Raw genomic sequence first — 72,089 nt, 5'->3', positions numbered from 1 at the left:
GCGAAAACTCTGTATTCGTAGCGAAAACTCTGTATTCGTAGCGAAACGCTGTATTCGTAGCGAAAACGCTGTATTCGTAGCGAAAACGCTGTATTCGTAGCGAAAACGCTGTATTCGTAGCGAAAACGCTGTATTCGTAGCGAAAACGCTGTATTCGTGGCGAAAACTCTGTATTCGTAGCGAAAACTCTGTATTCGTAGCGAAAACTCTGTATTCGTAGCGAAAACGCTGTATTCGTAGCCTTGGCCTAAACTAAATACTCTGGTTGTCTTTGGCAGGAGAGAGACCAGACTCAGAGGAAACAGAGCCAGAGACGTCCAAACCAGCGAGACCACACCACTGCTTCCACTGCGGGAATAGTTTTACCCAGTTAGGGAGCCCGAAAGGACATGAGAAAACGTACACAGGGGAGAAGCCATACCACTGCTCTCAATGTGGTTTTGGAGGGAAAGAGGAGGAGATGGACGTCACAGTGAAAGAAGAGGAAGACGGTTTTGGAGTTAAGGAGGGTGGAGAGATAACTGTTACATTAGAAGAAGAAGAAGAAGAAGAAGAGACTGGAGGTCTAATGAACACCAGTGAGTTTTATCTTAAACTGGGGCAAAAACTCTGCAGTTGTTGAACCGATGTCTCTGAATATCTCTTTCTGTATGCTGGACATCCCATAAGAGCAAAAAATAATACAAAAAAAATACATCATTTGTTTTTCAAATCTCAATGGTTTTATTACATCCTTAATATTTTAGCTGTAAGGTAAGACAGACTGATCTGATTGTAATATCTATGATATATTATTACAACCAAGCCTGAAAAGACATAAGAAAAAAAGTAAACAGGGGGAGAAGCCATACCACTGCTCTCAATGTGTTTTCCTATATTATTACAACCAACTCCTGTGTGATTTCATGACATTTGGGTGAAATCTTGGCTTTCATTTTCTTTTCAAAATGATGAAGGATCATTTGGATCTGGATTAAAGGCCCATTGCAGTCAAAAAACATGATTTTCCCGTGTTTTATATTTATTTTCCACACTGAGGTGAGAATAATATTGAGGATGCCATTTTAAGTGTAAGAGCTGTTTTGAAAAGACCGCCTGAAATTTCAGCCTGTTTTTTGTGGGCTTGAGTTTCAGCCTGCCTGGTGACATCAGGGACGTGATAGGTCAGAGTTGTTTGTTTTGATTAATCTTGTTGTATTTATTGTATTAATATTATTATTTTACATGATGTTGTATTAAATTGTGTATGTTCATGTTCACAGGGCTCCCTTGTAAATGAGACCCTGGTCTCAATGGTGACCCACCCTTTATGAATAAAAGTTCAATAAAAACAAATATGAGTTAATAGACCAATAAGAAAGAGTTCCAAACCTCTCTGCCAATAACAGCTAGTTTTCCGTTTTCCCCTCCCCACTCAGACTACTCCCAGACACTCCTAGAAAAAAATTTGCTTGAGAAATTGCTCTTTGATAAGAAGCTATTTTTGTTTCTTGTTGACCATTTTAACTGTTACCCAGAAATGATTTGATATTGATATTTTAAAAAATGGCTGCATTGGACCTTTAAACAATCTAAAACACTAACCTCAGGTTATTGAGGGAACTAGTCTGGATTAAACCTGAGAGAAGGCCAGTTTTATCATGTGGAGGTTTCATTTAGGGTCGTATTTCTCCAAACGTTTCGCAACTCAAAATGAAAAAAATAAATGTTTATACAATCCTGTTCTCTGTTTAACTAGATACTCTGTTTCGTCTTTGGCAGGAGAGAGACCAGACTCTCCCTCTGACAGCGGGAAGAGTCCTTCAGAGAAACCAGACCTGGAGACCCCAAAACCAGTGAGACCACACCAGTGTTCCCACTGTGGAAAGAGTTTTAAGTGGGTATGTTACCTGAAAGAACATGAAAGAATATACACAGGAGAAAAGCTGTTCCAATGCTCACAGTGTGGAAAGGAATCTACCCAGTTAGGGAGCCTGAAAATACATGAGAGAATACACTCTGGAGATAAGTCTCACAAATGCACTCAATGTGGAAAGACATTTAAGCGGTTAGGTAACCTGAAGTCACATGAGCGAACACACACTAGAGAGAAGCCTTACAACTGTTCCCAGTGTGAAAATATATTTTTCTCATCAGGAGACCTGAAATCACACGAGAGAGCACATTCTTTAGAGAGGCCTTACCAATGCTCTCAGTGTGGAAAGAGATGTATCAAGTCATCACATCTGAAAGATCATAAGAGAATACACACAGGAGAAAAACCATTCCAATGCTTCCAGTGTGTAAAGAGTTTTAGCCAGGTAGGGAACCTCAACATTCATGAGAGGACACACACTGCAGAAAAACCTTTCCAATGCTGTCAGTGTGGAAAAAGGTTTACCCACTCAGGTCACCTGAAAACACATGAGGGAACACACACAGGAAAAAAACCTTTCCAATGCTCGCAGTGTGAAAAGAGTTTTAGCCAGTTGGGGAACCTGAAAAGGCATGAGAGGTCACACACTGGAGAAAAACCTTTCCAATGCTTCCAGTGTTGCAAGAGTTTTACCCGTTTAGGGACCCTGAAAATACATAAGAGAATACATTCTGGATAGAGAAGCTTTACCACTGCTCCCACTGTGGATTTAAATTTACCTGGCTAAGGCAACTGAAAGAGCATGAAAGAATCCACACCTGAGAGAAACGTTATCAAATCACATTTTTATTTGTCACATTCTACAGGTGTAGTAGATCTTACTGTGAAATGCTGACTTACCAGCCCTTAACCAACAATGCACAGTTTTTTTTTTTTAAGTAACAAAATGTTGCTAAATAAACTAAAGGAAATATAACAGCACAATAAAATAACAATAACAAGGCAATGTGCAGTGGAACCAGGTAGTAATGAGGCTATATACAAGATGTACCAGTACTGAGTCAATGTCCAGGGGTACCAGGTAGTAATGAGGCTATATACAGGAAGTAGCAGTACTGAGTCAATGTGCAGGGGTACCAGGTAGTAATGAGGCTATATACAGGAAGTAGCAGTACTGAGTCAATGTCCAGGGGTACCAGGTAGTAATGAGGCTATATACAGGAAGTAGCAGTACTGAGTCAATGTGCAGGGGTACCAGGTAGTAATGAGGCTATATACAGGAAGTAGCAGTACTGAGTCAATGTGCAGGGGTACCAGGTAGTAATGAGGCTATATACAGGAAGTAGCAGTACTGAGTCAATGTCCAGGGGTACCAGGTAGTAATGAGGCTATATACAGGAAGTAGCAGTACTGAGTCAATGTGCAGGGGTACCAGGTAGTAATGAGGCTATATACAGGAAGTAGCAGTACTGAGTCAATGTGCAGGGGTACCAGGTAGTAATGAGGCTATATACAGGAAGTAGCAGTACTGAGTCAATATGCAGGGGTACCAGGTAGTAATGAGGCTATATACAGGAAGTAGCAGTACTGAGTCAATGTGCAGGGGTACCAGGTAGTAATGAGGCTATATACAGGAAGTAGCAGTACTGAGTCAATGTGCAGGGGTACCAGGTAGTAATGAGGCTATATACAGGAAGTAGCAGTACTGAGTCAATGTGCAGGGGTACCAGGTAGTAATGAGGCTATATACAGGAAGTAGCAGTACTGAGTCAATGTGCAGGGGTACCAGGTAGTAATGAGGCTACAGTTGAAGTCTATAGTTTCCATACACCTTTAGCCAAATACATTTAAACTCTGTTTTTCACAATTCCTAACATTTAATCCTAGTAAAAAATTCCCTGTCTTAGGTCAGTTAGGATCACCACTTCAGTTTAAGAATGAGAAATGTCAGAATAATAGTAGAGAGAATGATTTATTTCAGCTTTTATTTATTTAATCAAATTCCCAGTGGGTCAGAAGTTTACATACACTCAATTAGTATTTGGTAGCATTGCCTTTAACTTGTTTAACTTGGGTCAAACGTTTTGGGTAGCCTTCCACAAGCTTCCCACAATAAGTTGGGTGCATTTTTGCCCATTCCTCCTGACAGAGCTGGTGTAACTGAGTCAGGTTTGTAGGCCTCCTTGCTCGCACACGCTTTTTCAGTTCTGCCCACAAATTGTCTATAGGATTGAGGTCAGGGCTTTGTGATGGCCACTCCAATACCTTGACTTTGTTGTCCTTAAGCCATTTTGCCACAACTTTGAAAGTATGCTTGGGGTCATTGTCCATTTGGAAGACCCATTTGTGACCAAGCTTTAAGTTCCTGACTGATGTCTTGAGATGTTGCTTCAATACAGTGGGGAAAAAAAGTATTTAGTCAGCCACCAATTGTGCAAGTTCTCCCACTTAAAAAGATGAGAGAGGCCTGTAATTTTCATCATAGGTACACGTAAACTATGATAGACAAATTGAGAAAAGAAAATCCAGAAAATCACATTGTAGGATTTTTATGAATTTATTTGCAAATTATGGTGGAAAATAAGTATTTGGTCACCTACAAACAAGCAAGATTTCTGGCTCTCACAGACCTGTAACTTCTTCTTTAAGAGGCTCTTCTGTCCTCCACTCGTTACCTGTATTAATGGCACATGTTTGAACTTGTTGTCAGTATAAAAGACACCTGTCCACAACCTCAAACAGTCACACTCCAAACTCCACTATGGCCAAGACCAAAGAGCTGTTAAAGGACACCAGAAACAAAATTGTAGACCTGCACCAGGCTGGGAAGACTGAATCTGCAATAGGTAAGCAGCTTGGTTTGAAGAAATCAACTGTGGGAGCAATTATTAGGAAATGGAAGACATACAAGACCACTGATAATCTCCCTTGATCTGGGGCTCCACGCAAGATCTCACCCCGTGGGGTCAAAATGATCACAAGAACGGTGAGCAAAAATCCCAGAACCACACAGGGGACCTAGTGAATGACCTGCAGAGAGCTGGGACCAAAGTAACAAAGCCTACCATCAGTAACACACTACGCCGCCAGGGACTCAAATCCTGCAGTGCCAGACGTGTCCCCCTGCTTAAGCCAGTACATGTCCAGGCCCGTCTGAAGTTTGCTAGAGTGCATTTGGATGATCCAGAAGAGGATTTGGAGAATGTCATATGGTCAGATGAAACCAAAATAGAACTTTTTTGGTAAAAACTCAACTCGTATTTACTTCCAAGAGGAGGTTTAGAACTCAGTTGAATGAAGTTGAAACCCTTCTTGTCACAGCACAATCCATTAAAGGCAAAATATCCTATATCTATAGACTCCTTTCTGAGAAAGGAGGATCCTCCTTTACTCCTTTGAAAATAATATGGGAAAAGGACCTTGGTCTGACTATCAGTGACGAGTTATGGGCGGAGGTTTGCGACAGGGTATACTGCTCCTCTACTAATGTAAAAATGAAAGAATCTAATTACAAATTTTTGTACAAATTTTATTACACTCCCCTGAGACTCCATAAAATGAAAACAGACATTTCTCCTAATTGTAATAGATGTACCTCTGAAAGTGGAACCTATATGCATGTATTTTGGAGCTGCAGAGAGATTGCCAGATTTTGGCAATCTATACATACTGCTGCACAGAAAATACTAGATGTACAGTTTGATATGACCCCGTGTCTCTATCTTCTTAATGCCCAGCAGGACTTTGTTCTTGATCCTGACAGAGAAAATTTGCTCATGACCATTACATACTTTGCTAAGAAATGTATTCTTCTATTGTGGGCCTCTAATACTTCTCCTACATTTAAAATGTGGATTGACCAGATTGTTGACTTTCTCCCCCTTGAAAAGCTCACTTATGACCTCCACAAGAGACAGCCCAAGTTTGATAGACTCTGGTCTCCACTACTCAACTATATTTCAAATTGGACAGAGTGAATGGGGGAATCAGGGAGATGGGCAGATGCGTGTTGTGTAAGGTGCTGTAAAACCTAAAAACTAATTATTGGCTCGTCATCTCAGCTAAGGCTGGAAATAGCTAATAAGAACCTTGATAGTGCTGCTGCAAGTTCTATAATTTAAATTTTGTTATAATTATTATTTGTGTATGTATGTATGTATGTATGTATGTATGTATATATATATACATATATAAAACAATTTTTTTATTATTATTATTTTTTTATTTTTTTTAAATTCACATCTGTGAATGTGGAATGTGTTTGGTTGGTTGATTGAAAACTTAATAAAACTTTAAATTGAAAAAAAAAAAAACTCAACTCGTCGTGTTTGGAGGACAAAGAATGCTGAGTTGCATCCAAAGGACACCATACCTACTGTGAAGCATGGGGGTGGAAACATCATGCTTTGGGGCTGTTTTTCTGCAAAGGGACCAGGACGACTGATCCGTGTAAAGGAAAGAATGAATGGGGCCATGTATCGTGAGATTTTGAGTGAAAACCTCCTTCCATCAGCAAGGGCATTGAAGATGAAACGTGGCTGGGTCTTTCAGCATGACAATAATCCCAAACACACCGCCCGGGCAACGAAGGAGTGGCTTCGTAAGAAGCATTTCAAGGTCCTGGAGTGGCCTAGCCAGTCTCCAGATCTCAACCCCATAGAAAATCTTTGGAGGGAGTTGAAAGTCTGTGTTGCCCAGCGACAGCCCCAAAACATCACTGCTCTAGAGGAGATCTGCATGGAGGAATGGGCCAAAATACCAGCAACAGTGTGTGAAAACCTTGTGAAGACTTACAGAAAACGTTTGACCTGTGTCATTGCCAACAAAGGGTATATAACAAAGTATTGAGAAACTTTTGTTATTGACCAAATACTTATTTTCCACCATAATTTGCAAATAAATTCATAAAAAATCCTACAATGTGATTTTCTGGATTTTTTTTCCTCATTTTGTCTGTCATAATTGACATGTACCTATGATGAAAATTACAGGCCTCTCTCATCTTTTTAAGTGGGAGAACTTGCACAATTGGTGGCTGACTAAATACTTTTTTCCCCCACTGTATATCCACAAAGTGTTCCTTCCTCATGATGCCATCTATTTTGTGAAGTGCACCAGTCCCTCCTGCAGCAAATCACCCCCACAGCATGATGCTGCCACCCCCGTGCTTCACGGTTGGGAGGGTGTTTTCCGGCTTGCAAGCGCCCCCCTTTTTCTTCCAAACATAACGATGGTCATTATGGCCAAACAGTTATATTTTTGTTTCATCAGACCAGAGGACATTTCTCCAAAAAGTACGATCTTTGTCCCCATGTGCAGTTGCAAACCGTAGTCTGGCTTTTTTATGGCGGTTTTGTAGCAGTGGATTCTTCCTCGCTAAGCGGCCTTTCAGGTTATGTCGATATAGGACTTGTTTTACTGTGGATATAGATACTTTTGTACCAGTTTCCTCCAGTGTCTTCAAAAGGTCCTTTGATGTTTTTCTGGGATTGATTTGCACTTTTCGCACCAAAGTACGTTCATCTCTAGGAGACAGAACGCGTCTCCTTCCTGAGCGGTATGACGGCTGTGTGGTCCCATGGTGTTTATACTTGCGTACTATTGTTTGTACAGATGAACGTGGTACCTTCAGGCATTTGGAAATTGCTCCCAAGGATGAACCAGACTTGTGGAGGTGTACAATTCTTTTTCTGAGGTCTTGGCTGATTTCTTTTGATTTTCCCATGATGTCAAGCAAAGAGGCACTTAGTTTGAAGGTAGACCTGGAAATACATCCACAGGTACACCTCCAATTGACTCAAATGATGTCAATTAGCCTATCAGAAGCTTCTAAAGCCATGACATCATTTTCTGGAATTTTCCAAGCTGTTTAAAGGCACAGTCAACTTAGTGTATGTAAACTTCTGACCCACTGGAATTGTGATACAGTGAATTATAAGTGAAATAATCTGTCTGTAAACAATTGTTGGAAAAATTACTTGTCATGCACAAAGTAGATGTCCTAACCGACTTGCCAAAACTATAGTTTGTTAACAATACATTTGTGGAGTGGTTGAAAAAACAAGTTTTAATGACTCCAACCTAAGTGTATGTATTCTTCAGACTTCAACTGTATATACAAGGAGGAGCAGTACTGAGTCAATGTGCAGGGGTACCAGGTAGTTGAGGTAATTGAGGTAATATATGTACATGTAGGTAGGGGTAGAGTGACTATGGATAGATAATAAACAGAGAGTAGCAGCAGCGTAAAGTGAAGAGTGTGAAGGAATGTGTGCGTGTGGCGTCAATATGCATGTGTTTTGTGTGTGACCATGTGTGTTAGAGTGTCAGTACAGTATGTGTCAGTGTGTGGTTATAGTCCAGTGAGTGTGTGGTTACAGTCCAGTGAGTGTGTGATTACAGTCCAGTGAGTGTGTGGTTTCAGTCCAGTGAGTGTGTGGTTACAGTCCAGTCAGTGTGTGGTTACAGTCCAGTGAGTGTGTGGTTACAGTCCAGTGAGTGTGTGGTTACAGTCCAGTGATTGTGTGGTTATTATAGTCCAGTGAGTGTGTGGTTACAGTCCAGTGAGTGTGTGGTTACAGTCCAGTGAGTGTGTGGTTACAGTCCAGTGAGTGTGTGGTTACAGTCCAGTGAGTGTGTGGTTACAGTCCAGTGAGTGTGTGGTTACAGTCCAGTGAGTGTGTGGTTACAGTCCAGTGATTGTGTGGTTATTATAGTCCAGTGAGTGTGTGGTTACAGTCCAGTGAGTGTGTGGTTACAGTCCAGTGAGTGTGTGGTTATAGTCCAGTGAGTGTGTGGTTATAGTCCAGTGAGTGTGTGGTTACAGTCCAGTGAGCATCTGATAATAATAATAATAATAAAATAAGGGGGTTGATGTCAATAGTCCATTTAATTTACTCCCAGACTCAAAAGTAAATGTGCATGTTTTTTATTTCAACACATGAACTGAATATGGAGTAAGACAGTTTTTAATGAATACGCTCTGTGATTAAATTGTCCTTTTTAAAATCTCTGGCTGTGTGTGAATCTGTGCTGTCACCGGAGGTTGGTGGCACCTTAATTGGGGAGGACGGGCTCTTGGTAATGACTGGAGCGGAATTAGTGGAATGGTTGGGGAGGACGGGCTCTTGGTAATGACTGGAGCGGAATTGGTGGAATGGTATCAAATACATGGTTTCCATTTGCTCCGTTCCACTGATAGAGGAATGTGTTAATGTGACTAAGGTATTACACCCTGACATTTTTTTTGCATATGATTCTATTTTTCAACACCAAACCTACCACTAGTGGCCAAAGAGCTCTATTTTTATGTAATCTGACCTTTGTGATCAGCTGATACTCACCCCTCTTTGAGCAGTAGGCTCGACGCTTGCTTACATTTTACTTAGCAGACGCTCTTATCCAGATTGACCTGCAGTTAGTGAGTGCATACATTTTCATACTGGCCCCCCCCCCCCCGTGGGAATCGAACCCACAACCCTGGCGTTGCAAGCACCATGCTCTACCAACTGAGCTACATGGGGCAACACTATAGCTAGAGGAGCATTAGCTTATTATGAAGTGGGGGGGGGGGTATTTTTTCACTTTGAGTCTCCAAAAGTCGGCCCTGCTCCCAAAGTACCATTAGCATGTCTCCTGAGTGGCGCAGTGGTCTAAGGCGCTGCATCGCAGTGCTAACTGTGCCACTAGAGATCCTGGCTCTGTCGCAGCCGGCCGGCGACTGGGAGACTCATGGGCGGGCACAATTGGCCCAGCGTCGTCCAGGGTAGGGGAGGGAATGGCCGGCAGGGATGTAGCTCAGTTGATAGAGCATGGCGTTTGCAACGCCAGGGTTGTGGGTTCGATTCCCACGGGGGGCCAGTATAAAAAATAAAAATAAATTATTCACTAACTGTAAGTCGCTCTGGATAAGAGCGTCTGCTAAATGACTAAAATGTAATGTCTCCTGCCCTACGAGGAAATAGCGCGCTGGACCACGGGTATACAAGCCATCGCTCACCCCCATTTCAACCAATCAGTTCACTTCTCTCTGTACCAGGGAGCAACCAAAACAGAGAGTTGCGAGGCGCTGGACAGAGGAGGCGTAACTCAATGCCTCAGGGTTGCTTTGCGACTACTGATTGGAATATGTTCAAAGACTCATCCACCCAGGACTCATCCATCAACATGAAGGAATATACAGTATATAGATTCTACAAACCCTACTGAGTATTCCCTACAATACTTTTGCTGCGTCACCCACAATATGTTTTGCTCTATACATCAATTAGCAATATGATTCTCATTGTGGCCATTTATTTGACCTTGGAACATGGTTTAAAACCCATATTTAATGCAAATGTTATTTAATATGAACAAATATGAATCATTGTTAATGCTTAGACAATTAATTTTCATATATCATGAATAAATACAGGTTATTGAGAAAATTTCCGACATTCCGTGACCCGGAAGTACTTTTTTATGTGTCGCTAACGAAACGCTGATCTAGTTACCCACCACGGTAGCTTGCTAGCCAACATAGCTAAAACGTTAAAGCTCATCAGACACTGTCGTTGTGTATTAGCCACTGTTTTAAACACACTTCTATCGTATAGCTAGTTGTCGCATTTAATTTCATTTTACGTTGCTAGTAGTCATCTAGCTGACTGGTTAAATTAGCAGTAGCACTAGGCTAGTCATTAATGCTAACCAGCTAGTTACCTAACATCTCCGACCATGAGCTCACTAAGCTACTTACCCCCTGCTGAAGAAGAGGAGGAGGTCTGCTGGACGGTGAAAGAGGAGAAGGAAGAGGAGGCTGTCACCGTCAAAAAAGAAGTAGCGGGTGAAGCCGTTACAGTGAAAGAAGAGGAAGAAGCTTTCAGAGTGAAAGAAGAGGAGGAGGATGCAGATTTTGGAGTGAAGGAGGAAGGGGAGATTACTGTCACATTGGAGGAAGAAGAGAAGACAGGAGATCTGATGAACACCAGTATGTACCATCTTAAAAATAGGGCCACAAAACTCTGCAGTTGTTTAACTAAAGTGTGTTTTTAAAAGGGTATTCTACACTTGAATATGTTGTTCTGTACTGTAGGAATTGTTAACGCTACAAAGAGTGGGGTCAACCAACAAAACGTTAATGGATAAAATGCTTTGCATTATATTTTTCAAAATCGCTTTCTGTAGTGCTTTGCTCAGTCTATTCTATACTCGACAACCCCATGACCAAATTATATATTTTTTTAAACATGTTTTGAAGCGCTACTTCATTTGTTTTAGAAATCTCAATGGTGTCATTAGGTCCTTATTTTTGTAGTTATAAGATAAGACAGACTGATCTGATTGAAATATCTATGGTGTTATTAGGTAAGACAGACTGATCTGATTGAAATATCTATGGTGTTATTAGGTAAGACAGACTGATCTGATTGAAATATCTATGGTGTTATTAGGTAAGACAGACTGATCTGATTGAAATATCTATGGTGTTATTAGATAAGACAGACTGATCTGATTGAAATATCTATGGTGTTATTAGGTAAGACAGACCGATCTGATTGAAATATCTATGGTGTTATTAGGTAAGACAGACCGATCTGATTGAAATATCTATGGTGTTATTAGGTAAGACAGACTGATCTGATTGAAATATCTATGGTGTTATTAGGTAAGACAGACTGATCTGATTGAAATATCTATGGTGTTATTAGGTAAGACAGACTGATCTGATTGAAATATCTATGGTGTTATTAGGTAAGACAGACTGATCTGATTGTAATATCTATGGTGTTATTAGGTAAGACAGACTGATCTGATTGAAATATCTCTGGTACCACATCATATAACCTATATTATTACAACCAACTCATGTCTGATTTCAAATGATGAAGAGGACAGAATCAAGACATGGATCATTTGGATCTGGATTAAATGTTCCACTGACTACAGGTTATTACAGTGCAGGAAAAAAAGTATTTGATCCCCTGCTGATTTTGTAAATTTGCCCACTGACAAAGAAATGATCAGTCTATAATTTGAATGGTAGGTTTATTTGAACAGTGAGAGACAGAATAACAACAACAAAATCCAGAAAAACGCATGTCAAAAATGTTATAAATTGATTTGGATTTTAATGAGGGAAATAAGTATTTGACCCCTCTGCAAAACATGACTTAGTACTTGGTGGCAAAACCCTTGTTGGCAATCACAGAGGTCAGACGTTTCTTGTAGTTGGCCACCAGGTTTGCACACATCTCAGGAGGGATTTTGTCCCACTCCTCTTTGCAGATCTTCTCCAAGTCATTAAGGTTTCGAGGCTGACGTTTGGCAACAATTTCACTGTACATTTAAGCAACAAGAACCTGTGAATTATCGTGAACAACACACAACTAAGGGCTGTTCTTAGGCATGTCGGATTATCGTGAACAACACACAACTAAGGGCTGTTCTTAGGCATGTTGGATTATCGTGAACAACACACAACTAAGGGCTGTTCTTAGGCATGTCGGATTATCGTGAACAACACACAACTAAGGGCTGTTCTTAGGCATGTTGGATTATCGTGACCAACACACAACTAAGGGCTGTTCTTAGGCATGTCGGATTATCGTGAACAACACACAACTAAGGGCTGTTCTTAGGCATGTTGGATTATCGTGAACAACACACAACTAAGGGCTGTTCTTAGGCATGTTGGATTATCGTGAACAACACACAACTAAGGGCTGTTCTTAGGCATGTCGGATTATCGTGACCAACACACAACTAAGGGCTGTTCTTAGGCATGTCGGATTATCGTGACCAACACACAACTAAGGGCTGTTCTTAGGCATGTCGGATTATCATGAACAACACACAACTAAGGGCTGTTCTTAGGCATGTTGGATTATCATGAACAACACACAACTAAGGGCTGTTCTTAGGCATGTCGGATTATCATGAACAACACACAACTAAGGGCTGTTCTTAGGCATGTTGGATTATCGTGACCAACTAAGGGCTGTTCTTAGGCATGTTGGATTATCGTGACCAACTAAGGGCTGTTCTTAGGCATGTCGGATTATCGTAAACAACACACAACTAAGGGCTGTTCTTAGGCATGTTGGATTATCATGAACAACACACAACTAAGGGCTGTTCTTAGGCATGTTGGATTATCGTGAACAACACACAACTAAGGGCTGTTCTTAGGCATGTCGGATTATCGTGAACAACACACAACTAAGGGCTGTTCTTAGGCATGTTGGATTATCGTGAACAACACACAACTAAGGGCTGTTCTTAGGCATGTTGGATTATCGTAAACAACACACAACTAAGGGCTGTTCTTAGGCATGTTGGATTATCGTGAACAACACACAACTAAGGGCTGTTCTTAGGCATGTCGGATTATCGTGAACAACACACAACTAAGGGCTGTTCTTAGGCATGTCGGATTATCGTGAACAGCACACAACTAAGGGCTGTTCTTAGGCATGTCGGATTATCGTGAACAGCACACAACTAAGGGCTGTTCTTAGGCATGTCGGATTATCGTGACCAACACACAACTAAGGGCTGTTCTTAGGCATGTCGGATTATCGTGACCAACACACAACTAAGGGCTGTTCTTAGGCATGTCGGATTATCGTGAACAGCACACAACTAAGGGCTGTTCTTAGGCATGTCGGATTATCGTGACCAACACACAACTAAGGGCTGTTCTTAGGCATGTCGGATTATCGTGACCAACACACAACTAAGGGCTGTTCTTAGGCATGTCGGATTATCGTGAACAGCACACAACTAAGGGCTGTTCTTAGGCATGTCGGATTATCGTGAACAACACACAACTAAGGGCTGTTCTTAGGCATGTTGGATTATCGTGACCAACACACAACTAAGGGCTGTTCTTAGGCATGTCGGATTATCGTGAACAACACACAACTAAGGGCTGTTCTTAGGCATGTCGGATTATCGTGAACAGCACACAACTAAGGGCTGTTCTTAGGCATGTCGGATTATCGTGAACAACACACAACTAAGGGCTGTTCTTAGGCATGTTGGATTATCGTGACCAACACACAACTAAGGGCTGTTCTTAGGCATGTTGGATTATCGTGAACAGCACACAACTAAGGGCTGTTCTTAGGCATGTTGGATTATCGTGAACAACACACAACTAAGGGCTGTTCTTAGGCATGTCGGATTATCGTGACCAACACACAACTAAGGGCTGTTCTTAGGCATGTCGGATTATCGTGAACAGCACACAACTAAGGGCTGTTCTTAGGCATGTCGGATTATCGTGAACAACACACAACTAAGGGCTGTTCTTAGGCATGTTGGATTATCGTGACCAACACACAACTAAGGGCTGTTCTTAGGCATGTTGGATTATCGTGAACAGCACACAACTAAGGGCTGTTCTTAGGCATGTTGGATTATCGTGAACAACACACAACTAAGGGCTGTTCTTAGGCATGTCGGATTATCGTGACCAACTAAGGGCTGTTCTTAGGCATGTCGGATTATCGTGACCAACTAAGGGCTGTTCTTAGGCATGTTGGATTATCGTGACCAACTAAGGGCTGTTCTTAGGCATGTTGGATTATCGTGACCATCTAAGGGCTGTTCTTAGGCATGTTGCGAAGCAGAGTGCCAGGAAACAGCCCTAAAGAGAGTGTTATTCACAGTAATCCACAGATTTGAGTAAAATGGTTATTATTATCTTGCATTACGTTTGACATGTTAGTCATTTAGCAGACGCTCTTATCCAGGGCGACTTACAGTTAGTGAGTGTATACATTATTTTTTATTTTTTTTCATACTGGCCCCCCGTGGGAATCGAACCCACAACCCTGGCATTGCAAACGCCATGCTCTACCAACTGAGCTACATCCCTGCAGGGCCGTTCCCACCCGGGCCAATTGTGCGCCGCCCCATGGGTCTCCCGGCTACCGGCTACCGGCTACGACAGAGCCTGGATTCGAACCAGGATCTCTAGTGGCAGAGCTAGCACTGCGATGCAGTGCCTTAGACCACTGCGCCACTCGGGAGAACAAGTGGATAAGAATGTCTCTATTTGTTCTTCCTGTGGAGATCAGGTTGATGAATTAACTGGCTGGGGGCTGTGGGACAGTGGATGTGCAGGGATAATTCAAATGGAACTGTTATTTAAGGTTGATGAATTAACTGGCTGGGGGCTGTGGGACAGTGGATGTGCAGGGATAATTCAAATGGAACTGTTATTTAAGGTTGATGAATTAACTGGCTGGGGGCTGTGGGATAGTGGATGTGCAGGGATAATTCAAATGGAACTGTTATTTAAGGTTGATGAATTAACTGGCTGGGGGCTGTGGGACAGTGGATGTGCAGGGATAATTCAAATGGAACTGTTATTTAAGGTTGATGAATTAACTGGCTGGGGGGGCTGTGGGACAGTGGATGTGCAGGGATAATTCAAATGGAACTGTTATTTAAGGTTGATGAATTAACTGGCTGGGGGCTGTGGGACAGTGGATGTGCAGGGATAATTCAAATGGAACTGTTATTTAAGGTTGATGAATTAACTGGCTGGGGGCTGTGGGACAGTGGATGTGCAGGGATAATTCAAATGGAACTGTTATTTAAGGTTGATGAATTAACTGGCTGGGGGCTGTGGGACAGTGGATGTGCAGGGATAATTCAAATGGAACTGTTATTTAAGGTTGATGAATTAACTGGCTGGGGGCTGTGGGATAGTGGATGTGCAGGGATAATTCAAACGGAACTGTTATTTATTATCGTAAATAACTAACACCTATCAACCGATCAGCATCCAGGATCCAAACTACTGATTTTATATTAAAGGATGTAGTCTGGATTAAACCTCATAGGAAGACCGTTTAATCATGTGGAGATTTCATTCAGGTCTCGCTGTTTAACCAAATACTCTGCTTTTCTTTGACAGGAGCGATATCAGACTCTCACTCTGACAGAATAAATAGTCCTTCAGGTGAACCCGATCCAGAGACGTCCAAACCAGTGAGACGACACCACTGCTCCCAGTGTGGAAAAATATTTATTCGGTTAAAGCACCTGAAAGAACATAAGAGAATGCACACAGGGGAGAAGCCTTATCACTGCTCCCAGTGTGGAATGGGTTTTGGACACTCAGGGTATCTAAAAGTGCATGAGAGAACACACTCTGTAGAGAGACCTTTCCAATGCTCCCAGTGTGGCCAGAGATTTATCCAGTCATCACATCTGAAAGAGCATGAGAGAATACTACACACAGGAGAGAAGCCTTTCCAATGCTCTCAGTGTAAAAAGAGTTATACCAAGTTAGGGAACCTGAAAATGCATGCGAGAATACACACAGGAGAGAAGCCTTTCCACTGCTCCCTGTGTGAAAAGAGTTTTACCTATTTAGGGATACTGAAAAAGCATGAGATGACACACACACGAGAGAAGCCTTTCCAATGCTCCCAATGTGGAAAGAGTTTGACAGAACACACACAGGAGGGGACAAGACCTAACATTGTTAAGGCCACGGAATAACCACCTCCAAAATGATTGACACCCTTGATAAAGATGTGTATAAGATCAATAATACTAATACTGAGCTATATTGTATGCTGACTTTTTTTTTGAAAATTGTGTTTTATACAAATACAATTGCTCAGAGAAAGATATTTTGTTTAACAAACAAAAAAACTGATTGATTGTACATGGGAGTAAACCATAATATCGCTGATAAGCAATTTGGCAGTACGCCCAGAACATTGCTCTGGGGGCCAAAAGGAGTATCTCAGCCTTGTGAGGTATCAATCAGTCACATGCAGGAACCGCGCACAACTCCAACATCACATGCAGGAACCAACGTTAAATAATGAATCATGTAAATCATGCTTAAATGACTTGTTTGTGTAGCTGTATATAAGGGCTGAAAGGGAACGCCTTGTCAGAGTTTTCATCAAGTTTGGATTGAGTTTGTGAATCTCCCCAGTTAACTGATAATAAAGAGTGATTCATTTAATATTGACTTCAGGTGTCCCTGGTGTTGAATTTCCACCACAACATTCTACTTTTTTTTTTTACCGTTCATGGCTTCCTGTGCCACTGGGGTATAAAAAGTTAGGCAACGATTTAAAATCCATTTGTCATCCATCACATTTACATTTTCAGTGATTTAGCAGACGCTCTTATCCAGAGCGACCTACAGTAGTGAGTGCATGGGGAAAGGCAAAATAACTCTCGAAACGAAAAAGAGACAAATGGTTGTTGACCTTCATACATCAGGCAATGGGAATAATACAATAGCTAGGGCAATAATGAAGAAGTTTAAAACCACCGGAACAAACTGGTAAACTTGCCTGGTTTACAGGACGCAAGTGTATCTTGTCCCCAGACACACAGTTAGGAAGATGGTTCTGGAGGCAACAACAAAAAAAAAAGGTTCTAGAGCCACAGTTGGAGAATTCCAGAACTTGGTCATCTTGGGGGTCACCAAGTCTCTTAATATACAGTTAGACCACCCCCATACCAATATACAGTTAGACCACCCCCATACCAATATACAGTTAGACCACCCCCATACCAATATACAGTTAGACCACACCCATACCAATATACAGTTAGACCACCCCCATACCAATATACAGTTAGACCACCCCCATACCAATATACAGTTAGACCACCCCCATACCAATATACAGTTAGACCACCCCCATACCAATATACAGTTAGACCACCCCCATACCAATATACAGTTAGACCACCCCCATACCAATATACAGTTAGACCACCCCATACCAATATACAGTTAGACCACCCCCATACCAATATACAGTTAGACCACCCCCATACCAATATACAGTTAGACCACACCCATACCAATATACAGTTAGACCACCCCCATACCAATATACAGTTAGACCACCCCCATACCAATATATAGTTAGACCACCCCCATACCAATATACAGTTAGACCACACCCATACCAATATACAGTTAGACCACACCCATACCAATATACAGTTAGACCACCCCCATACCAATATACAGTTAGACCACCCCCATACCAATATACAGTTAGACCACACCCATACCAATATACAGTTAGACCACCCCCATACCAATATACAGTTAGACCACCCCCATACCAATATACAGTTAGACCACCCCCATACCAATATACAGTTAGACCACCCCCATACCAATATACAGTTAGACCACCCCCATACCAATATACAGTTAGACCACACCCATACCAATAGGCTTTTGAGGGCAGAAAAAAAAGCCTTTAGTGAGAGTAACCAACACATGTAAACACCTGGAGCTAAATGGTGGGTTTGGCACTTGAAATTGGAACCAGGTAATATGGTGACATGAAACAAAGATAGAAGTCTTTGACTAGACACGCTAGCGTTTGGGGTTTGGCTTGGAAAGATAGATTAACCTCACACCTACTGTAAAATACGGTGGTGGATATTTTATGTTATGGGGATGTTTCGCTTCCACTGGTCCTAAGGCCGTCGTTAAGGTCAACAGCATCATGAACATCTACCAAGTACCAGGAAATGTTTGCCCAAAATCCGGTTGCTTCTGCCAGGAGGCTGAAACTTGGCCAGAAATTGGATCTTCCAGATAGACGAGAGGACCCCCCCCTAAGCACACATCAAAATCCACAAAGAACTGGTTCATTTGATCACAAAACCAACATTTTGCAATGACCATCTCCGTCTCAGGACCCGAACCCCATTGAGAACCTGTGGTTTGAATTGAAGAGGGCAGTACGTAAGCGCAGACCGAATGATATCAACGATATGGTTGGATTATGTATGGTCTAAGATCCATCTACAATCTTCATAAAACATTTATTATAATTTATAGAAAAAGGCTCTGTGCCGTTATTCTTGCAAGGTTGAGGGGTGCAAAAAGTATTGAAAACAGGGGTGGTTGTCAAAACAGGGGTGGTTGTCATTCGCATCACCGCTAACGGCTAGACATGGTGGTAGATAAACGCACACACTCAGACGGGCGTTTCCTCTTCAGAAAGTTGATGGACAATACAAATCACTCAGGCAAATTTAACGACGACTTGCGGGCAGTGGGTTAAGAACAACTAAGACAAAACATTTATATGAATTATAACACCACCCAAAGGGGCACTTTTAGAGACTGGAACGGCAAAGGGGCATGTGCTCTACACAGGTAAAGTCCCATCTGTCCGCGTTGCCTTTGGGTAAGTGGATATTGCTTCATGTGGCGTCAAAAACAATCACCTAAATAGCCAATATGCCACTGGGTGAGATACGTTTTCATTGATTTTCGGCAGAATGATGTGAGGGTTTAGTATGTGTTGTTGGCGCTGCGTCTTGGTCAATTTAGCTCGGAATATGCCAGCCTCGTCAATCTGTCACCTAATCCTGCCTAATGGGGAGGTCAGCCCTGGAGGAAAGTATTGGCTGTAAGAAGTAAGAGAGAACATAACATCTGGTTGTTTTTAAATGACTTCTTATGACGTTGTTTGCCAGATTAAACAATGTAATGAATATATATATTATTTTTTTCTTCCCAATCTGCGTTACCCACTCCGGTCAACAGATGGCGATGTGAGGCTTTCAGACGATGCTTCTTGCGTGACGTTTAATCTAGTGGAGGTTTCTTCTCAAAAGAGTCAACAGGCGGCTACTGATTCAACCACCTCGGTAGCTTTTTAGCGAACATAAAACCGAAACGTTGAAGCTCTTTAGACCTATCTTGGGTATATTAACGTAATTCTGTTTACGTATCTATTAGTTAACTTAAACGTAATTAGCTTGTTAAATTAGCAAATGTGTTAAATTGATACCTTAGTAGGCTAATGCTAACTATCTAGCTAGCTAACATCCCCTTAGCTCACTAAGCTAGTCGGAGAAAGAAGCTCTGGGGCTGAACATTAAAGTATAATAATACGTGGAGGATATTACAGTGAAAGGAAGAAACTTCTAGAATGAAAAAGGAGGAAATCTCATTAAAAAAAGAAGAGGAGGATATTACAGTGAAAGAAGAGAAAGAACCTTTTGTAGTGAAAGAGGAAGATGGGAAAGAGGTTGTCAGAGGGGAAGAGGAGGAGGTAGAAGCTTTCGGAATCAAAAAGGAGGAAGATGCCAGCATATTTCAAGAAGAAGAACAACCTTTTGGAGTGAAAGAGGAAGACGAGGCTATCTCAATAAAAGAGGAGGAGGACGTTTTGGGAGTGAAAAAGGAGGAAGACGAGACTGAAGATCTGATTAACACCAGTGAGTACTGTCTTAAAAACAGGGGCACAAACTATGCAGTTCTTGAACTAATGTGTGTTTTTAAGGGACATTCTACCGAAGTTCTGCACTTGAATATGTTGTTCAGTTCTGTAGGAATTGTTAAAGGTTCAATCTGCCATTGGTACATATATTTTTTGGACTTTTAAATTAGTTTTATTGAATTCTCCATGTGGTCTACATTAAAGTGCACTTCATCGAATATAACAGGCTTTTAAAATAAATGTGTGTGCATAATTTCTACTTCAAATATCAGAGGGACGCAAGAAGCCCCCATTTAGTGGAATGACCCTTTTACATTTGCATCACAAACAATATTTTAAAAAATCATGATACAAGTTGCCATTTTAGGCCCTATTTAGAAGATAATAAGTTTACCATCTGTTTGATGTTCTCGTTCACACAGGAGAGAGACACGACTATCATGGATCCTCTGGGGAGCCTCAACCACATCCTGATACTGACGAGGCAGAGAAGAGTCTCTCCAGATCAGAACACCAGATGGTACAGCTTGGTCTGGTCTAGCATACAGCTTGCTCTATCGGGGTCTGGGCTGGGTTTCTGTAAAGCACTTTATGACAACAGTGACATCAGCATCCATAATGATATGTGTCTGTGTCCCCTCTTTATGGTTACCAGGACAACGCTAGCCCTTCCGCCTCCCAGAGTCCCCGTGTCGTACCTCTCCCAGTAGCACCTTACTGCTGGGTCTGAAGAGGTTGTCTGTGCGGCTGGTGGACTGCAGGAAAACAACGGGGCTGAGTGGAACTGTGAGAGGAGGAGAAGAGAAGAAAGGAGCAGATCTGACTCATAAAAGTAAGTGCTGTAGTTTAGTTTGAACAAATAAAATAGATCTGCCCACTGGTATCTGTTACCAGGACAACCAGCAGAGTTCTGTTAGTTGACATGAAGATATACTGGTATCTGTTACCAGGACAACCAGCAGAGTTCTGTTAGTTGACATGAAGATAGACTGGTATCTGTTACCAGGACAACCAGCAGAGTTCTGTTAGTTGACATGAAGATAGACTGGTATCTGTTACGAGGACAGCCAGCAGAGTTCTGTTAGTTGACATGAAGATAGACTGGTATCTGTTACCAGGACAACCAGCAGAGTTCTGTTAGTTGACATGAAGAGACACTGGTATCTGTTACCAGGACAACCAGCAGAGTTCTGTTAGTTGACATGAAGATAGACTGGTATCTGTTACCAGGACAACCAGCAGAGTTCTGTTAGTTGACATGAAGATAGACTGGTATCTGTTACTAGGACAGCCAGCAGAGTTCTGTTAGTTGACATGAAGATAGACTGGTATCTGTTACCAGGACAACCAGCAGAGTTCTGTTAGTTGACATGAAGATAGACTGGTATCTGTTACCAGGACAACCAGCAGAGTTCTGTTAGTTGACATGAAGATAGACTGGTATCTGTTACCAGGACAACGAGCAGAGTTCTGTTAGTTGACATGAAGATAGACTGGTATCTGTTACCAGGACAGCCAGCAGAGTTCTGTTAGTTGACATGAAGATAGACTGGTATCTGTTACCAGGACAGCCAGCAGAGTTCTGTTAGTTGACATGAAGATAGACTGGTATCTGTTACCAGGACAACCAGCAGAGTTCTGTTAGTTGACATGAAGATAGACTGGTATCTGTTACCAGGACAACCAGCAGAGTTCTGTTAGTTGACATGAAGATAGACTGGTATCTGTTACCAGGACAACCAGCAGAGTTCTGTTAGTTGACATGAAGATAGACTGGTATCTGTTACCAGGACAACAAGCAGAGTTCTGTTAGTTGACATGAAGATAGACTGGTATCTGTTACCAGGACAACCAGCAGAGTTCTGTTAGTTGACATGAAGATAGACTGGTATCTGTTACCAGGACAGCCAGCAGCGTTCTGTTAGTTGACATGAAGATAGACTGGTATCTGTTACCAGGACAACCAGCAGAGTTCTGTTAGTTGACATGAAAATAGACTGGTATCTGTTACCAGGACAACCAGCAGAGTTCTGTTAGTTGACATGAAGATAGACTGGTATCTGTTACCAGGACAGCCAGCAAAGTTCTGTTAGTTGACATGAAGATAGACTGGTATCTGTTACCAGGACAACCAGCAGAGTTCTGTTAGTTGACATGAAGATAGACTGGTATCTGTTACCAGGACAGCCAGCAGAGTTCTGTTAGTTGACATGAAGAGACACTGGTATCTGTTACCAGGACAACCAGCAGAGTTCTGTTAGTTGACATGAAGATAGACTGGTATCTGTTACCAGGACAACCAGCAGAGTTCTGTTAGTTGACATGAAGATAGACTGGTATCTGTTACCAGGACAATGAGCAGAGTTCTGTTAGTTGACATGAAGATAGACTGGTATCTGTTACCAGGACAGCCAGCAGAGTTCTGTTAGTTGACATGAAGATAGACTGGTATCTGTTACCAGGACAGCCAGCAGAGTTCTGTTAGTTGACATGAAGATAGACTGGTATCTGTTACCAGGACAACCAGCAGAGTTCTGTTAGTTGACATGAAGATAGACTGGTATCTGTTACCAGGACAACCAGCAGAGTTCTGTTAGTTGACATGAAGATAGACTGGTATCTGTTACCAGGACAACCAGCAGAGTTCTGTTAGTTGACATGAAGATAGACTGGTATCTGTTACCAGGACAACAAGCAGAGTTCTGTTAGTTGACATGAAGATAGACTGGTATCTGTTACCAGGACAACCAGCAGAGTTCTGTTAGTTGACATGAAGATAGACTGGTATCTGTTACCAGGACAACCAGCAGAGTTCTGTTAGTTGACATGAAGAGACACTGGTATCTGTTACCAGGACAACCAGCAGAGTTCTGTTAGTTGACATGAAGATAGACTGGTATCTGTTACCAGGACAACCAGCAGAGTTCTGTTAGTTGACATGAAGATAGACTGGTATCTGTTACCAGGACAACCAGCAGAGTTCTGTTAGTTGACATGAATATATACTGGTATCTGTTACCAGGACAACCAGCAGAGTTCTGTTAGTTGACATGAATATATACTGGTATCTGTTACCAGGACAACCAGCAGAGTTCTGTTAGTTGACATGAATATATACTGGTATCTGTTACCAGGACAACCAGCAGAGTTCTGTTAGTTGACATGAATATATACTGGTATCTGTTACCAGGACAACCAGCAGATTTATGTTAGTTGACATGAATATATACTGGTATCTGTTACCAGGACAACCAGCAGAGTTCTGTTAGTTGACATGACGATAGACTGGTATCTGTTACCAGGACAACCAGCAGAGTTCTGTTAGTTGACATGAAGATAGACTGGTATCTGTTACCAGGACAACCAGCAGAGTTCTGTTAGTTGACATGACGATAGACTGGTATCTGTTACCAGGACAACCAGCAGATTTCTGTTAGTTGACATGAAGATAGACTGGTATCTGTTACCAGGACAGCCAGCAGAGTTCTGTTAGTTGACATGAAGATAGACTGGTATCTGTTACCAGGACAGCCAGCAGAGTTCTGTTAGTTGACATGAAGATAGACTGGTATCTGTTACCAGGACAACCAGCAGAGTTCTGTTAGTTGACATGAAGATAGACTGGTATCTGTTACCAGGACAACCAGCAGAGTTCTGTTAGTTGACATGAAGATAGACTGGTATCTGTTACCAGGACAGCCAGCAGAGTTCTGTTAGTTGACATGAAGATAGACTGGTATCTGTTACCAGGACAACAAGCAGAGTTCTGTTAGTTGACATGAAGATAGACTGGTATCTGTTACCAGGACAACCAGCAGAGTTCTGTTAGTTGACATGAAGATAGACTGGTATCTGTTACCAGGACAGCCAGCAGAGTTCTGTTAGTTGACATGAAGATAGACTGGTATCTGTTACCAGGACAACCAGCAGAGGTCTGTTAGTTGACATGAAGAGACACTGGTATCTGTTACCAGGACAACCAGCAGAGTTCTGTTAGTTGACATGAAGATAGACTGGTATCTGTTACCAGGACAACCAGCAGAGTTCTGTTAGTTGACATGAAGATAGACTGGTATCTATTACCAGGACAACCAGCAGAGTTCTGTTAGTTGACATGAAGATAGACTGGTATCTGTTACCAGGACAACCAGCAGAGTTCTGTTAGTTGACATGAAGATAGACTGGTATCTGTTACCAGGACAACCAGCAGAGTTCTGTTAGTTGACATGAAGAGACACTGGTATCTGTTACCAGGACAACCAGCAGAGTTCTGTTAGTTGACATGAAGATAGACTGGTATCTGTTACCAGGACAACCAGCAGAGTTCTGTTAGTTGACATGAAGATAGACTGGTATCTGTTACCAGGACAACCAGCAGAGTTCTGTTAGTTGACATGAATATATACTGGTATCTGTTACCAGGACAACCAGCAGAGTTCTGTTAGTTGACATGAATATATACTGGTATCTGTTACCAGGACAACCAGCAGAGTTCTGTTAGTTGACATGAATATATACTGGTATCTGTTACCAGGACAACCAGCAGAGTTTTGTTAGTTGACATGAATATATACTGGTATCTGTTACCAGGACAACCAGCAGAGTTCTGTTAGTTGACATGAAGATATACTGGTATCTGTTACCAGGACAACCAGCAGAGTTCTGTTAGTTGACATGAATATATACTGGTATCTGTTACCAGGACAACCAGCAGAGTTCTGTTAGTTGACATGAATATATACTGGTATCTGTTACCAGGACAACCAGCAGATTTCTGTTAGTTGACATGAATATATACTGGTATCTGTTACCAGGACAACCAGCAGAGTTCTGTTAGTTGACATGACGATAGACTGGTATCTGTTACCAGGACAACCAGCAGAGTTTTGTTAGTTGACATGAAGATAGACTGGTATCTGTTACCAGGACAACCAGCAGAGTTCTGTTAGTTGACATGACGATAGACTGGTATCTGTTACCAGGACAACCAGCAGAGTTCTGTTAGTTGACATGAAGATAGACTGGTATCTGTTACCAGGACAACCAGCAGAGTTCTGTTAGTTGACATGACGATAGACTGGTATCTGTTACCAGGACAACCAGCAGATTTCTGTTAGTTGACATGAAGATAGACTGGTATCTGTTACCAGGACAGCCAGCAGAGTTCTGTTAGTTGACATGAAGATAGACTGGTATCTGTTACCAGGACAACCAGCAGAGTTCTGTTAGTTGACATGAAGATAGACTGGTATCTGTTACCAGGACAACCAGCAGAGTTCTGTTAGTTGACATGAAGATAGACTGGTATCTGTTACCAGGACAACCAGCAGAGTTCTGTTAGTTGACATGAAGATAGACTGGTATCTGTTACCAGGACAACCAGCAGAGTTCTGTTAGTTGACATGAAGATAGACTGGTATCTTACCAGGACAACCAGCAGAGTTCTGTTAGTTGACATGAAGATAGACTGGTATCTGTTACCAGGACAACCAGCAGAGTTCTGTTAGTTGACATGAAGATAGACTGGTATATTTCCACCACAGTAAACAGTTCTGTTAGTTGACATGAAGATAGACTGGTATCTGTTACCAGGACAACCAGCAGAGTTCTGTTAGTTGACATGAAGATAGACTGGTATCTGTTACCAGGACAACCAGCAGAGTTCTGTTAGTTGACATGAAGATAGACTGGTATCTGTTACCAGGACAACCAGCAGAGTTCTGTTAGTTGACATGAAGATAGACTGGTATATTTCCACCACAGTAAACAGTTCTGTTAGTTGACATGAAGATAGACTGGTATCTGTTACCAGGACAACCAGCAGAGTTCTGTTAGTTGACATGAAGATAGACTGGTATCTGTTACCAGGACAACCAGCAGAGTTCTGTTAGTTGACATGAAGATAGACTGGTATCTGTTACCAGGACAACCAGCAGAGTTCTGTTAGTTGACATGAAGATAGACTGGTATCTGTTACCAGGACAACCAGCAGAGTTCTGTTAGTTGACATGAAGATAGACTGGTATCTGTTACCAGGACAACCAGCAGAGTTCTGTTAGTTGACATGAAGATAGACTGGTATCTGTTACCAGGACAACCAGCAGAGTTCTGTTAGTTGACATGAAGATAGACTGGTATCTGTTACCAGGACAACCAGCAGAGTTCTGTTAGTTGACATGAAGATAGACTGGTATCTTTTACCAGGACAACCAGCAGAGTTCTGTTAGTTGACATGAAGATAGACTGGTATCTGTTACCAGGACAACCAGCAGAGTTCTGTTAGTTGACATGAATATATACTGGTATCTGTTACCAGGACAACCAGCAGAAGATAGACTGGTATATCTTAGGCATTTTTTCAAAGGCATCTCTGTTCAAGAGATGTGTAATGCGGCATGTTGTGATTTCATTATAAAAGTATCATAAAACACTTTTCAACCCATAGGATCTATTACATAATAAAAGTAGAATGAAACACTTTTCAACCCATAGGATCTATTACATAATAAAAGTAGAATGAAACACTTTTCAACCCATAGGATCTATTACATAATAAAAGTAGAATAAAGCACTTTTCAACCCATAGGATCTATTACATAATAAAAGTAGAATGAAACACTTTTCAACCCATAGGATCTATTACATAATAAAAGTAGAATAAAGCACTTTTCAACCCATAGGATCTATTACATAATAAAAGTAGAATAAAACACTTTTCAACCCATAGGATCTATTACATAATAAAAGTAGAATGAAACACTTTTCAACCCATAGGATCTATTACATAATAAAAGTAGAATAAAGCACTTTTCAACCCATAGGATCTATTACATAATAAAAGTAGAATAAAACAAATATGTCATAGTGAATTCATGATGTGAATGAACAAGCCTTTTCAGACTTTATAATATGGCTATATATACTGAACTAAAATATGAACGCAACATGCAACAATTCCAACGATTTACAGTTCATTTAAGGAAATCAGTCAATGTAAATAAATGAATAAGGCCCTAATCTATGGATTTCACATGACTGGGGAGGGGCGCAGCCATGGGTGGGCCTGGGAGGGCATAGGCCCACCCACTGGGGAGCCAGGCCCAGCCAATGAGAATGAGTTTTTCCCCACAAAAGGTATTTATTACAGACAGAAATACTCCTCAGTTTCATCAGCTGTCCGGTGGCTGGTCTCAGACGATCCCTAAGGTGAAGAAGCCGGATGTGGAGGTCCTGGGCAGTCATGGTTACGCAAGGTCTGCGGTTGTGAGGCCGGTTGGACGTACTGCCAAATTCTCTAAAACAATGTTGGAGGCGGCTTATGGTAGAGAAATGAACATTAAATGGCCTGTCGACAGCTCCAGTGGACTGCAGTCAGCCAATCACTCCCTCTGAGACATCTGTGGCATTGTGTTGTGTGACAAAACCGCACATTTTAATGGCCTTTTATTGTCCCCAGCACCTGTGTAATGATCAAGCTGTTGAATTAGCTTCTTGATATGCCACACCTGTCAGGTGGATGGATTATCTTGACAAAAGGATAAAATGCTCACTAACAGGGATGTAAACAAATTTGTGCACAACATTTTGAGAGAAATAAGCTTTTTGTGCGCAGGGAAAAATTCTGGGATCTTTTATTTCAGCTCATGAAACATGGGACCAACACTTTAGATGTTGCGTTTATGTTTTAATTCAGTACTATCAGTTATAGGAACATATGATGTCATAGTGAACTCATGACGTGAATGAACAAGCCTTTTCAGACTTGATAAGATGGCTATACATACAGACTTACTATATATAATTAGTTACTATCAGTTTAAGGAACAAATACCCAAAATGTTTCACATTCTTTTTTTACTTTACCCAAAATATCATGACATTAGTGATAGTGAAAATCTTAACTTTGTGAACTTCTAAATAAAAAAAATGTGGCCATTGAAACAGCGTGTCGAATCTATGGACAACGGGGAGATGTGCTGGGAAAAGGGCGCTTTTTATCTTGATTCTACTGATGTGCTGTGAAAAGGCTTTATCTTGATTCTACTGATGTGCTGTGAAAAGGCTTTATCTTGATTCTACTGATGTGCTGTGAAAAGGCTTTATCTTGATTCTACTGATGTGCTGTGAAAAGGCTTTATCTTGATTCTACTGATGTGCTGTGAAAAGGCTTTATCTTGATTCTACTGATGTGCTGTGAAAAGGCTTTATCTGATTCTACTGATGTGCTGGAAGGCTTTATCTTGATTCTACTGATGTGCTGTGAAAAGGCTTTATCTTGATTCTACTGATGTGCTGTGAAAAGGCTTTATCTTGATTCTACTGATGTGCTGTGAAAAGGCTTTATCTTGATTCACTGATGTGCTGTGAAAAGGCTTTATCTTGACTCTACTGATGTGCTGTGAAAAGGCTTTATCTTGATTCTACTGATGTGCTGTAAAAGGCTTTATCTTATTCTACTGATGTGCTGTGAAAAGGCTTTATCTTGATTCTACTGATGTGCTCTGTGTTTTACACATCCACACAAAATGACTTCTTTACTTCTTTGAGGTTTAAGGAAGTGTGTAGGTCGCGTTCGCTATCGTACATCTATGAAAGTTATATATTTAGAACCGCCTGCTCGATAGAAATCCAGCGACGTCTGTGTCTTGAGTGTCCTAGAACTGTCTAGTTGTTTGTGTTCTGACTTAGGACTCAAATAAGTAATGTAAACATATTATCAAATCAAATTTAATTTTTCACATGCGCTGAATACAAGAGGTGTAGACCTTACCGTGAAATGCTTACTTACAAGCCCTTAACCAACAATGCAGTTCAAGAAATAAAGTTACGAAAATATTTCCTAAATAATATAAAGTAAAAAAAATCTAATCAAATCAAAAAGTAACACAAGAAAATTACATAACGATAACTAGGCTATTATACACCGGTACTGAGTCAATATGCGGGGGTACAGGTTAGTCGAGGTAATTCATTTGTAAAGTGACTATGCATAGATAATAAACAGAGAGTAGCAGCAGCGTAAAAATGGGGGTGGGAACAATGCAAATAGTCCAGGTAGCAATTTGATTAACTGTTCAAGAGTCTTATGGCTTGGGGGTAGAAACTGTTAAGACACATTTTTTTCCTAGACTTGGTGATCCGGTACCGCTTGCCGTGCGGTAGCAGAGAGAACAGTCTATGACTAGGGTGGCTGGAGTCTTTGACAATTTTTTGGGCCTTCCTTTGACACCGCCTGGTATAGAGGTCCTGGATGGCAGGAAGCTTGGCCCCAGTGATGTACTGGGCCGTAGGCACTACCCTCTGTAGCACCTTACGGTCAGATGCCGAGCAGTTGCCATACCAGGCGGTGATGCAACCGGTCAGGATGCTCTCGATGGTGCAGCTGTAGAACCTTTTGAGGATCTGGGGACCCATGCCAAATCTTTTCAGTCTCCGTAGGGGGAAAAGGTGTTATCGTGAAGATGGCACCATGTCTTGGTGTGTTTGGACCATGATAGTTTGTTGGTGATGTGGACACCAAAGAACTTGAAACTCTCGACACGCTCCACTTCAGCCCCGTCGATGTTAATGGGGGCCTGTTCGGCCCTCCTTTTCCTATAGTCCATGATCAGCTCCTTTGTCTTGCTCACATTGAGGGAGAGGTTGTTGTCCTGGCACCACACTGCCAGGTCTCTGACCTCCTCCCTATAGGCTGTCTCATCGTTGTCGGTGATCAGGCCTACCACCGTTGTGTCGTCAGCAAACTTAATGATGGTGTTTGAGTCATGCTTGGCCACGCAGTCGTGGGTGAACAGGGAGTACAGGAGGGGACTGAGCACACACCCCTGAGGGGCACCCGTGATGTGTTGTTGCCTACCCTTACCACCTGGGGGCGGCCCGTCAGGAAGTCCAGGATCCAGTTGCAGAGGGAGGTGTTTAGTCCCAGGGTCCTTAGCTTAGTAAAGAGCTTTGTGGGCACTATGGTGTTGAATGCTGAGCTGTAGTCAATGAACAGCATTCTCACAAAGGTGTTCCTTTTGTCCAGGCGGGAAAGGGCAGTGTGGAGTGCGATTGAGATTGCGTCATCTGTGGATCTGTTGGGGCGGTATGCGAATTGGAATGGGTCTAGGGTTTCCGGCATGATTGTGTTGATGTGAGCCATGACCAGCCTTTCAAAGCACTTCATGGCTACTGACGTGAGTGCTATGGAGTGGAAGTCATTTAGGCAGGTTACCTTCACTTTCTTGGGCACATGGACTATGGTGGTCTGTTTGAAACATGTAGGTATTACAGACTCGGTCAGGGAGAGGTTGGAAATGTCAGTGAAGACACTTGCCAGTTTGGTTAGGGTTAGTAATTACCAGGAAGCTCTACAACATAATTTGTTTTAAAAATCACACCAAGATTGTTAAAACTGGCCTCAGGTTATTGAGGGTCTGATTAGGATTCAACCTCATAGCAAGACAGTTGTATCATGTGGAGGTTTCATTCAGGTCTCTCTTTAAATAAATACTGTCTTTGGCAGGAGAAAGACCAAACTCTGAGGAACCAGAGATGTCCAAACCAGCAAGACGACACCTCTGCTCCCAGTTTGGAAACCGTTTTACCTGCTTATCTAACCTGAAAAGACATGAGAGGACTCACACAGGAGATAAGCCATACCATTGCGCCCAGTGTGGACAGAGTTTTAACCAGTTAGGAAACCTGAAATCTCATGAGCGAATACACACAGGGGAGAAGCCTTACCACTGCTTCCAGTGTGGAAAAAGTTTTGCCTGGTTAGGGAACTTGAAAATGCATGAGAGAATACACACAGGAGAGAAGCCTTTCCACTGCTCCCTGTGTGGAAAGTGTTTTACCTATTTAGGGACACTGAAAAAGCATGAGCGAACACATACAGGTGAGAAGCCTTTCAAATGCTCCCAATGTGGAAAGAGTTTTACCCAGTTAGAGAACCTGAAAAGGCATAGCAACACCCACCCGTAGTCTGCGCTCCAGCAGCAGGTATATCTCACTGGTCATCCCCAAAGCCAACACCTCCTTTGGCCGCCATTCCTTCCAGTTCTCTGCTGCCAATGACTGGAACGAACTGCAAAAATCTCTGAAGCTGGAGACTCTTATCTCCCTCACTAACTTTAGGTGTCAGTTGTCAGAGCAGCTTACCGATCACTGCACCTGTACACAGCCCATCTGTAATTAGCCCATCCAACTACCTCATCCCCATATTGTTATTTATTTTGCTAATTTGCACCCCAGTATCTCTATTTGCACATCAACTTTAGCACATCTATCATTCCAGTGTTAATAAGAAATTGTAACAATTTTGCACTATGGCCTATTTATTGCCTTACCTCCATAACTTGCTACATTCGCACACACTGTATATATATTTTCTGTTGTATTTTTTGCTTTGTTTTGTTTACCCCATATGTACCTCTGTGTTGTTGTTTTTAATCGCACTGCTTTGCTTTATCTTGGCCAGGTCGCAGTTGTAAATGAGAACTTGTTCTCAACTGGCTTACCTGGTTAACACAGACTATAATATGGAGTATCAGATTCAATGTACACGCTGATTAAATAGTAATTTTTTACTCTCACTGTGGTTTCTGTGTGTTTTTGTGTGTGTGCGTCTATTTCAATGTGACGCATATGCGTAATTGTTTACATCTGTGTTGGATATGTATCTTACAGAGTGTGGCTTTAAGGGAATAGTGTGAACAGATAGTAGTTAACATTTCATTGACAAGGTTTTTGGGAAAACCTTTCCGTCGATCAGAGGGTGGTTGTCATTAGCATCATCGCTAATGGCTACACATAGTGGTAGATAAATGCAGACGAGGCATTTCTGTGCTGTTTCCTCTTTGGAAAGTTGAAGGAAAATACAAATCAATGTAGCGAATTTAACGACGACTTGAAGACAAAAAAATGAATACAAATTATACCACCACTGGAAGGGCGAAGGGGCATGTGCTCTACACAGGTAAAGCCCTATCTGTCCACGTTGCCTTTGGGTAAGTGGGCACTGCGTCATGTGGCAACATCAACACTCACCTAAATAGCCCACATGCCACTGGGTGAGATACGTTTTCATTGTTTTTGGCCAGAATTATGTGAGGTGTTATTGTGTGTTGTTAGCGATGAGCCTTGGTCAATTTAGCTCGGAATATGCCAGCCTCGTCAATCTGTCACCTAATCGTGTCTAATGGGGAGGTCAGCCCTGGAGGAAAGTGTTGGCTGTAAGAAGTAAGACAGAACATAACATCTGGTTGTTTTTAAATTAATTCTTATGACTGTGTTTGCCAGAATAAACATTGTAATGTGGATTTTTTTCCAATCTGTGTTACCCACTCCAGTCAGCAGATGGCGATGTGAGACTTTCAGGTGATACTTCTTGCGTGACGGGGACGGGAGGCTTCTTCAACAGCGACAAAAGGCTACTGAAGCCCCTTTTTTTTCAATAAGCCCCTTTTTTTAATAAGCCCCTTTTTAATTTATAAAAATCAGATTTGGAAAACTATTTAGCACTATTAAAACATATATATAAAACAAATTGTCACAAATGTATTCGTTACATGTCACATCTTAGAGTGGCTTTAAGGGAATAGTATGGTCACATCTTACAGAGTGGCTTTAAGGGAATAGTATGGTCACATCTTACAGAGTGGCTTTAAGGGAATAGTATGATCACATCTTACAGAGTGACTTTAAGGGAATAGTATGGTCACATCTTACAGAGTGGCTTTAAGGGAATAGTATGGTCACATCTTACAGTGTGGCGCTTAGTATGAGCAAGTTGAAGAGACTAAACTGCTTGTTGTAACCCTGGATTGTGAACCGTAATGGTAGCTGAGATGTGGAGAATTCTGTCTGTAATAAAGAGCAGCACGGATGGCCCTTAAATGTACACAGATAGCTAACATCAATAACATGCTGGCTCAAAGTAGAGGAGAGATTGACTGCTTCACTACTTGTCCTTTGTGAGAGGTATTGACATGTTCGAAGTACAGAGCTGACTGTTCAAACGACTAGCACACAGCTCAGACGCCCATACATACCCCATAAGAAGATGCCAGCAGAGGTCTCTTCACAGTCCCCAAGTTCAGAAACAGACACCGGGAAACACACAGTACTACACAGAGCCATGACGACATGGAACTCTATTCCACGTCAAGTAACTCATGTTAGCAGTAAAATCTGATTTAAATGGAACAGCACGGACTGTGAAGACACACACATGATCACACACACACACACACACGTACATTGTAATATTGTTGTATGGTGGTATTATACATGTTGTGCTGTGGATATGTAGTGGTGATGTAGCGGTGATGTAGTGGTGATGATGTAGTGGTGATGTAGTGGTTATGTAGCAGTGATGTAGCGGTGATGTAGCGGTGATGATGCAGTGGTGATGTAGTGGTGATGTAGCGGTGATGATGTAGTGGTGATGTAGCGGTGACGTAGCGGTGACGTAGCGGTGATGTGGCGGTGACGTAGCGGTGACGTAGTGGTGACGTAGTGGTGATGTAGCGGTGATGTAGTGGTGATGTAGTGGTGATGTAGCGGTGATGTAGCGGTGATGATGTAGTGGTGATGTAGTGGTGATGTAGCGGTGATGATGTAGTGGTGATGTAGTGGTTATGTAGCGGTGATGTAGCGGTGACGTAGCGGTGATGTGGCGGTGACGTAGTGGTGACGTAGCAGTGATGTAGCGGTGATGTAGTGGTGATGTAGCGGTGATGTAGCGGTGACGTAGCGGTGACGTAGTGGTGACGTAGCAGTGATGTAGCGGTGATGTAGTGGTGATGTAGCGGTGATGTAGCGGTGACGTAGTGGTGATGTAGTGGTGATGTAGCGGTGATGTAGTGGTGACGTAGCGGTGATGTAGTGGTGATGTAGTGGTGATGTACTGTTTAATTTTGTTAGTTTATTTTTGTGATGTGGCATGTCGTTTTTATCTTTTCATAGCATCTAATGAGGATCCCTAATAAATACAAATACAAATGTGTCTTAATGTGTCTGGACCCCAGAAAGAGTAGCTGCTGCCTTGGCAGGAACTAATGGGGATCCATAATAAACCCCAGGAAGAGTAGCCGCTGCCTTGGCAGGAACTAATGGGGATCCATAATAAACCCCAGGAAGAGTAGCCGCTGCCTTGGCAGGAACTAATGGGGACCCATAATAAACCCCAGGAAGAGTAGCTCTGCCTTGGCAGGAACTAATGGGGACCCATAATAAACCCCAGGAAGAGTAGCTCTGCCTTGGCAGGAACTAATGGGGACCCATAATAAACCCCAGGAAGAGTAGCTCTGCCTTGGCAGGAACTAATGGGGATCCATAATAAACCCCAGGAGAACAAACAACAATGTATTACAGTATTTCTTATCTTGTTTATTCCTACTACATCTGCATAGAGGCAACAGTATCTTAAAGGGCAGGTTGCACAATATATATTTTCCAACAAATCTAACAAAGTATATTGATGATATGACACCTAAACGGACTGATACAAAAGATCTCTGATTGTAAATCCTCTTCTATTTTTAGTCATAAATATTGCTTACCGGTAGTTGTTTAACTAACTTAGTTAGCTCTAAATTAGTGGATTTAACAAGTGACCTCAATAAGGGATCATACCTTTCACCTGGATTAAATGACTATGGCCCTGTAGCACTCCAACTCAATCATCAAGTTTACAGACAACACAACAGTAGTAGGCCTGATTACCAACAATGACGAGACAGCTGAAGAAGGCTGAAGAAATGTGGCTTGGCCCCTAAGACACTCACAAAATTTTACAGATGCACAATTGAAAGCATCCTGTCTGGCTGTATCACCGACTGGTACGGCAACTGCACCGCCCGCAGGGCTCTCCAGAGGGTGGTGCGGTCTGCCCAACGCATCACCGGGGGCACACTGCCTGCCCTCCAGGACACCTACAACACCCGATGTCACAGGAAGGGCAAAAAAGATCATCAAGGACATCAACCACCCAAGCCACGGCCTGTTCACCCCACTATCATCGAGAAGGCGAGGTCAGCACAGGTGCATCACAGCTGGGACCGAGAGACTGAAAAACAGCTTCTATCTCAAGGCCATCAGCCTGTTAAATAGCCATCACTAGCGGGCTACCACCCGGTTACTCAACCCTGCACCATAGAGGCTGCTGCCCTATGTACATAGACATGGAAGCACTGGCCACTTTAATAATGGAACACTAGTCACTTTAATAATGTTTACATTCTGCTTTAAATGTTTACATACTGCTTTAAATGTTTACATACTGCTTTACTCATTTCATATGTATATACAGCACAGGAGGTTGGTGACACCTTAATAGGGGAGAATGGGCTGGTGGTAATGACTGGAGCGGAATCAGTGGAATGGTATCAAATACATCAAACACTTGGTTTACAGGTGTTTGATGCCGTTCCATATGCTCCGCTCCGGCCATTATTATGAGCCATTTTCCCCTCAGCAGCCTCCACTGACATCCTGTTTTCTACTGTATTTTAGTCAATGCCATTCCGACATTGCTCGTCCTAATATTTATATATTTCTTAATTCTGTTCTTCTACCTTTTAGATTTGTGTGTATTGTTGTGAATTGTTGGATACTACAGCACTGTTGGAGCTAGGAACACAAGAATTTCGCTACACCCGCAATAACATCTGCTAAATATGTGTATGTGACCAATAACATTTGATTTGATTTGATTCACCTGGTCAGTCTATGTCATGGAAGGAGCAGGTATTCATAATGTTTTGTACATTCAGTGTATAGATTATGTGGGTATTTTGTTAGCTATGAGTCTTGTGGACGTAGCTATATATATTTCAACTTTATTCAGTTGGGTGAAGTTGACTGCTGCTGCTTCTAGTGCTGTGTGGCAGCATCTCGTTGATCTTTCAATAGTGACGTCACAGCCACATTGTTAGGCTGTATTGTCCAAACTAGTGACGTCACAGCCACATTGTTAGGCTGTATTGTCCAAACTAGTGACGTCACAGCCACATTGTTAGGCTGTATTGTCCAAACTAGTGACGTCACAGCCACATTGTTAGGCTGTATTGTCCAAACTAGTGAAGTCACAGCCACGTTGTCCAAACTAGTGAAGTCACAGCCACGTTGTCCAAACTAGTGAAGTCACAGCCACGTTGTCCAAACTAGTGAAGTCACAGCCACGTTGGTAGACTGTATTGTCCAAACTAGTGAAGTCACAGCCACGTTGGTAGGCTGTATTGTCCAAACTAGTGAAGTCACAGCCACGTTGGTAGACTGTATTGTCCAAACTAGTGAAGTCACAGCCACGTTGGTAGGCTGTATTGTCCAAACTAGTGAAGTCACAGCCACGTTGTTAGGCTGTATTGTCCAAACTAGTGACGTCACAGCCACGTTGGTAGGTAGGCTGTCCGATCTTACTTTCAGAACCACACACACTCTTGGTTAAAACAATTGTCAAGCCATTAGTGCCTTAGCCCATACACTGTGCTGTGCCGTTCCTGCTCTAGGTGAATCAGCGTTAAACCACCTCAACTTGATTCTACTTGTCTGTCATCTGTGCCCTTCCAAGCCCCTGGGAGAGAACACATTAAGTGCTAAGGAAACCCTCAAAATATACAGTCCAACAGGTCCTCCACTTAAAAAAGACGAAAACACATTTTAAACCAAATTATGTAGTGATTTTTTTTTATAAATTGCGTTACCCACTCCAGGCAGCAGATGGCGAAGTGAGTCTTTCAAGTGATGCTTATTGAGTGACGTATATTGTAGTGGACACACGGGTTTCCAGTAGTTACCACAGCCACAAAGTCAAAATTGGCTATATCGACAAATTCATGAAAACAAACATTTGCTTTTTTGGTCTTAATTTAGGGTTAGGCATACGGTTATCAGTGTGGTTGAGGTTCAAATCAAATTTTAGAAGATAAATTGTAGAAATGGGGGGGTTATGACTTTGTGGCTGTGGTAACTAGTAACGACATACTGCATGGGACGCTTCTTCAACAACACGGCTACTGATTCATTCACCTCGGTGGCTTGCTAGCCAACATGAAATCGAAACATTGAAGGTCTATATACCATTTTTTTGTAGCTACACAAATCCCAGTGATTTTAAACACAGTTCTGTTAACGTATCTGCTAGTTCATTTAAACGTAATTTGCAAATGTGTTACCGAGCCTAGCACCTAGGCTAGTCGCTAATGCTAATTTAGCTAGCTAGCTAACATCCCCGACCATGACCTCACAAAGCTACTCCCCCCCTGCTAAAGAAGAAGAGGAGGTCTGCTGGACGGAGAAAGAAGCTCCGGGGCTGAACGTTGTCGTTAAAGAAGAAGAGGAGGATATTACAGTGAAAGGAGCAGAAGAAGCTTTTCGAATCAGGAAGGAGGAAGAGGAGGCTATCACATTGAACGAGGAGGTGGATGTTACAGTGAAAGAAGACAAATCGTTTGTAGTGAAAGAGGAAGAGGAGTCTGTCACAGTGGAAGAGGAGGTAGAAGCTTTCAGAATCAAAAAGGAGATAGAGGAGGCTGTCACATTGAAAGAAGAACCTTTTGGAGTGAAAGAGGAGGAGACTGAAGATCCGATTAACAACAGTGAGTATTGTCTTAACGGGGACAAACTATGCAGTTGTTGAACCGGTGTGTGGTTTTAAAGGGGCATTTAACTCTTACAAAAAAAAAAAAGTTGATTTATTTTTGTTTTTTAGTTTAGTTTGTATTCAGAGTTCGCTCGTCAATTGCTCTCTGACGGAAGGTCCTAGGGTGATGAGTGATAGGTCTGGAATCAGATGATGGTAGAGAGTACGCTCCCTTTGTTTTTACAGATAGTCAAACTCTTCCCTTTACAGATCCAAATACGAGGCAATATGCCGTTTTCTGGCCCTCCCAGGGCTCCACAGTGGAAGAGGACATCAGAAAGATACAAGGAGAATCTAATGTGGCACCCATGAATCCCAGCCAGTTTGGTGATGATGATGATGCTATTCACTGCGATGAAGAATGGGACATGAAGGACAAGGATTGGCTTCCTAGCAACAGGCTGAAGGTGGAGTCAGCTCCAGAGAGGCACACCCCAGAGCAGAGGGAGAGTGGTGTGAGTATATCCCAGTCGGTGTTTCTGGTCCTCGAAAGTCCTTCCTTGATTCCTCGACCTCCTCCTATAAATGCATTGGAGGAGAATATTTGGTGGTTCCTCCAAATTCTGATTATGTGAATGTTTTTTTGGCAAATAAAGGTGATTCTGATTGGACTTTCTCCTCCAATGCATTTATAGCAGGTGGTCCAGAGAACGAGAGGGATCAAGGAAGGAGAGTGTTTCCCATCCTAAATTGATTCTTTATTTGTGTGGTTTCCAGGACATGTCTTTCCCTCTTCCGGAGTCCCCAGGTTGCGCCTCTCCCACTGTTGCCTTACTGTGGGGTCTGAAGAGGGTGTCTGTGTGGCTGGTGGACTGCAGGAAAACACCGGGGCTGAGTGGAACTGTGAGAGGAGGAGAAGAGGGAGATTCAGTCTCAAGTAAGAACGGTGGTGTGTGTGTGTGGCTTAGACTACAATCTGCTTCTGTTACAGTTCAGTGGTCAGTGGATTCACTGTTTGTATAGCAGCTCATTAGTTCTGAAACTACTCACAAGCTGCTTTTTGCTAAATGAATTGGTGGAGAACAAAGGAGGGAGAAACCCACAGTACTGGTGTGTACATGTTGTTAAGGGTTGGTTTTTATATTTGGAGGTTTGGACATTGGGTGCACTGATTGGCGTCATCTCGTTAGTCAGAAGGCGTTTCACCTGTGCTGGCTTGTCATCTCGTTAGTCAGAAGGCATTTCACCTGTGCTGGCTTGTCATCGCGTTAGTCAGAAGGTGTTTCACCTGTGCTGGCTTGTCATCGCGTTAGTCAGAAGGTGTTTCACCTGTGCTGGCTTGTCATCTCGTTAGTCAGAAGGCATTTCACCTGTGCTGGCTTGTCATCGCGTTAGTCAGAAGGTGTTTCACCTGTGCTGGCTTGTCATCTCGTTAGTCAGAAGGTGTTTCATCTGTGCTGGCTTGTCATCTCGTTAGTCAGAAGGTGTTTCACCTGTGCTGGCTTGTCATCTCGTTAGTCAGAAGGCATTTCACCTGTGCTGGCTTGTCATCTCGTTAGTCAGAAGGTGTTTCACCTGTGCTGGCTTGTCATCTCGTTAGTCAGAAGGTGTTTCACCTGTGCTGGCTTGTCATCTCGTTAGTCAGAAGGTGTTTCACCTGTGCTGGCTTGTCATCGCGTTAGTCAGAAGGTGTTTCACCTGTGCTGGCCCAGGTGATACTTAAGACCTGCTGGCCTGTGCATCAGTTGACATGAGAGATGTTGAGAGAGTGATGACTTGTTGTCTCTCCCTATTTAAGTTCTGAAACCAAGCCTTTTATCTGGTGCCTTCCCCTGTTTCGTTTGGCTCCGCTGTCTGTTTACTCCTAAGTTGGTGTGGGGTTTTATTTTCATTCGACAGTCCTTAGTGGTCATCCATGACGGGAATCTTTGAGGGCACGTGTCATTTGACATTTTAGTCATTTAGCAGACGCTCTTATCCAGACTTACAGTTAGTGAGCGCATATATATATTTTTTATATACTGTCCCCCCGTGGGAATCGAACCCACAACCCTGGCGTTGCAAACGCCATGCTCTACCAACTGAGCTACATCCCTGCTGGCCATTCCCTCCCCTACCCTGGACGACGCTGGGCCAATTGTGCGCCGCCCCATTGGTCTCACGGTCATGGCCGGCTACGACAGAGCCTGTTTTCGAACCAGGATCTCTAGTGGCACAGCAATGCAGTGCCTTAGACCACTGCGCCACTCGGGAGGTAAGAGTTGTCCTAGCTGCATGTCTTTCAGAACCCCTTCTAGAACTCCCTGTTTGGTTTTGGTTGTCCCGGTGATTTTCTTTGTTAGTTCTCTTTTTTGTGAGACATTTTCAGTTTGTCTCGTGGGAAGGTAACAATGTCAACACCACATGTGGATAAGAATCAATGAAATTATCATTATTACCAGAAATACTGATTTTAAAATCAGGGAACTTTTAAAATGGGAATTCTAATGTCTGTTTCATGGGTCAGCGGGTTCCCAAAACTTTTCAGTTCCCGGGCACCACCAAATCACCTTCAGAAGCTCTTGAAGACCACCGGAGTCGCAGAATGTTAACATAAAATATCTTAGCAGTCAAATGTAGAATAAATGTTATCAGTGAATGTAGCAGATTAAAGGCCTTTTATTACAGATGGATGGTTGTTAAACCAGTTGCATTGTGAAAGCTGAGGAGTATTTCTGTCTGTAATAAAGCCCTTTTGTGGGGAAAAAACGTATTCTGATTGGCTGGGCCTGGCTCCCCAGTGGGTGGACCTGACTCCCAAGTGGGTGGGCCTATGCCCTCCCAGGCCCACCCATGGCTGCGCCCCTGTCCAGTCATGTGAAATCCATAGATTAGGGCCTAATTTATTTAAATTGACTGATTTTCCTTCTATGAACTGTAACTCAGTAAAACCTTTTGAAATTGTTGCGTTTATATATTTGTACAGTACAGATCTAAACACTTGGAATCATGGAAATATAATGATTATTCTAATTCTGTAGTTAGAATATGCAACGTGGCTACGGATACGGCGTTTATGGATCCCAATCTGCCCAGGCTAAAAATACGGATATCTCTGCACGTGTGCAGTATTTCCTGTCAGTGTTGCCAACATAACCACGACCCAAACAGGCAGTCTAGTGATGGCATGTTCTTCTCAGCTACTGAGTTACATGCAGCTATTTACTCTCTCCACGATATCAGCATATATTTAGCGTAACTATGGCACCGGGTTACGCACCGGTCCGGATACACGCTTGGCTGCCTAGAGGTGGAACGCAGCAAGACGTGGACAAGTAGTCTAATTAGAGATTTTAAATGGAAAACATTTTTTTTCATCATAATTGCAAACATTGGCTAAGCTCCACAGGAGGCAGACAGGCATTGGCTAAGCTCCACAGGAGGCAGACAGGCATTGGCTAAGCTCCACAGGAGGCAGACAGGCATTGGCTAAGCTCCACAGGAGGCAGACAGGCAGTCATGTATAGGGCTGTGGCGGTTGGTTAAATATTGTCAGCCGGTTATTATCATGCGAAAGATCTCACGATAATTGACGGTTAATTAACATAAACACATTTAGCATCTCCAGGCTACAAGCTGATGGACGCCTTTGGAACATCTACGTAAAAAAAAAAGTCTAATAAATCAATCGAATATACACCATCATAATAAATCATTTTTTAAAATTTAGGCAGGTCTAAAGAAACATTTATCATATGAAAAAATCTATTTCAAAAGAACAGAATATGGGGTTGGCCTACTGTGTGTTATCTGGCTACGCGCTGTGCCGTAGGCTTGTTCATTTAGCAGACAATATATGCTTATAAGACCCGTGCCATTATTTTTATGTTATAAGATTTTGGAGTAAGAAGAATATAATTTAACTTGGCTTAATAAAATAGAAAGGATATTTTTTCCCATTCCGGAGCGAAAGTGCACATATGAAGTGGCTATGTATGCTAGCGCTGACTTGTTTAAAGAAATGTACTTACTGTGATCAAGATGTGGTTGTCCCACTGGCTATCCTAAGTTGAATGCTCTGGATAAGAGCGTCTGCTAAATGACTTAAATGTAAAGTGATCATTTGAAACGGGTCATACGCTACATTTAGAGTTATTTGGCAGTTTTAGTTGTGAATGATACAAACCTTAGAATGTCTTAATCAAAGGATTTATGGGCTGCATGATGCGACTAAAGGCTATTGATGATTTGAGAAAGGCGCTGACAAAGCTTGCGCTCTGTTCCTTGCATGTGAAGTGGCCCCTGTAGCTCAGTTGGTAGAGCATGGCGTTTGCAATGCCAGGGTTGTGGGTTCGATTCCCTGCGGGGGCCAGTATGAAAAAAAATATATATATGCACTCACTAACTGTAAGTCGCTCTGGATAAGAGCGTCTGCTAAATGACTAAAATGTTAAATGAAGTAGCTAGCTAGCTGTAAAATCACCTAAACAAATTGCACTATCAATTTAGGAGTATCTCCCAAGTTCAGTTTGCAGTGCCTCTGCCTCTGAGCTATAAATGCCAAGAGTGTGCAAAGCTGTCATCAAGGCAAAGGGTGGCTATTTTGAAGAATCTCAAATATAAAATATATTTTGATTTGTTTAACACTTTTTTTACTACATGATTTCATTTGTGTTATTTCAAAGTTTTAATGTCTTCACTATTATTCTACAATGTAGAAAATAGTAAAAATAAAGAAAAACCCTTGAATGAGTAGAGGTGTCCAAACTTTTGACTGGTACTGTATGTCAACAATCCTTCCCCCAAAGGACCCTTCTATGGATAAAATGTTAAAATCCCCCAAAACATGGTATTTGTTTTGTTCTAGTTTCAAGCATGATAGTGGCTGCATCATGTTATGGGTATGCTTGTCATCCGCAAGGACTAGGGAGATTTTGTTTTAGGATAAAAATAAACGGAATGGAGCTAAGCACAGGCAAAATCCTAGACAACCTGGTTCGGTCTGCTTTCCAACAGACACTGGGAGACAAATGTACCTTTCAGACTGATCAATAGTTAACCAAATAGCTACGCCCGACTATCTGCATTGACCCTTTTTTGCACCAACTTTTTTGACTCATCACATACGTTGCTGTTACTGTTTTATCATCGGTCACTTTATTCCTGGTTATATGTATACATATCTACCTCAATTACCTCGTACCCCTGCACATCGACTCGGTACTTGTACATATAGCCAAGTTATCGTTACTCATTGTGTATTTGTTACTTTTATCATTACGTGCATTGTTGGGAAGGGCCCGTAATTAAGCATTTCACTGTTAGTCTCCCCCTGTTGTTTATGAAGCATGTGACAAATAAGATTTGATTTGATGACAACACAAGGCAGCCATTGCAAGTGTACCGATGAGTTGACCAGTCAGACTGCCATCATTAGGCTAGCTAAAGTTGGGCTGTAAAGTTTTACCACCAGCTCCTCCTTGGTTGGTTTTTCAACCGAGGTGATTTTGGGAGGTAGGTCTGGTGTCCACCAGGGTGATGTTGGGAGGTACAGTGAGGGGAAAAAAGTATTTGATCCCCTGCTGATTTTGTACGTTTTCCCACTGACAGACATGACCAGTCTATCATTTTAATGGTAGGTTTATTTGAACAGTGAGAGACAGAATAACAACAACAAAATCCAGAAAAACGCATGTCAAAAATGTTATAAATTGATTAGCATTTTAATGAGGAAATAAGTATTTGACCCCTCTGAAAAACATTACTTAGTACTTGGTGGCAAAACCCTTGTTGGCAATAACAGAGGTCAGATGTTTCTTGTAGTTGGCCACCAGGTTTGCACACATCTCAGGAGGGATTTTGTCCCACTCCTCTTTGCAGATCTTCTCCAAGTCATTAAGGTTTCGAGGCTGACGTTTGGCAACTCGAACCTTCAGCTCCCCTCCACAGATTTTCTATGGGATTAAGGTCTGGAGACTGGCTAGGCCACTCCAGGACCTTAATGTGCTTCTTCTTGAGCCACTCCTTTGTTGCCTTGGCCGTGTGTTTTGGGTCATTGTCATGCTGGAATACCCATCCACGACCCATTTTCAATGCCCTGGCTGAGGGAAGGAGGTTCTCACCCAAGATTTGACGGTACATGGCCCCATCCATCGTCCCTTTGATGCAGTGAAGTTGTCCTGGCCCCTTAGCAGAAAAACACCCCCAAAGCATAATGTTTCCACCTCCATGTTTGATGGTGGGGATGGTGTTCTTGGGGTCATAGGCAGCATTCCTCCTCCTCCAAACACGGCGAGTTGAGTTGATGCCAAAGAGCTCGATTTTGGTCTCATCTGACCACAACACTTCCACCCAGTTCTCCTCTGAATCATTCAGATGTTCATTGGCAAACTTCAGACGGGCCTGTATATGTGCTTTCTTGAGCAGGGGGACCTTGTGGGCGCTGCAGGATTTCAGTCCTTCACGGCATAGTGTGTTACCAATTGTTTTCTAGGTGACTATGGTCCCAGCTGCCTTGAGATCATTGACAAGATCCTCCCATGTAGTTCTGGGCTGATTCCTCACCGTTCTCATGATCGTTGCAACTCCACGAGGTGAGATCTTGCATGGAGCCCCAGGCCGAGGGAGATTGACAGTTATTTTGTTTCTTCCATTTGCGAATAATCACACCAACTGTTGTCACCTTCTCACCAAGCTGCTTGGCGATGGTCTTGTAGCCCATTCCAGCCTTGTGTAGGTCTACAATCTTGTCCCTGACATCCTTGGAGAGTTCTTTGGTCTTGGCCATGGTGGAGAGTTTGGAATCTGATTGATTGATTACTTCTGTGGACAGGTGTCTTTTTATACAGGTAACAAACTGAGATTAGGAGCACTCCCTTTAAGAGTGTGCTCCTAATCTCAGCTCATTACCTGTATAAAAGACACCTGGGAGCCAGAAATCTTTCTGACTGAGAGGGGTCATACTTTTTGACATGCATTTTTCTGGATTTTTTTGTTCTTATTCTGTCTCTCACTGTTCAAATAAACCTACCATTAAAATTATAGACTGATCATTTCTTTGTCAGTGGGCAAACGTACAAAATCAGCAGGGGATCAAATACTTTTTTCCCTCACTGTATATATATATATGTGTGTGTGTGTGTGTGTGTGTGTGATGTATAGACATTATGGACAGTATGTGGAAAGAATATTTAGTATATCTGTAGGATAGAATAGTGTGTATATATATTGTGATGTCACGAGAGGCTGTGTCCTGGAGGGACGTTACATCCCCCTGAGGTGGCTGCAAACCCAGACAGCTATGGCTCCATCTGCTGGTAGGGTCGGGAACTCCACCCCTCTATGGCCAATCTTCCCACGCAGCTGAAACAAATGAGGAGCTGATGAGCTGAAGGTAAGGGAAGGGAAGAGACACAGTCTCCAAGCTGGGCTCTCTGGAGGACAAGAGGGCTGCACGTCCACTTCCATGAGGAATATAAGGATTTGGAGATACTTACCTTTGGGAAATACTCACCTTTGGATATATGCACCGGTGGAAATACGTGAGAGACATTTGGAAGGACTTTTTTGCTGGGTTGGCCACTAGCTGCAACGTGGACTACAGTAAGGCTGGGGAAAAGTTATCTGAGCGAGTGAGAATTATGATTTTGGATGTGGAAGAGACATCCCTGAACTGTTAACCCTTAAAGAGCCACAAGAGAACAGAATTTTTGTTATATTTTTGTTAATTTCCCAAGACCTATAATAAAATCCTTGTTTTGTTTGAACCTTGTCTCCTTGCACTACTTGAGCAATCCCGCTGAAAGCTGTGTAGCCTCTCGTGACGTCACAGATGGTGGAGAATACGGGCACGCTCAAGCGTTAATAGTGCATGTCAGAGGAGGATACCGAAGGTTTGATCACCCAGTTTTCCAAGTTGGCCGTAGGCTCCCCGCCGACTGAAATGGAGGACATATTGAAAGCCCTTGTTGCTGGCCAGCAAGCCCAGATGCAAGCAAACGTGGCTCTCTTGGAGGAGCAAAAGAAAGCCAACCTTCTGAAGGCAGAGGAATTGCAGTTGCAGAGACAGAGGGTGGTCCAAAATACCCGCCCAATAAAGGCAAGTGACTTTATATCTAAGATGGGAGCTACCGATGACATTGAGGCATACCTGCATGCATTTGAGGCCACGGCCACTAGGGAAGCCTGGCCCAAGCAACAGTGGGTTGGTCTGTTAGCCCCCCTTTCTAACCGGGGAATCGCTGAATGCTGTCCGGGACCTGGGCCCTGACCAGGTTACTGACTATGATGCCCTGAAGTCTGAGATCCTCAGCAGATATGGACTCACAAAGTTTGGTATGGCCCAGCGCTTTCACAGCTGGACCTTCCAACCAGACCAACCTCCTCGGGCGCAGATGCATGAACTTGTCCGAATCGCAAGGAAATGGCTGGATCCGCAGAGGAATACAGCAGCGGCGGTGGTGGAGGCCGTTGTGGTGGATCGTTACCTACGCGCCCTGCCTTATGAGGCAAAACGGTTCATCAGTCAACAGGCCTTGACCACGGCTGATCTGACCGTGGAAGCGGTGGAAAAGTACCAGGCCACAGCGGAGATGCTGAATGCTTCCCGAAAAAGACCCCAGGAGGGCGGCCCCCACCACAAATGGGAAGAACCCGTCCAAAGGACCCCAAGGTCTCGAACCCAGCCACGTCAGGACTTATCCCGGCTCCAGGGGGAGCCAGAAACCAGGCGGGTCCAAGAAGAGTACACCAGGAGGGGGAAACTTCGACAGTGTTACCGGTGTGGGGAGATGGGACATATCTCCTGGCAGTGTGGAAACCAGCCGATGAACCTATGCCCACTGCGGAGTCCTCCAGCGCAGCACCCACACACCGTTTTGCCTCGCTCTTGGGAGTCGTAGATGGCGGCCCAGATCGACCCCCCACCTGCCCGGTAACTGTGAATCACCATGATGTGGAGGCCTTACTGGATTCTGGTAGCCGGGCCACCCTGGTGCGCAAGGATTTGGTGGGCCCAACGTGTCTGACCCCGGGGAAAGTCCTCCCAGTTTCCTGTGTCCATGGGGACACCAGAGAATACCCCATTACTGAACTTACAATGACCAGCACACGGGGAACCATACACACGACGGCGGGGGTGGTTGATTCCCTCCCCGTCCCTGTCCTAATTGGACGAGACTGCCCAGCCTTTTACCCACTCTGGAGAGAGTCTCAGGAGAGGATAACCCGAGTACCTCGGAAACGGAGAGGCAAGACTCATCCTGGGAAGGCTCCGGTGCAATCCTCCGAATTACTCACTCCCGCCCGGGCTCGGATAGGGATGGCAGGTGCCCAGACCGACACAGAGACGGAGCTACAGAATCTGGACAAAGAACTGTCTGGTCTGAAGGGGACCGCTGAGAGGTATCGTTTGTTAAAGCAACAGTTAGACATGAAGACAGAAGAGTTAGATATCCTCCAGGCTAAACTCCAACAGAGCTCCTTCCATAAGCAACAGGAGGAGCTGGAGAGGCTGCGCAGGACCATCGAGGAGTGTGAGGAGACCCTGCGCAGTAGTAAGGAGGTCCAGAAGAAGGCAGAGGAGAAGTACAAGGTGTTGGAGAACAAGATGAAGAATGCGGAGGCAGAGAGAGAGAGAGGAACTGAAAGCTGCTCAACAGAAGCTAAACTCTGCTAAAACCAAGGCTGATGCGTTCAGTAAGAAACTCAAGGAGAGACAACAGGAGGCTGAGTCCCTGGTCCTAGAGGTGGAGGAGTTGAAGAGAGAGCAGGCTGGCAAGCACCACGGCAATGCGGACGCCCTCTCCCGGCGTGATGCCTTCTTCGCTGCCTTTACCCGGACGAGGACGTCGGTCCCGAGGAGGGGGATGTGTGATGTCACGAGAGGCTGTGTCCTGGAGGGACGTTACATCCCCCTGAGGTGGCTGCAAACCCAGACAGCTATGGCTCCATCTGCTGGTATGGTCGGGAACTCCACCCCTCTATGGCCAATCTTCCCACGCAGCTGAAACAAATGAGGAGCTGATGAGCTGAAGGTAAGGGAAGGGAAGAGACACAGTCTCCAAGCTGGGCTCTCTGGAGGACAAGAGGGCTGCACGTCCACTTCCATGAGGAATATAAGGATTTGGAGATACTTACCTTTGGGAAATACTCACCTTTGGATATATGCACCGGTGGAAATACGTGAGAGACATTTGGAAGGACTTTTTGCTGGGTTGGCCACTAGCTGCAACGTGGACTACAGTAAGGCTGGGGAAAAGTTATCTGAGCGAGTGAGAATTATGATTTTGGATGTGGAAGAGACATCCCTGAACTGTTAACCCTTAAAGAGCCACAAGAGAACAGAATTTTGTTATATTTTCGTAATTTCCCAAGACCTATAATAAAATCCTTGTTTTGTTTGAACCTTGTCTCCTTGCACTACTTGAGCAATCCCGCTGAAAGCTGTGTAGCCTCTCGTGACGTCACAATATATATATATATATATATATATATATATATATATATATATATATATATATATATATATATAGTAATAGGTGAATAGGATGGCCTTGACTAGAATACAGTATATACACATGAAATGAGTGAAAGTATGTAAACATTATTAAAGTGACCAGTGTCCCATGTCTACAGTGGGGGAAAAAAGTATTTAGTCAGCCACCAATTGTGCAAGTTCTCCCACTTAAAAAGATGAGAGAGGCCTGTAATTTTCATCGGTACACGTCAACTATGACAGACAAATTGAGAAAAAAAAATCCAGAAAATCACATTGTAGGATTTTTATGAATTTATTTGCAAATTATGGTGGAAAATAAGTATTTGGTCACCTACAAACAAGCAAGATTTCTGGCTCTCACAGACCTGTAACTTCTTCTTTAAGAGGCTCCTCTGTCCTCCACTCGTTACCTGTATTAATGGCACCTGTTTGAACTTGTTATCAGTATAAAGACACCTGTCCACAACCTCAAACAGTCACACTCCAAACTCCACTATGGCCAAGACCAAAGAGCTGTCAAAGGACACCAGAAACAAAATTGTAGACCTGCACCAGGCTGGGAAGACTGAATCTGCAATAGGTAAGCAGCTTGGTTTGAAGAAATCAACTGTGGGAGCAATTATTAGGAAATGGAAGACATACAAGACCACTGATAATCTCCCTCGATCTGGGGCTCCACGCAAGATCTCACCCCGTGGGGTCAAAATGATCACAAGAACGGTGAGCAAAAATCGCAGAACCACACGGGGGGACCGTGAATGACCTGCAGAGAGCTGGGACCAAAGTAACAAAGCCTACCATCAGTAACACACTACGCCGCCAGGGACTCAAATCCTGCAGTGCAAAACGTGTCCCCCTGCTTAAGCCAGTACATGTCCAGGCCCGTCTGAAGTTTGCTAGAGTGCATTTGGATGGTCCACAAGAGGATTGGGAGAATGTCATATGGTCAGATGAAACCAAAATAGAACATTTTGGTAAAAACTCAACTTGTCGTGTTTGGAGGACAAAGAATGCTGAGTTGCATCCAAAGAACACCATACCTACTGTGAAGCATGGGGGTGGAAACATCATGCTTTGGGGCTGTTTTTCTGCAAAGGGACCAGGACGACTGATCTGTGTAAAGGAAAGAATGAATGGGGCCATGTATCGTGAGATTTTGAGTGAAAACCTCCTTCCATCAGCAAGGGCATTGAAGATGAAACGTGGCTGGGTCTTTCAGCATGACAATGATCACAAACACACCGCCCGGGCAACGAAGGAGTGGCTTCGTAAGAAGCATTTCAAGGTCCTGGAGTGGCCTAGCCAGTCTCCAGATCTCAACCCCATAGAAAATCTTTGGAGGGAGTTGAAAGTCCGTGTTGCCCAGCGACAGCCCCAAAACATCACTGCTCTAGAGGAGATCTGCATGGAGGAATGGGCCAAAATACCAGCAACAGTGTGTGAAAACCTTGTGAAGACTTACAGAAAACGTTTGACCTGTGTCATTGCCAACAAAGGGTATATAACAAAGTATTGAGAAACTTTGTTATTGACCAAATACTTATTTTCCACCATAATTTGCAAATACATTCATAAAAAATCCTACAATGTGATTTTCTGGATTTTCTTTTCTCATTTTGTCTGTCATAGTTGACGTGTACCTATGATGAAAATTACAGGCCTCTCATCTTTTAAGTGGGAGAACTTGCACAATTGGTGGCTGACTAAATACTTTTTTCCCCCACTGTATGTACACAGGGGCAGCAGTCATAGTTCCATCCTCATGTCTGTCTCCACCACCCCCTTCTCCTCCTCCTTCCTTTCCCTCCCAGGCAGGTAGAAACAGAAAGAGGGATTGGTGATGTTGTCTGGTGTAAAACAGAGAGTCGGTCAATTCAGGAGCTGATATTCTAAATGTTTTAATTGAAATCATGTAAAGGTTGGGTTTGTTGTCATTACAGCTCATGCACCAGCTAGGGCCAGAACCATATATTTATTTATATCTCTGGCTAGGGCTGTGTCCTACTCATGGAGCTTAACTAGGTCAAGTCATTTTATGCAATCAATAGCACCACAGAAAACAATGCACTTCATTTTTGGCCAACGTCACTCAGCTACTAACGTTATTCGCCTAGGCTTACTTTACTCCAGAGATTACTAAACGCTAGCCTAGCTAGCTACCATCTCTTACTTTACTTCAGAGATTACTAACCGCTAGCCTAGCTAGCTATCATCTCTTACTTTACTTCAGAGATTACTAACCGCTAGCCTAGCTAGCTACCATCTCTTACTTTACTTCAGAGATTACTAACCGCTAGCCTAGCTAGCTACCATCTCTTACTTTACTTCAGAGATTACTAACCGCTAGCCTAGCTAGCTACCATCTCTTACTTTACTTCAGAGATTACTAACCGCTAGCCTAGCTAGCTACCATCTCTTACTTTACTTCAGAGATTACTAACCGCTAGCCTAGCTAGCTACCATCTCTTACTTTACTCCAGAGATTACTAACCGCTAGCCTAGCTAGCTACCATCTCTTATTTTACTTCAGAGATTACTAACCGCTAGCCTAGCTAGCTACCATCTCTTACTTTACTTCAGAGATTACTAACCGCTAGCCTAGCTAGCTACCATCTCTTACTTTACTTCAGAGATTACTAACCGCTAGCCTAGCTAGCTACCATCTCTTACTTTACTTCAGAGATTACTAACCGCTAGCCTAGCTAGCTACCATCTCTTACTTTACTTCAGAGATTACTAACCGCTAGCCTAGCTAGCTACCATCTCTTACTTTACTTCAGAGATTACTAACCGCTAGCCTAGCTAGCTACCATCTCTTACTTTACTCCAGAGATTACTAACCGCTAGCCTAGCTAGCTACCATCTCTTACTTTACTTCAGAGATTACTAACCGCTAGCCTAGCTAGCTACCATCTCCTTGTTTACTCCCTTTCATCTTGATAGTCCCGTGTAGCTCAGTTGGTAGAACATGGCGCTTGCAACGCCAGGGTTGTGGGTTCGATTACCACGGGGGGACCAGTTTGGAAGAAAAAAATGTATGCACTCACTAACTGTAAGTCGCTCTGGATAAGAGCGTTTGCTAAATGACAAATTAAAAAGAAAAAAATAATGATTTCCTTTCTTGATAATAGTAACCAATAGTAAGATGCTCCTTCGTCCCGCCTCCTGTAATGTTTCATTTTAGAACCATGAAGAAGAGTATTATATATATATATATATATATATATGATTACAGAGTATATGGAAGACCTTTGACCTTTGCAAGAAATAGGTCTTTGTTTTTTATACTTTTTACATTAAACAACACATTTATTTGGCGATTCAATGTTAATGTAACAATAAATACACCTTTTTAAATACATTTTAGGTAATTTCGGAAATTCAGCATTTTAATAGAAAAATACAGATCTCTAAATACTCAAACAATGGACCTAAAAACTGTAGCCGAGTGTTTCCAGCATTCAGAAAATACACACTGGAGTTGCTTACCAAGACGACATTGTATGTTACAATTTTGACTTAAATCGGCTTGAAAATCTGCGGTAGGACTTGAAAATGGCTGTCTAGCAATAATCATCAACCAACTTGACAGACTTACCCAGAAATCGCTGGCAAAGGTGATTCTAACATGTATTGACTCAGGGGTGTGAATACTTATGTAAATTAGATATTTCTGTATTTCATTATCAATAAATGTCCAAAAACATGTTTTCACTTTGTCATTATGGGGTATTGTGTGTAGATGAATGATACTTTTTTATTTTTTTAATCCATTTTGAATTCAGGCTGTAACACAACAAAATGTGGAAAAAGTCAAAGGGGTGTGAATACTTTCTGAAGGCACTGTATGTAATATGACACTTAACAGACGCTTTGATGTTTTCTTTGGGGCTAAACCTGTACGGTTGTAGGTCAGTAGTTGTGTGGTCAGGGGTGTGAATACTTTCTGAAGACACTGTACACACCCAGCGTCAGATGAACTCGTGGATACCATTTGTATGTCTCTGTGCAGTATGAAGGAAGTTAGATGTAGTTTTGCTAGCCAATGCTAACTAGCATTAATGCTACTTTACCTGTAGACTTACAGTCATTGCGCTAACGCTAGTTGCCAGAATCTCGCAGGTGCCCTTTAAAGTCACAATGTAAGATGTGTTTACCGTCAAAGACTGGGTCACCAACAAATAGCATTATTACCAATGGATCAAATGCGGTCTATGACATTGATTAAAATACTGTAGTCCTCAATATCTGTTATTATAGAGCTCTGCTCAGCCTAAAAACAGAAAGATTGGAGCTGGAGCTCTAAAACATCATTTGGTTTTAAAATCACACTAAGACTTTTTAAAATGATGAACTGTTTGAAAACTGGCCTCAGGTTATTGAAGGATCTGATTAGGATTAAACCTCATAGGAAGACAGTTGTATCATGTTGTACGTGGTCCTCTGTAGCTCAATTGGTAGAGCACGGCGCTTTAACGCCAAGGTAGTGGGTTCGATCCCGGGACCACCCATACACAAAAATGTATGCATGCATGACTGTAAGTCGCTTTGGATAAAAGCGTCTGCTAAATGGCATATTATTATTATTATTATTATCATGTGGAGGTTTCATTCAGGTCTCTCGTTAAATAAACACTGTTTTTCTTTGGCAGGTGAAAGCAAAGACTCAGAGGAACCAGAGCCAAAGACGTCCAAACCAGCAAGACGACACCACTGCGCCCAGTGTGGAAAGAGTTTTACCCGGTTAGGGTCCCTGAAAAGGCATGAAGGAATACACACAGGAGAGGAGACTTACCACTGCTCCCAGTGTGGAAAGAGTTTTACCAGGTTATTTAGCCTGAAAAGACATGAGATGATACACACAGGAGAAAAGCCTTTCCACTGCTCCCAGTGTGGAAGAGTTTTACCCGGTTATGGCACCTGAAAATGGATGAGAGAAGACACAGAGAGAGAAGCCGTTCCACTGCTCCGATTGTGGAAAGCGTTTTACCCAGTTAGGGAGCCTGAAGAACATGAGAGAATGCACACAGGAGAAAAGCCCTTCCACTGTTCCCTTTGTGGAAAGCGTTTTACCCATTTAGGGAGCCTGAAAGGACATGAGAGCATGCACAGAGGAGAAAAAGCCCTTCCACTGCTCCCATTGTGGAAAGAGTTTTACCAGAGTTGGGGCACCTGAAAACACATGAGAGAATACACACAGGAGAAAAGCCCTTCCACTGCTCCCTGTGTGGAAAGAGTTTTACTCAGGTAGGGCCTTGACAAAACATAAGATAATACACAAAGGAGAAAGCATTTCCACTGCTCTCTGTGTGGAAAGAGTTTTATCCAGTTATGGAGCCTGAAAACACATGAGTGGACACACATAAAAGAGAAGCCTCACCCCTGTTCCCAGTGTGGAAAGAGTTTCACACAGTCAAGAGACCTGAAAAAACATGAGCTAAAACACTCAGAGAAGCCTTGAAAAGAATCCACATCGAAGTGAAATATATATTTCTCCCAGTGTGGAAATACAGTGGGGAGAACAAGTATTTGATTCACTGCCAATTTTGCAGGTTTTCCTACTTACAAAGCATGTAGAGGTCTGTAATTTATTATCATAGGTACACTTCAACTGTGAGAGACGGAATCTTAAAAAAATCCAGAAAATCTCATTGTATGATTTTAAGTAATTAATTTGCATTTTATTGCATGACATACAGTGGGGGAAAAAAGTATTTAGTCAGCCACCAATTGTGCAAGTTCTCCCACTTAAAAAGATGAGAGAGGCCTGTAATTTTCATCATAGGTACAGGTCAACTATGACAGACAAATTGAGAAAAAAAAATCCTGAAAATCACATTGTAGGATTTTTAATGAATTTATTTGCAAATTATGGTGGAAAATAAGTATTTGGTCACCTACAAACAAGCAAGATTTCTGGCTCTCACAGACCTGTAACTTCTTCTTTAAGAGGCTCCTCTGTCCTCCACTCGTTACCTGTATTAATGGCACCTGTTTGAACTTGTTATCAGTATAAAAGACACCTGTCCACAACCTCAAACAGTCACACTCCAAACTCCACTATGGCCAAGACCAAAGAGCTGTCAAAGGACACCAGAAACAAAATTGTAGACCTGCACCAGGCTGGGAAGACTGAATCTGCAATAGGTAAGCAGCTTGGTTTGAAGAAATCAACTGTGGGAGCAATTATTAGGAAATGGAAGACATACAAGACCACTGATAATCTCCCTCGATCTGGGGCTCCACGCAAGATCTCACCCCGTGGGGTCAAAATGATCACAAGAACGGTGAGCAAAAATCCCAGAACCACACGGGGGGAACCTAGTGAATGACCAAAAGAGAGCTGGGACCAAAGTAACAAAGCCTACCATCAGTAACACACTACGCCGCCAGGGACTCAAATCCTGCAGTGCCAGATGTGTCCCCTGCTTAAGCCAGTACATGTCCAGGCCCCGTCTGAAGTTTGCTAGAGTGCATTTGGATGATCCAGAAGAGGATTGGGAGAATGTCATATGGTCAGATGAAACCAAAATAGAACTTTTTGGTAAAAACTAAACTCGTCGTGTTTGGAGGACAAAGAATGCTGAGTTGCATCAAAGAACACCATACCTACTGTGAAGAATGGGGGTGGAAACATCATGCTTTGGGGCTGTTTTTCTGCAAAGGGACCAGGACGAGTAAAGGAAAGAATGAATGAGGCCATGTATCGTGAGATTTTGAGTGAAAACCTCCTTCCATCAGCAAGGGCATTGAAGATGAAACGTGGCTGGGTCTTTCAGCATGACAATGATCCCAAACACACCGCCCGGGCAACGAAGGAGTGGCTTCGTAAGAAGCATTTCAAGGTCCTGGAGTGGCCTAGCCAGTCTCCAGATCTCAACCCCATAGAAAATCTTTGGAAGGAGTTGAAAGTCCGTGTTGCCCAGCGACAGCCCCAAAACATCACTGCTCTAGAGGAGATCTGCATGGAGGAATGGGCCAAAATACCAGCAACAGTGTGTGAAAACCTTGTGAAGACTTACAGAAAACGTTTGACCTGTGTCATTGCCAACAAAGGGTATATAACAAAGTATTGAGAAACTTTTGCTATTGACCAAATACTTATTTTCCACCATAATTAGCAAATAAATTCATTAAAAATCCTACAATGTGATTTTCTGGAAAAAAAAATCTCATTTTGTCTGTCATAGTTGACGTGCACCTATGATGAAAAGTACAGGCCTCTCTCATCTTTTTAAGTGGGAGAACTTGCACAATTGGTGGCTGACTAAATACTTTTTTTCCCCACTGTAAGTATTTGATCACCTACCAACCAGTAAGAATTCGGGCTCTCACAGACCTGTTAGTTTTTCTTTAAGCCCTCCTGTTCTCCACTCATTACCTGTATTAACTGCACCTGTTTGAACTCGTTACCTGTATAAAAGACACCTGTCCACACAGTCAATCAAACAGACTCCAACCTCTCCACAATGGCCAAGACCAGAGAGCTGTGTAAGGACATCAGGGATAAAATTGTAGACCTGCACAAGGCTGGGATGGGCTACAGGACAATAGGCAAGCAGCTTGGTGAGAAGGCAACAACTGTTGGCGCAATTATTAGAAAATGGAAGAAGTTCAAGATGACAGTCAATCACCCTCGGTCTGGGGCTCCATGCAAGAGCTCACCTCGTGGGGCATCAATGATCATGAGGAAGGTGAGGATCAGCCCAGAACTACACAGCAGGACCTGGTCAATGACCTGAAGAGAGCTGGGACCACAGTCTCAAAGAAAACCATTAACACACTACGCCGTCATGGATTAAAATCCTGTAGCGCACGCAAGGTCCCCCTGCTCAAGCCAGCGCATGTCCAGGCCCGTCAGAAGTTTGCCAATGACCATCTGGATGATCCAGAGGAGGAATGGGAGAAGGTCAAGTGGTCTGATGAGACAAAAATAGAGTTATTTGGTCTAAACTCCATTAGCCGTGTTTGGAGGAAGAAGAAGGATGAGTACAATCCCAAGAACACCATCCCAACTGTGAAGCATGGAGGTGGAAACATCATTCTTTGGGGATGCTTTTCTGCAAAGGGGACAGGACGACTGCACCGTATTGAGGGGAGGATGGATGGGGCCATGTATCGCGAGATCTTGGCCAACAACCTCCTTCCCTCAGTAAGAGCATTGAAGATGGGTCGTGGCTAGGTCTTCCAGCATGACAATGACCCTAAACACACAGCCAGGGCAACTAAGGAGTGGCTCCGTAAGAAGCATCTCAAGGTCCTGGAGTGGCCTAGCCAGTCTCCAGACCTGAACCCAATAGAAAATCTTTGGAGGGAGTTGAAAGTCCGTATTGCCCAGCGACAGCCCCAAAACCTGAAGGATCTGGAGAAGGTCAGTATGGAGGAGTAGGTCAAAATCCCTGCTGCAGTGTGTGCAAACCTGGTCAAGACCTACAGGAAACGTATGATCTCTGTAATTGCAAACAAAGGTTTCTGTACCAAATATTAAGTTCTGCTTTTCTGATGTATCAAATACTTCATGCATGTCATGCAATAAGTGTGTGGACAGTGCGTCTTTTTATACAGGTAACGAGTTCAAACAGGTGTAGTTAATACAGGTAATAAGTGGAGAACAGGAGGGCTTCTTAAAGAAAAAACGAACAGGTCTGTGAGAGCCCCCCAATTCTTACTGGTTGTTAGGTGATCAAATACTTATGTCATGCAATAAAATGCAAATTAATTACTTAAAAATCATACAATGTGATTTCCTGGATTTTTGTTTTAGATTCCGTCTCTCACAGTTGAAGTGTACCTATGATAAAAAATTACAGACCTCTACATGCTTTGTAAGTAGGAAAACCTGCAAAATCGGCAGTGAATCAAATACTCCCCCACTGTCCCTAGTTAGGGAACCTGAAAGACCATGAGGGAGTTGCCTTACCACTGCACCAAGTGTGGAAAGAGACATTTCACATAAACACATACATTAATTCATGAGTTAACACATGCTGTATTTGTTTATGCCACATGAAATGTAATTGTACAAAGTAAACTCAAAAATATATTTGTTTTTTAACATGAATTAAACATGGAGTGAGTACATCTGTTTCAATATAGAGTAGGTCAGTTGTAATGCTTTTAGGGCTATGTGTTGTCTCTCTGTGTGTTAATCAAGTGCTATTTGCATGTGATTAATTTCCTCTTTTTATGTTTGCATTGTATATGTATCTTACAGAGTGTTGAATGAGAAAAAATAAAATAAATTACAGACTGAGAGAAATGTAAAATTCTTATTCTAACAGTATTTATTCATAATGTACTAATGCATATTGAGAGGGGTTTACTGCAAGGCAGGATCTAACTTTGATAAAGAACCAGAAATAACTGGATTTCCTGGTTCATTACGAAATCTCAACTTAGAGGGTTTTTGGTTGTTAATTTATTCAGACCATTTCAAGCTTCTCTTTCTAAAAAAAAGAAAAGGTAGCCGGCTAACTCATTGATCCTGTTTTGTCGTCGACCCCCTCAGGTCTAATCATAGAGGAAAACAGGTCCTGGCGAGACAAGAAATATCCGCCCCCCCCCATTTCGGTAGCACATGCTCCTTAATCTTTTCCTGTGCCACCTGGAATTTTTAATATGGGAACACCAGAAAATAAAATATCACCCAGATAATACTTTTTGTAATGATAATGCTTCACTGTACTGTTGTGTCCTGAGCACAGATTCGTTAGGGTCATGCTTGCGCCATCACTACAGTAATGCTCAAAAGGGGGATTTCTTCCTGTCACATATTGAGGGGCCGCATTTTCCATTCGTAAAACCGTGTCGCTTGCTGTTCTAAAGCTCCTTTTTCTTTTACATGTTGTTCAGTCGTGTTTGTTACCTCATTAGGTAGCTAACAACCTGTTCACTTCATCAGTACATTCAAACATCGGGAAAAGGGATAGCTTCTTCAGGAAGTCAATGACCATAGCAATGAATTAATGACAGATCTCTTGCATGTGGTCATCGCAAACGTTCTTAAAGAGACAGTGTACAATTTTTTTCCATTCATCTCAATAGGAAAATAGTGCTTTTACATCATGTAAAAAACCTTAATATTCCACAAATTTAGTTTCAATGACAAGTATTTGTATCAACATTTTTGGTATTTATAATAAACGAGTTTCTAGGGCAACATGTGCTTCAGAAGTAGCTGGAATTCATAAAGGCTGTATCTCAATCAATACAAAAAAAAGTCTTATTTTCTGTAAAACATGCAGTTCTATTGGCTTTATTAGTCCTGAAACATATACTACGAATTAGCTTTGAGGAGTTAAAGAGGTAACTTTGGTCAACTCGGGATAACCAGTCACACGAATGTGGTTCACCTTTAAGCCAGGTACATTTCTATTGTAAGGAATCCTTCAGAACCACGCAGTAAAACTTTCGTATGACTTAAAAACTATTTTCCGATAGGAGTGGGGGGTGCTTGTGCATTGATAAGCACACCAAAGATCCATTGATGAAAAGTAATAGAATAAAGACGGCTCTTTTAACAGCTTCTAACTTCCCACCAGCAGCCTGCCGAGTTTGCAAAGATAACTTTTCCTTCATTTGGAATTTCGCACACAAATTAAAAATGTGTCACTGACTCCACCGTGGATTGACGTTTCAGCGTTGTCAGTTCGCTGTTCTACTACCACGCTATCAGTTCAGGTCACTTAATCAGGAAGCCATTTTCTCAAAATAAACTGTCTGAACATGGAGGTATCCATTCAGTGTGTCAATAACTATTGTACATTCAGTCCCTCCGGGCATTCAGTCCCTACGGAGCATTCAGTCCCTATGGGGCATTCCAGTCCCTATGGGGCATTCAGTCCCTCACGGGCATTCAGTCCCTATGGGGCATTCAGTCCCCTCCGGGGCATTCAGTCCCTATGGGGCATTCAGTCCCCTCACGGGGCATTCCAGTCCCTATGGGGCATTCCAGTCCCCTACGGGGCATTCCAGTCCCTATGGGGCATTCAGTCCCTACGGGGCATTCAGTCCCTATGGGGCATTCCGTCCCTACGGGGCATTCAGTTACTTTCATCTCTATGTGTGAAGTGCGGGTTTGTGAAGATAATCAAAAAAATAGCATAATCCAGAATCTTCATAAATTGTTTTTTTTTAAACATTCATTTTTTTAAATCAAGGAACAGCGTCCAGAGGTTATCATCTCCCACTAAGTGACCGTGAGTAGTCCCGTGTAGCTCAGTTGGTAGAGAAGCATGGCGCTCGCAACGCCAGGGTTGTGGGTTCCGTTTCCCACGGGGGGGGCCAGTATGAAAAAAAAGTGTGAAAATGTATGCACTCACTTAACCGTAAGTCGCTCTGGATAAGAGCATGCATAGTCTAGCTAGAGCAGGCTTGAGTAAGCAGCAGGTGCACTATCAACATCCACCTCCATAATACAGATGTAGCCTGAGCTAGCATATGAAGCTAACGGAAGCTGGCTAGCTTTACACAGCGCATTAGGGTTAAGTATTGACTTTTTCATCATTTTGTTTTTTACGTTACAGTTTTATTCTACAATTGACTGAATTTATTTTTTCCCCTCATCAATCTACACACAATACATCATAATGACAAAGCAAAAGCTGATTTTTATCAATTTCAGCAAATGTATTAAAAATAAAAAAAGAGGAAATATCATATTTACATAAGTATTCAGACCTTTTACTCAGTACTTTGTTGAAGCACCTTTGGCAGCGATTACAGCCTTGAGTCTTCTTGGGTATGACCTACAAGCTTGGCACACTTGTATTTGGGGAGTTTCTCCCATTCTTCTCTGCAGATCCTCTCAAGCTCTGTCAGGTTGGATGGGGAGCGTTGCTGCACAGCTATTTTCAGGTCTCTCCAGAGATGTTTGATCAGGTTCAAGTCCGGGCTCTGGCTGGACCACTCAAGGACATTCAGAGACTTGTCCCGAAGCCACTCCTGCGTTGTCTTGTCTGTGTGCTTAGGTCAATGTCCTGTTGGAAGAGTGAACCTTCACCCAAGTCTGTGGTCCTGAGCGCTCTGGAGCAGGTTTTCATCAAGGATCTTCATCTTTCCCTCAATCCTGACTAGTCTCCCAGTCCCTGCCACTGAAAAAACATCCCAACAGCATGATGCCACCACTACCGTGCTTCACCGTAGGGATGGTGCCAGGTTTCCTCCAGACGTGACGCTTGAGATTCAGGCCAAAGAGTTCAATCTTGGTTTCATCAGACCATAGAATCTTGTTTCTCATGGTCTGAGAGTCCTTTAGGTGCCTTTTGGCAAGCTCCAAGCGTGCTGTCATGTGCCTTTTAGTGAGGAGTGGCTTCCGTCTGGCCACTCTACCATAACGGCCTGATTGGTGGAGTGCTGCAGAGATGGTTGTTCTTCTGGAAGGTTCTTCCATCTCCACAGAGGAACTCTGGAGCTCTGTCAGAGTGACCATCGGGTTCTTGGTCACCTCCCTGACCAGTGCCCTTCTCCCCCGATTTCTCAGTTTGGCCGGGCGGCCAGCTCTAGGAAGAGTCTTGATGGTTCCAAACTTCTTCCATTTAAGAATGGTGGAGTCCACTGTGTTCTTGGGGACCTTCAATGCTGCAGAAAATGTTTGGTACCCTTCCCCAGATCTGTGCCTCGACACAATCCTGTATCGGAGCTCTACGGACAATTCCTTCAACCTCATGGCTTTGCTCTGACATGCACTGTCAACTGTTGGACCTTATATGACAGGTGTGTGCCGTTCCAAATCATTGAATCAATTGAATTTACCACAGGTGGACTCCAATCAAGTGGTAGAAACATCTCAAGGATGATCAATGGAAACAGGATGCACCTGAGCTCAATTTCGAGTCTTATAGCAAAGGGTCTGAATACTTATGTAAATAAGTTATTTCTTTTTTGCAAAAATGTCTAAAAACCTGTTTTCACTTTGTCATTATGGGCTATTGTGTGTAGATTGATATGGAAAAACATTAATTTCAAACATTTTAGAATCAGTCTGTAACGTAACAAAATGTGGAAGTCAAGGGGTCTGAATACTTTCAGATTTTTATTTATTTTACCTTTATTTAACTAGGCAAGTCAGTTAAGAACAAATTCTTATTTGCAATGACGGCCTACACCGGCCAAACCCGGACGAGCTGGGCCAATTGTGCGCCGCCCTATGGACTCCCAATCACGGCCGGTTGTGATCAGCCTGGAATCGAACCAGGTGGTCTGTGGTGACGCCTCAAGCTCTGAGACGCAGTGCCTTAGACCGCTGCGCCACTCGGAAGCAATCTATTCCCCCAAGTTCATCAGTAGTTATCTTGAGCCTATTTGCAATGAGAATCACAGCGGGAAATGCAGAAGGATTTCCTTCTACTTCGCTAGGATCAGCTCATCCGAAATGTACGTTTCATATTGTCCTGTTTTTGGTATGTAGTGTGTGTTAACATGTCATATTCGCATCAAAGCACATTTTTTATGTGATTGGGCGCTATTTAGGCCAATGGATCGGAGAAGTGATATAAACAGTGTCTGTCTCCTGACGTCAGTTTGGTCTCCAGCCTGTAAAATCCTATAAACAGTGTCTGTCTCCTGACGTCAGTTTGGTCTCCAGCCTGTAAAATCATATAAACAGTGTCTGTCTCCTGACGTCAGTTTGGTCTCCAGCCTGTAAAATCATATAAACAGTGTCTGTCTCGTGACATGTCAGTTTGGTCTCCAGCCTGTAAAATCCTATAAACAGTGTCTGTCTCCTGACGTCAGTTTGGTCTCCAGCCTGTAAAAATCATATAAACAGTGTCTGTCTCCTGACGTCAGTTTGGTCTCCAGCCTGTAACCTACACAAAAGGCCACATAGCAGGCAGGCCAAACACATTTTCATGATTTCTGGTAGATCGTTAAAAAAAAAAAATATCAACCAAAGCACGTTTTGGACTCATTCAGCAGTTTGACCTACTTATGTAGAATACTGTTGGAAATTAATGTTGAAAGTTCCATTCATATTACTAAAACATAAGTAAATAAAATGATGCGTTGTTGCTTCCTGTTGACAAGAGCTGTGTTCGAAAACTCATACTACCCGCAGTAACCGTACCATTTGTGACGTAAATGTAGTATATAGTATGCTTATTGGTCATAGTATGGCTATAGTTAGTATGCTAAAAGTTCCCGGATGTCGTACTACATTCGCCAAAATACGAACTATTCTTCGGAAATGAGCACGGCTTCACATCGTTTTCAGACCTGAAGAAAAAAGTGCGGACAATATGCAGCCGAAGTCCAACGATAAAGCGGATACAAATTCGTTGCTTTAACTAATTATGACAAATGTTAAGAAAAGGCTGAGCAATGTAAGAAAGTAAGCACTTTTCAAATAAGTTACCTTACACGTTATGTTGGCTGACAATTTGTTAGCTAGGCTATCCTTACGAACCACATAACAATATCATTACAGCACAGAAAACTCCACCAGCCACCTCAAGGCACCACCCTCAGGTACTTCGTAATCTGGTTGTTTTCTCTCTCTCTCTCAGTTGTATCAATTACTATTATTGCTGTAGTACTTCTACATACAGTGGGGGAAAAAAGTATTTAGTCAGCCACCAATTGTGCAAGTTCTCCCACTTAAAAAGATGAGAGAGGCCTGTAATTTTCATCATAGGTACACGTCAACTATGACAGACAAATTGAGAAAAAAAATTCTCCATAAAATCACATTGTAGGATATTTTATGAATTTATTTGCAAATTATGGTAGAAAATAAGTATTTTTTTACATATGCAAACCATGTTAATCAATGTGATTCTTATTTTATTTTATTTGTTATTTCTTTCAAATAACAGAAGACACCACCTGCTGTGCGGGGGAGCATGATCCGCCTGCAAGCTCCCCTCGGAGTGTAGATCCGAGTGCCATGGGTGTGCTGTGACTTCTGCCAGCACTGGTTCCACTGCAGGTGTGTGCTGTGGGATCCAGAGGTAGCAGTGGAGCTGGATTTATATTGTGATTTTTTTGTGACAATGAAGGGATGGAGGTCGAGATTTTAATTGTTTGTTTTGTTTATTTTCATATGAAATTATTAATTTGTAAAAAATATAATATATTTATTCAACCCATCTTGTGTATTTCTTCCTTTACTTTCCAAGTGCAACAAACTCCAACAGTGTTTTCATTGTTTATGTCACATTACTGAAATTAAAGTTTTATTTGATGTAAATAATTCATACTAATTTATATTTTAGTATTAAACTGTTATCTTCTTTCTCTAAACGTAATATTAATCTGTAAAACAAATGATGAGATGAGACATTATTTGGTTACAACACTGAAGAAGATGTTGTTGAAGAACCATTTTTTGAAGAGTCCACAGGAGGGCGCACTGGGTTACGCAATGAAAAGTTGACGGGCAAGTATATATATATATTTATTTATTTTTTTACCGAAAGGCTAGCCAACTAGTCAACTATCTAGTAAACACTTCGGGTACGCGGTTGGTGTCTGGCAGTGACGAAAAGAGCAACGAATCATTTATCTGTTTACACAATGGAGTTGTTGGCCGTACTATTGGCTTCTGAGTGGTGGAGGAGCTGTGGCCAGACAGGGTAGTTGTCACGGAATCCGCCGAGGCTGCTCCTCCTCCTTGCTCGGGCAGGCTTCGGCGTTCGTCGTCCCCCGGAGTACTAGCTGCCGCCGATCTATGTTTCTGTGTTTGACTTGTTTTGTCTTGATTGTGTACACCTGTTTCTTATTATGTTGTATTGTATTCCCTATTTAAACCCTCTGTCGTTCATTGTGTGTTGTGTGTGATTGTTTTTTCGTCATTTTCGGCAGTTGCTAGTGTGCGGGTATTCCCCTCCCTGTTTGGAGGTTGTTTTGTATTCTGGTTACTTTGTTAGTAAAGTATCGTTTCCAGTAGCTCGGTGTCCTGCGTTTGACTTCGCCTACCGCATTCACGTCTCACTTTGACAGTAGTCATCTGCTCTGACACCTGTGCAGCACTGATTAGCTTTAAACTCATGTGTTTCTCAGAGCAGACAGGATGTATTGTGTGATGTTTTGCTGTGCTTGTATAGGGTGAGACAGATGGGGATGCGTGTTATGTTCTTCTGGGTAACAGCTCATGTGGGGGTAGAGGGGAATGAGGGACGTGGATATTATCGCCAAGCAGGCTCTTAAACATCCTAATGTTGAGATGGAATTGTCAATCAGTAAAGCAGAAGCCAAGGGGTGAATAAGAACAGTGGTTAAAAAATTAAGTGGCAAGAGTTGTGGAACAAGGAGAGAAAGGGAAGACACCTGTATAAGATCCAGGAAAAGGTGGGGGCAGGGAGGTCCTCAGGCCGAGTGAGAAGGGAGGAAAGTGTAGTCACGGCGGAGACTGGGACACAAAGGCTCAATAGTACATTGAATCTGGTGGAAACATCCGACTGGGAGGTGTGATTATTGTCAATAGGAGATGGGAGACAGTGGAACATGTTCAACAGCTTCTACCCCCAAGCCATAAGACTCCTGAACAGCTAATCATGGCTACCCGGACTATTTGCACTGCCCCCCCACCCCATCCTTTTTACGCTGCTGCTACTCTGTTAATTATTTATGCATAGTCACTTTAACTCTACCCACATGTACATATTACTTCAACTTCCTCAACTAGCCGGTGCCCCCAGCACATTGACTCTGCACCGGTACCCCCCCTGTATATATAGCCTCCCTACTGTTATTTTATTTTACTTCTGCTCTTTTTTTTTCTCAACACTTTTTTTTGTTGTTGTTTTATTTTTACTTTTTTGTTAAAAATTAAATGCACTGTTGGTTAAGGGCTGTAAGTAAGCATTTCACTGTGATGTCTGCACCTGTTGTATTCGGCGCATGTGACCAATACAATTTGATTTGATTTGATTTATTTCAGTGCCAGAAATATATGTGAGAGAAAAGGAGTGATTGTTATTAGATTTGGGAGTAATGGGGTTGAAGAGCCAGGATTAAGTGAACTGCTGGGGAAATCTTCAGAGGATGTAGTATTTCATTATGTATTTCGTTTCCTTAGGGAGACGAGATTATTGGGTAGGATTTTTGACTTTCACTGTCTCTGGTCCACACTCCAGTCCAGTTGGTGGCGGTAATGCACCTTAAAGTTGGTTGCCAACCGCCATATAAAATCCACAGAAGAAGAAGCAGTTGGTGTCTATTTTTTTAACAAAATTAAACGGATATATCTTGAAGTTGAACAAAATAGGAAGGTGGCCAATAACAGGGGACCATATGCCGATAATACCGAACGTATTGTTTTTTTGCAAAACCGCTTATCAAAAAGCTGAAAGTAGTAGTATTTCCACTGAAATGTCAAACATGCTAATTACTAACCCGTTAGTTAACATTTTTACGAAACCAATAATCACAAAACATTGATGGCTTGATCACAAATAACACTGTTGAAGGTAATATATTTCTTAAGCTGTTGAAAATGCTGATAATCCGGGGTTCCACGCTAGTTGGCTACTAAGACATCAAACTTGCCAGTATATTAACTATATGCTAACTATCTAACTACCCAAAAAGGTTATTGACTTGATTATTCCCGTCATTCTTAGTTTAGCTTAGTGGTATAGTCGTCGTGCGTTCTTAATGGCCATTCGGTCGCTTTCATAAATTCGCTCTGGCTGTCTACTCCGATTTCAGAGCACCCTCGTCTCGTCTGAGTGTACCAGCCGAGCGCAGAATAACTGATGAATCTCCGAACGCTCAACACCAGTTGAATATGGCCGGTGTCAGTAAACGTGGTTAAAGCGTAATTAAATTGTTGCCAGCAGTTACACAGTTACAGTCACCAACGCTCTGGATAACATGAAAACTGCCTAACCAGCTCTGCTAGGGCGAGTAAAATGGTCAGAGTGAGATGTTCTCTAATTTGTGTCTGGAAGTAACTAGCCAAGTTAGCCAGTTGGCTTGGGTGCTTGACTGCCGTTGTGAGGTCAGAACGGATCACGCTACTCCTCGACCAGAGCGTCCCAGTGTCCGCTCTGAATTTACAAAGCGGACAATCTGACAACGCTATGAATTTACAAACGGACAATCTGACAACGCTCTGAATTTACAAAGCGGACAATCTGACACCTCTGAATTTACAAACGGACAATCTGACAACGCTCTGAATTTACAAACGGACGATCTAGGTAATATCAGGTACACTGGACCAAACGTTTATAGAGGTAGGCCTAGGGAACATTATATGACATACTGTATGTTGCAGATTCATTCATAAATGTACACTGGACCAAACGTTTATGCCTCGTCATCACTCAGCTTTGAATTTAATTGAATTATTTGGGTAAAAACCTATACAACAATATGTCATGTATTCCCAGAGGATGGCACTTAAAATTATTAGTTAAAGTGTGTAAAGGAAACTGCTTGTGATTTTAAGAAGTGGTCCTCTGTAGCTCAATTGGTAGAGCATGGCGCTTGTAACGCCAGGGTAGTGGGTTCGATCCCCGGGACCACCCATACGTAAAAATGAATGCACACATGACTGTAAGTCGCTTTGGATAAAAGCGTCTGCTAAATGGCTTTATTATTATTATTATTATTATTATAAGAAAATGGAGTACCAGTTCATCACAGACGTGTTGATAGCACGCAACCAGAGCGTCTAACGACATCGTTTTAGATACCTTCTGGCCTGTTTGGAAAGCATATTTGCTCATTTTAAATGGGTCGAATCTATTTATTACTTTGTTTGGTTGAATAGTGAATATTTTTCCTCAGCTGCATTACCCACTCCAGTCAGCAGACGGCGATGTTTGTATTTTAGGTCGGGGATGCTGTGTGACGTGTAAACCAGTGGACGGACGGTACGCTTCTTTGTTCAAAACAATCCTGAAAAGGATGATCTTTGGCAGCTTGCTAAACATAGTCGATTTCGAGACACATTCTGTTATATTAGACATTGGTTTTAAACACACGTATGTCTACGTGTTAACCCGTTTTAATTTCACATATTTAGTTAGCTAGCTAACATCCTCAAGCATGAGCGCACTAAGCTACTCCCCCCCTTCTAAAGAAGAGGAGGTCTGCTGCACGGTGAAAGAAGCTCTGGGGCTGAACATTGTCGTAAAAGAAGAAGAGGAGGATATTAGAGTGAAAAGACACGGGGGTGAGGAAGAGGATGCAGTTTTTGGAGTGAAAGAAGAAGAAGAGGAGGAGAAGGAGGCTGTCACAGCCAAAGAAGAGAAGGAAGAAGCTTTCAGAATGATGAAGGAGGAAGAGGAGGCTATCACATTGAAAGAAGAAGAGGATGTTATAGTGAAAGTAGAGGCAGAACCTTTTAGAGTGAAAGAGGAAGAGGACGGTATCTCAATAAAAGAGGAAGATGTCTTGGGAGTGAAGGGGGGGGAGGAGACAGAGACTGAAGATCTGATTGACACCAGTAATACGATATTAAAAACGGGCACAAACTCTGTTTGCAGTTGTTGAACCAAAATGTGGTTTTAAAGGGGCAGACATTCTACTGAGGTTCTACACATACCATGATATCAAACTTAACCTTTTATATTTTTCAGTGATGAAGACATGGATGTCTCATCAAATCAAATCAAAATGCATTGGTCACATACAAATATTTAGCAGATGTTATTGCGGGTGTAGCGAAATGCTTGAGCTCCAACAGTGCAGTAGTATCTAACAATTAAAAAAAAACGTTCTGGGCTAATAATGTAAGGTAACACATAAAAACTAAAAAAATACTGCAATGTTGCTTAGGAACTAAAAGCAGAGCTTCTATGTTTGTCAGCGCCATCTTCCTGTGGGGTGGGGTCTGCAAAATGGGTCAACTTCGAGCGTCTCTATCACTGAATATTTTGGCATTCGGGTCCAAAAAGTTACTTTCTGACCACTTCTACCATGGGCAAACGTTTGGAAGGTTTCGTTCAAATCTAAAGGGGTGCAGTCAGAAAGAGGTTGAATTCATATGGAACGACCCAATTGTTTAACCTAGTAGCCTACAAAAATAACAAAAATGTATACTTAAAATGTTTCCTGTACTGACTTGGGTATTCACTAGGGTTGGGCGGTATCCAGATTTTCATATCTTCATACCGTTCTTCTCTCAACCTGGGATTTATGGTATTACTGGCTTAGTACTCAAGGGGGGCGCCAGAAAACGCAAAGAATACCATTGAGTGTCTGTTACCAGAATGCTAACAAAATTAGCACAAGTAATACAATTTCAATGGAGGTTGCTAGCTAAATTAGCTAGCGAACGAAAATAAACAAATTGCAAAGACAGGCAAATCCACCTCATAAAGTTATACATAGGTAGGTAGGAGCTACCGAATGGCGTTTTGGTGAGTTTGGACATTTACAAGTGAAGATGAGCGAGAGGCATTGTGCAAATTAACAAAGTTTTGAGGCATGCTTCTCTGAAGGAAGAACAGTACTGGCTCTGAAGCAGCATGTGTACATTTACATTTACATTTACGTCATTTAGCTGGCGCTCTTATCCAGAGCGACTTACAAATTGGTGCATTCACCTTATAGCCAGTGGGATAACCACTTTACAATATGTTTTTTTTTGGGTGGGGTAAGGGGGGTGGTAGAAGGATTACTTTATCCTATCCCAGGTATTCCTTAAAGTGGTGGGGTTTCAAGTGTCTCCGGAAGGTGGTGAGTGACTCCGCCGTCCTGGCGTCGTGAGGGCTTGTTCCACCATTGGGGTGCCAGAGCAGCGAACAGTTTTGACTGGGCTGAGCGGGAACTGCTGCTTCCGCAGAGGTAGGGGGGCCAGCAGGCCAGAGGTGGATGAACGCAATGCCCTCGTTTGGGTGTAGGGACTGATCGAGCCTGAAGGTGCGGAGGTGCCGTTCCCCTCACAGCTCCGTAGGCAAGCACCATGGTCTTGTAGCAGATGCGAGCTTCAACTGGAAGCCAGTGGAGTGTGCGGAGGAGCGGGGTGACGTGAGAGAACTTGGGAAGGTTGAACACCAGAAGGGCTGCAGCGTTCTGGATGAGTTGTAGGGGTTTAATGGCACAGGCAGGGAGCCCAGTCAACAGCGAGTTGCAGTAATCCAGACGGGAGATTCCTGTGTAAGGCAGGGTCGTACTCTCCGAATGTTGTAGAGCATGAACCTACAGGATCGGGTCACCGCCTTGATGTTAGCGGAGAAGCGACAGGGTGTTGTCCAGGGTCACGCCAAGGCTTTTTGCACTCTGGGAGGAGGACACAACGGGTTGTCAACCGTGATGGCGAGATCATGGAGCGGGCAGTCCTTCCCCGGGAGGAAGAGCAGCTCCGTCTTGCCGAGGTTCAGCTTGAGGTGGTGATCCGTCATCCACACTGATATGTCTGCCAGACATGCAGAGATGCGATTCGCCACCTGGTTATCAGAAGGGGAAAGGAGAGATTATTTAATTTTTTATTTATTTTAATATGCCATTTAGCAGACGCTTTTATCCAAAGCGACTTACAGTCATGCGTGCATACATTTTTTTTTGTGTATGGGTGGTCCCGGGGATCGAACCCACTACCTTGGCGTTACAAGCGCCGTGCTCAACCAGCTGAGCTACAGAGGACCACGTGTGTGTCGGATTAGTTGTGTGTCGTCTGCGTAGCAATGATAGGAGGGGCCATGTGAGGATATGACAGAGCCAAGTGACTTGGTGTATAGCGAGAATAGGAGAGGGCCTGGGACTGAGCCCTGGGGGCACCAGTGGTGAGAGCGCGTGGTGCGGAGACAGATTCTCGCCACGCCACTTGGTAGGAGCAACCTGTCGGTAGGATGCAATCCAAGAGTGAGCCGCGCCGGAGATGCCCAACTCGGAGAGGGTGGAGAGGAGGATCTGATGGTTCACAGTATCAAAGGCAGCAGATAGGTCAAGAAGGACAAGAGCAGAGGAGAGAGAGAGTTAGCTTTAGCAGTGCGGAGAGCCTCCGTGACACAGAGAAGAGCAGTCTCAGTTGAATGACCAGTCTTGAAACCTGACTGGTTTGGATCAAGAAGGTCATTCTGAGAGAGATAGCAAGAGAGTTGGCTAAAGACGGCACGCTCAAGAGTTTTGGAGAGAAAAGAAAGAAGGGATACTGGTCTGTAGTTGTTGACATCGGAGGGATCGAGTGTAGGTTTTTTGAGAAGGGGTGCAACTCTCGCTCTCGAAGACGGAAGGGACATAGCCAGCGGTCAAGGATGAGTTGATGAGCGAGGTGAGGTAAGGGAGAAGGTCTCCGGAAATGGTCTGGAGAAGAGAGGGAGGGGATAGGGTCAAGCGGGCAGGTTGTTCGGGCGGCCGGCCGTCACAAGTCGCAAGATTTCATCTGGAGAGAGAGGGGAGAAAGAAGTCAAAGCATAGGGTAGGGCAGTGTGAGCAGGACCAGCGGTGTCATTTGACTTAACAAACGAGGATCGGATGTCATCAACATTCTTTTCAAAATGGTTGACGAAGTCATCCTCAGAGAGGGAGGAGGGGGGTGGGGAGGAGGATTCAGCAGGGAGGAGAAGATGACAAAGAGCTTCTTAGGGTTAGAGGGCACTAGGGCAACAGGCCTGCCTGCTCTGCTCTGAGAAGACGGGGGAGGAGCAGAGAGGAGAAAAAGAAAGCAGCTGGACAGAGAACTCATCCAAAGGGCTTTTGACTTCTCAAACACGGCAGAAAGCTTACACAATATGACTCCCCGTCACCTTAATAATACAGTAACGTACTTAGATAACTAGCAAGTCAAACTTAGGGGTTGCGTTAACGCAGAATTCTTCATTTTTCACACAGGAAAAAAGAGAACGCATAAGAAATCTCTTGCCGCGTTTGTAAACAAAATGTAATTTCAAAATGTAATTCTGTAAACACAGATCTAAAATGCTTCTTATTGTAATTTCAGCATCAGACTAATGTTGTGCTTCAGCTGCAGTTCTCCACTCAGATGAGAATTCAGGAACGGCCGTTCTATCAGCAGACACCTTTCTATCAGCAGACACCTTTCTGGCGCTCTGACTGATTTCTAGCTACTTTTCTCCAGTACTTTCCTTGGTGTAGCTAGCCTACTTTTCTCAGTAAAATGCAAGATTATCTTTAAGCAAAACATTAGGAGATGTAGCTGGCTACATTCTTTCTATGATAAACATTTAGAAATATAATGGCCATGCATCGTTTTTGCAAAAAAATGACCTTGCTTTTTCCATTGTAAGATATTTTACTTGTGTGGCTGCCAGCTAAATAGCGTTGCACTTCTGTTGTCGTCTGACGAAAATGAAGCTATTTTCTGCCGAATGTGTTGCACTAATGTATTTTCTGTGAAGGAAAACTATAGTTGCACGTCCCTGATCACTCTGTTGAAACAAAACAAAAAAACACTGTTGACTTTCAGTATAAAACGGGACTCCTGTCAACACACAGCTGGACCCAATGGACTCACCTGGACTCACCTGGACTCACCTGCTCCCACTTTCTCCCTGTTGTACCATTTACAAACAAACACGTGACTGGCTCAACTGTTCTGGGAACTACGGACAGCTTCATAATGTAAAATAATGTGTCAGGTGAAATGAAGAACGCAACCTGCTTTATCTCCTAACATATTGCACAAGTTGACTGCAGGTATTTACCTAAAAGTAGCTACAAATATTAAAATGTATAAAAAAACTCAAATAAATAGTTTTGACGGTATTGATGGTACTGTAGAGATTGATGCAAAGAGTGGGGGCTACTAACAAAATGGGGTTGGTACATGCATTGGTACATGAATTTTGGGACTTTTAAATTAATGATATATGGCCTAGCTATTGATTCTTGGAGAATATAACTTCTAAATGCCCAATGACCTAAGTTCAATTGTCGTACCCCATCAGAACCCGAAATATAAGTTTGTTTTACGTCATTGTTTGCAAACAATGTAGGCCTAATTGTAAACAAAGACTTATAAACTCAAAACATGGTTAAAACTATAGTGTTGATCTCATGCATCCATAGCTCTGTATATGAATTTCTCCAACCACATACCTCAGCTAT

The 72,089-nt window shown here is 42.8% G+C and overlaps 3 protein-coding genes across 3 annotated transcripts in view; all 3 read left to right on the top strand.

The window, feature by feature from the left end:
- LOC123484837 (zinc finger protein 436-like) overlaps nt 1-2,594 on the top strand; it is an 11,911-nt gene extending 9,317 nt beyond the window's left edge. The window contains exon 2 of the mRNA XM_045215602.1: nt 1,944-2,594. Within this exon, the coding sequence (XP_045071537.1) occupies nt 1,944-2,594 (651 nt within the window). The remainder of the gene's footprint in view (nt 1-1,943) is intronic.
- A 7,741-nt stretch (nt 2,595-10,335) lies between these two features.
- LOC123484840 (gastrula zinc finger protein XlCGF17.1-like) lies at nt 10,336-16,441 on the top strand. Its single transcript, XM_045215603.1, has 2 exons — nt 10,336-10,826; nt 15,768-16,441. Exons 1-2 carry the CDS (start codon nt 10,574-10,576, stop codon nt 16,355-16,357), a joined length of 843 nt encoding a protein of 280 aa, XP_045071538.1. The 5' UTR covers nt 10,336-10,573; the 3' UTR covers nt 16,358-16,441.
- Nucleotides 16,442-37,069: 20,628 nt separating this feature from the next.
- Nucleotides 37,070-53,052, top strand: LOC123484836 (zinc finger and SCAN domain-containing protein 21-like). The gene is made up of 4 exons (XM_045215601.1): nt 37,070-37,667; nt 37,922-38,166; nt 38,429-38,588; nt 52,781-53,052. Exons 1-4 carry the CDS (start codon nt 37,307-37,309, stop codon nt 53,050-53,052), a joined length of 1,038 nt encoding a protein of 345 aa, XP_045071536.1. The 5' UTR covers nt 37,070-37,306.
- Nucleotides 53,053-72,089: the final 19,037 nt, after the last annotated feature.

The sequence above is a fragment of the Coregonus clupeaformis genome, unplaced genomic scaffold (genome assembly GCF_020615455.1).
Source record: "Coregonus clupeaformis isolate EN_2021a unplaced genomic scaffold, ASM2061545v1 scaf0478, whole genome shotgun sequence".
Classification (NCBI taxonomy): domain Eukaryota; kingdom Metazoa; phylum Chordata; class Actinopteri; order Salmoniformes; family Salmonidae; genus Coregonus; species Coregonus clupeaformis.
Note: the sequence above shows the minus strand (reverse complement) of the source record. Positions and strands in the feature narration are given on the sequence as shown.

Bases quoted from the DNA above. Each gene is read 5' to 3' on its own strand.
- LOC123484836 (XM_045215601.1), top strand. From the start codon at position 37,307: ATGACCTCACAAAGCTACTCCCCCCCTGCTAAAGAAGAAGAGGAGGTC. The intron at 37,668-37,921 runs GTGAGTATTGTC...TTCCCTTTACAG, and splicing joins TGAAGATCCGATTAACAACA to ATCCAAATACGAGGCAATAT. The intron at 38,167-38,428 runs GTGAGTATATCC...TGTGGTTTCCAG, and splicing joins CAGAGCAGAGGGAGAGTGGT to GACATGTCTTTCCCTCTTCC.
- LOC123484840 (XM_045215603.1), top strand. From the start codon at position 10,574: ATGAGCTCACTAAGCTACTTACCCCCTGCTGAAGAAGAGGAGGAGGTC. The intron at 10,827-15,767 runs GTATGTACCATC...TTTCTTTGACAG, and splicing joins AGGAGATCTGATGAACACCA to GAGCGATATCAGACTCTCAC.